The sequence below is a fragment of the Gossypium raimondii genome, chromosome 11 (genome assembly GCF_025698545.1).
Source record: "Gossypium raimondii isolate GPD5lz chromosome 11, ASM2569854v1, whole genome shotgun sequence".
Lineage (NCBI taxonomy): Eukaryota > Viridiplantae > Streptophyta > Magnoliopsida > Malvales > Malvaceae > Gossypium > Gossypium raimondii.
The window spans coordinates 41,160,850-41,232,938 of NC_068575.1; the positions used below are offsets into that span (position 1 = coordinate 41,160,850).

At 34.5% G+C, this 72,089-nt stretch overlaps 1 protein-coding gene, 1 long non-coding RNA gene and 1 other non-coding gene across 5 annotated transcripts; 1 reads left to right on the forward strand and 2 right to left on the reverse strand.

Annotated features, from left to right (window-relative positions):
* Positions 1-2,237: 2,237 nt before the first annotated feature.
* On the reverse strand, positions 2,238-26,544 carry LOC105803879 (uncharacterized). 3 transcript variants are annotated; one of them, XR_008191185.1, is made up of 6 exons: positions 26,326-26,544; positions 25,878-26,067; positions 25,305-25,615; positions 25,079-25,208; positions 10,179-18,163; positions 2,238-10,027 (listed from the first exon to the last, which is right to left on the reverse strand). It is a non-coding gene; the product is annotated as an uncharacterized LOC105803879 (long non-coding RNA). The 3 variants fall into 3 exon arrangements; XR_008191183.1 differs by lacking the exons at positions 2,238-10,027; positions 10,179-18,163 and adding an exon at positions 19,042-20,350 and having other exon boundaries at positions 26,326-26,491; XR_008191184.1 differs by lacking the exons at positions 2,238-10,027; positions 10,179-18,163 and adding an exon at positions 21,074-21,302 and having other exon boundaries at positions 26,326-26,492.
* On the reverse strand, positions 9,263-9,369 carry LOC128035095 (small nucleolar RNA R71). The gene has a single exon (XR_008191499.1). It is a non-coding gene; the product is annotated as a small nucleolar RNA R71 (small nucleolar RNA).
* A 3,232-nt stretch (positions 26,545-29,776) lies between the features above and the next one.
* Positions 29,777-32,464, forward strand: LOC105803877 (L-ascorbate oxidase homolog). The gene is made up of 8 exons (XM_012636294.2): positions 29,777-29,806; positions 29,917-30,106; positions 30,234-30,343; positions 30,564-30,834; positions 30,920-31,362; positions 31,468-31,833; positions 31,919-32,003; positions 32,086-32,464. Exons 2-8 carry the CDS (start codon positions 29,960-29,962, stop codon positions 32,281-32,283), a joined length of 1,620 nt encoding a protein of 539 aa, XP_012491748.1. The 5' UTR covers positions 29,777-29,806; positions 29,917-29,959; the 3' UTR covers positions 32,284-32,464.
* The last annotated feature ends 39,625 nt before the right edge of the window (positions 32,465-72,089 follow it).

Genomic DNA, 72,089 nt, shown 5'->3' on the forward strand with positions numbered 1-72,089 from the left:
ACAATCCCTTTGACAGTTCTTATTTGCGAGATGGTTGTGTTTCCACAATTACCGACAACTTTTATCTGTAATTACTCGAATTCGAATGTGGCATTAAGTCCACAAATTGGAATGATGGTGGAGGGAGTTCTGGGGAACTCCCAATTTTGGAGCGCTAGTGGTGGGGTTAGGACAACCAATTTTTAAACCGATTTTTGTATGGCATATTTGGCAATTTATGCATACATGACTGAATTTACTTGATGAAATGATTCAACTGATTTATGTGCATATATCTTTCGTGAACAGTATGAATAACCCTAAAATTGATTTAGTTGATTGTCCATATTTGAGAATATTATTATTGCTTAACTAAAGTAACAACACTGAATTATCGTATTTGAAATTGACAGATATTTATAACCAATTGAGTCTTGATAATGTTGTATGGTGTTATTTAATGTTTAAAAGTATAATTGTATGTCTTGGTTTATTGTAAAGGAACTCACATTGAACTTTCATATCTCACTCCCCCTAATTTTCATCTTTACAAATAATCCTTCAGACTAGGATGCAAACACGACACTCGAAGGGTCTCAGCTTTTGTTCCATCTTTATTTCCGTTAATGTTATTATTTTTAATTCCTTAGTAGGTCGAGTATTTTCTGTTTTCTTTCATTACGAATCGTGGTTTGGGGTTTGGTTTTAATTTAATTGTTAGGTGCATCTCATTCAGTATAAGTTATAAAATTTAGGTTATTATTTGTTAATATTTGATTAAACCGAATTGTTTTACTAAAAATAACTTATGTTTTAATTATTTTATCAACATCTGTAAGAGTTGATTATCTATAAACTTGAGTTTTAAAATGGAAAATCGATTTTGATAAAGACCGAATCACTTATATATTTAATATAATTTCCTGAATTTGGGTTTATCATCTAATCCGGGTTGAGGAGGTTATAGATGTTGCCTTCACCGTGACCCCAATTTGTTTATTAAGTAATAGTAGCCTTCTCCATTGGTTACGAGGATCATAGCAGAAACCCTATTGCATTTATTCCTTTAAGTTTGAACAATTATTCTCTTAAAGGCAAGCAATCTACTGTGCCTCGAACGTGTTGGGAAACGAACACTAGACAATTACATTGTCCCTAAAAGGTCCGTGACCAATGGTCGCATAACCCCATCGCATTAACTTCTCAAACACCCTAGTCATTTGGAAATTATTAATAGGCCGAGTCCGAGGTTGATTCGTTTCAATATGAGTTTAGTGGTTCCACCTCTGAAATTCCTTGATTTGTTGGACAGCCTCTAGCATCATACTGGATAATTTATGTGCCACTGCTTTGGTTTTATATGGATCCTGGTGCACATCATTAAATATTACTTCGTTTCTTATTTTCCATATGGATCACATGAAATGATTGGGATTATGTATTATTGTAATTTAATAAAATGTTTAATATGGTATTTACATTTTAAAAATATTCAATGTGGTATCTAAATTATCACTTTTGTATAAATATAGTAATTATAGTTAAACGCAAATAGTGAATTTTAAATCAACCAATGAAAATTCAACGCGTGATTTTTTCAAATAATCAAGTCCAGATAATATAACATTATGTAAAAAACAAAATACAACAATAAGATTACATTAAATAAAAATAGCTAATATTAAAGGTTAATAAAAAAAGTAAATAGTAAACTTACATAAGTAACAACGTCATTTTTTCCATTAAAGTAAATTAGGGTTTCATGTAAAGGAAACTTGAGTTCAAATGGAAAATTCTTTGGAGAAGATAACATTAATTTTACTTTAATAAAAACAATGTTTTTGCTTATGTAAGTTTAGTATTAAATTTTTTATTAATTTAGGTTTAGTTATTTATTTATCTAGAAAATAATTTTACGTGTTGAATTTTCATTGACTAGTTTAGCATTCACTAATTATGTTAACTTCAATTATCATAATAATACATAGATTGGTAATTTAAGTATCACATTAGATATTTTCAAAATACAAATATTTTAACATTTTATGAAAATATAAATACTAAATAAACAAAAAAATATTATTCAAAGGGAATTTTTTGAGAATATACAAAACATAGGAGTTTTCAATTTGTTGGTCAATGATGTGCCTATTTGATCCCTAAAAAGAAAATTGAGATTAGTGATGAGGGCACATGCTAAGAATTCATCTATGATCCATGAAGCTTCCCCCCCACCCCCCCAAATCTAATTTGCCTTAATTTCCCTTTGCCCGCCAGATCTCTCATTGGGATTCCTTTTGAGCTGACTTTCGTATCTGAGCACTTCACAAGTTGACTTTCCAAATTTAATCTATCGTGACTTATGATCTGTTCTCATGCATGTCATGTGCTTGTTTGGTTTCATAGTACATACCTCGTCACCATAAAAATTCTTACCATTTAATTAACCATTCATATTATGGGTTTATCACATGCATTATATTAATTTGTATAGTTGTACAAGACACTGACTTATAGTATTTATTAATGTAATTATTTTAAGAAAAATAAAAATAACGTAAATTTAATCTTAACATAAAAAATCGATAATACACATTAGTACGATATAAAATATATGTTTTATTATTAAGTTTGGAAATATGATGTTAAAATGATTAAAATATTATGTTAACATGATTATAATAAATAGATATACCAATGTTTTATTATAAAATTATGTACTAACAGACAAATTAATTTATGAAAAGAATTTTATTATATAAAAACAATAGCAAATAAGATTAATTTTTAAAAAGTTTTATAAATTGTAATATAATGTTTAAAGTCAATTATTTTATATAATTTAAAAGACTAGGGGTAAAAGAGCAATTTATCCGAATTGGAAATAAATGCATCAGATGGGAGTGTTATGTGTAAAAAGAAATTGTAACACACCTATACTAAAAAATATATTTATCAATACTAATACTAGTCTGCCTTGTGGCACGTGCGGTTTCTTTGTTTGTTTATCTGAACTTCATTTTTCCATTTTTTTTTGCGTGAATGCTGCTTCTCATATTCGACTATGGAAGATGAAATTGCAGGTTTATCCCTTCATGATGACGAGGAAAAAGCATGGCTGGTTACCCCTGATGCTTCAGGCAGTGTTTCTTGTTTTGATTTATGTTTGGTGGGTAGTTTTCTGACTGCGAGTGTGATCTGATTTGAAGCCATGCACTCTATAATGGCAAATCTTTGGCATCCCATTGGGGGTGTCTCTATTTCTGATCTGGGTGAGAAACGCTTTCGATTTCAATTTTATGCGGTTGTGAACATTGATCGGGTGCTCCAAGGTAGCCCTTGGACTTTCAATAACCACTTGCTCGTGTTTCATTGTTTAATGTCAGGGGAAAATCTTCTTAAAGTATCCTTGGGTTTTTTGGACTTCTGGGTTCAAATTCATGACATCCTGGTGGGGTATAGGACTGAGAGTTTGGCACGACAATTTGGTGCTTTTCTTGGGACTCGACTCTTCAACCCCTGGTTTTGGTCTACAACAGTTTCTGCATATTCGGGCTCAGTTGGATGTCCAAATTTCATTAAAGCAGAGAAAGCGCCTTGCTTTAACTTATCAACACTGGGTATATGCACGATTTTCCTATGAGCGACTATCCCTTTTTTGCAACAAATTGGGCCATAGCGAGAGTTTCTGTCCTCGTCGGTTGACTCTTGGTTCTACGGATGTTTCGTTGGAGTGGGATATTTCCCTGCGGGCACAACTGTGTCGTCGACAGTCTCTGACTAGTGTTTGGTTGTGCAATGACCCACTGATTGCTGCACCACTTTTGGGGGATGGATCGCATTCCTCACACGCTTTCCCTTCATTGTTTTCTACTTTGGATTTTATTCAGGAAATGGGTACTACTTTAGGTCTATCTTTGGACAAACCGAATCCCACTAAGATTAGTTATGAGGCCATGACGGTGGATGACCATTTTACTATTTTGACAGAGTTTACATAGTGTTCATAGAAGGAACTCGACTTGTTTTGGGTGGAAAAAAATAGGCACGGCTTAGTTCTTTTGTCTCTATTGTTTCCGCAACCTCGTATTTTGCATAGACTTCTTCTTTTACAGCGGCTCTCTGAGCTAGAGCAGCAGACCATTATGAATCTGATAAGTTGGAATATTTATGGTTTGGGGAACCCACAGACTATTTGTCGTGTGCGACATACGCTGTGTCGTTACAATCCACAACTACTGTTTCTTTTAGAGACAAAACTTGATGTTAAACGGATGGAGTTGATTCATCGTAGCTTCGATTTTCTATATGGTCTAGATGTTTCGATTATTGGTACTCGGGTGGCCTTTCTTTGGGATGGAAACCAAGATGCCAAATCCATTTGTAGAGTTATTCAGCTCACCATTTAGATGTGGTGATTGTTGATGATACATATGAGACTAGTTGGCGACTGACGGGTTTCTATAGTTCGCTAGTAGAGTATGAGCGAGTCATGGAACCTTTTTCGATGACTGCACTTTGACCTTGATTTGCCTTTCCTGGTTTTTGGCGACTTTAATGTGATTATGTATGCTTTTGAGAAATTGGGGTGGTTGACTTCATCGAGATAAACAAATAGAGAATTTTCATTTTACTTTGGCTGACTGTGATCTTCATGATTTGGGTTCTCTTTGGGCAGTGGTTTACTTGGGAACGGGGTAAGTTCTCGGCATCAAATATTTGATAGCACTTAGATCATTGTGTTGCGACTCCTTCGTGGAATGATAGGTTTCCTGTTTCACAGGTTCGACATGCTCCCCATTGGATTTTTTATCAATGTCCTTTTGTTGTTACTGTTAGTGCCACTTTGTCTGCTGGTTCTGTTGGTGTGCCTAAGAGTTTGTTTCTGTTTGAGTCTCCTTGGGTTTCTAAGCCTGCCTGTGAAGACGTGATTTGACGTGTATGGTCTGATAGTTGTGTGTCGATTCCTTCACGCTTTCATGCATTAGGACTTACTTTATCTACGTGAGAGCACTCACTCGGTCGAAACAGGGAGTTGAACGGGATACTCTCGCTAGATTGGACCGTTTGATTGCTGCTAAACCTTTTGATGACATTTTGGCCGAAATAACGGACATTAAGTTGGATATTAATTTAGAGGTGGATTAGAAGGAGATATTTTTGTGTCAATAATCATGAGTGAATTGATTACGTCAGAAAGACCGTAACACAGTATTTTATTGCGTATGAGGTCATTTATTCTTAACAACTACTTTATTGCATATGAGGTCATTTATTCTTTCCGATAGAAACGTCATGGGAACTTAGGCTTTTTTACCTTCAAGCTGATATGAGCAAGGCCTATGACCGGGTTGAGTGGGATTTTCTGGAGGCTGTTATGCTCCGGATGAGTTTCTGTACTGCATGGGTCTCTTTGATAATTCTTTATGTACATACAGTGTCCTACTTTGTGGTCATTAATCGGAGTGTGGGGGACTTTTTTTACCTTCGCGTGGTCTTCGACAGGGTGACCCCTTAAGTCATTTTCTCTTTACTTTATATGGGGAGGGGCTCTCTACTTTGTTCAGGTTGGCTCAATAGACGTGGGTTTTTCCCGGGGTTGGCATGGGGCAGTCGAGTCTTTTATTTACTGATGATTGTATGATTTTTAGCCTTACTATAGCTAAGAGTGCCTCCACAGTTTAATCTATTCTCCATGAATATGTGAGGTATTTAAGTTAATTGGTGAATTTTGATAACTCTGTAACATATTTTAGCACCAATATTGGCCCTTCTACGATACCTCTTTTTGGATCGATTTTAGGTGTGCGTGTCATTGATCATTTTGACAAGTACTTGGGCCTTCCGCCTTTGGTTGGGAGAAACAAACGAGCTACTTTCCAACACTTTAAGGATTGGTTCTGACGTAGTGTGGATAGGTGGAATATGTGATGTCTTTTGCAAGGTGGTAGGGGTGTATTTATTCAGTCAATTTTACTGGCGATCCCCACGTTTACTATGCAGTGTTTTCTGTTTCCTATTTCCCTATGCTATGATTTGGAGGTTATTATGAATAAGTTTTTATGGTGGACATCAGGATGTCGTAGGGGTATTCCATGGTGTTCCTGATCCTAGTTGTGCACTCCCAAATGTTGGAGGGATGTGCTTTCGTGATTTAACTACCTTTAACATTGCCTTTCTAGCGAGGAAAGGATGGTGTCTTGTGACTAATCTGACTAGCCTTTTAAGTCGAGTTTTGAAGGCTCGCTACTTTCAGCATATAGATTTCTTAGAGGCCGAGTTGGGATATCCCCCTTCTTATACTTGGCGTAGTATTTGGTGTTCTCGGGTACTATTGGAAAAGGGACTGGGTTGGGGAGTGGGTGATGGTTACTCCATTTCGATTTGGAATGAATGTTGGCTCTCTGCATACACATGTTACTACTGTTGTTTCATGGGTTAGTGATTTAATTATCCCTTGTTCCGCCCTTTAGAATGTTGCTTTGATACAAGCTTTATTTTCTACTAAAGAGGCCACGCGTATCCTCTGTATTCTTTTATATTTTTTGGTTGGCCACGATGTGCTTATTTGGAATGGGGTTCCGACTGGTTGTTACTCGGTCCAAAGTGAATATCGGTTGTTTCAATCGTTCTCGACTCCTATCCCTCTCCCTCTTACTTCTGGTTCTACTATGAGTCTGACAACTCTTTTTACATAGATTTGGAAGGCTCATGTCATTCTGTAAACGAGAATATATATAGGATTTTTCCTATGTAATTTATCATATTTTTACTTAAATTTATTGTTAAAACAAGTTATTGTTTAATAAATTAATGAAATATGTGAAAATATGAAATTAGGACATAGAAATTATTAAAATGTGATTTTATGCTTTATCATATAGTTTTCATGTAATAAATGGCTTGTTTTATATTACTTTGAATATATTATATTTTTTAAGACATAAAGTGAGCCATGCATGATTAAATTAAATAATAAAATATAAAATCATATTTAATAATTCATTTTAAAATATTTCATTAATAAATTAGGTTTTAATTAATTAATTAAATTGGATAAATTTGATTCTTTGGTCCTCTAACTTGTTAATTTGTTCTGGATAGGTCTGTTAGCTTTGATGGATTACAAAACCATCTAAATTGGAGACCAAGTCAACCCAATATTCGGCTACACATGGCTGTCCATTTAAACCATTCTTTGGTTTAATTATACAAGGTCCTTGTAGTGTTGAAGAAATTAGAGATTTACCCGAAGATTTACGATTGATCGAGCCTCAACCCTGAGTTGTGTGGCATCCAAAATTGCTTAAAAATCAAGCAAAAAAAATCAAGTCAAAAGCCACTAAGCATGGCCGGCCACAATTTGAGGAGATTTGAAAAGGCTCACATCCACTATTTTTAGCAAACTATCCCCCTCTCCTCACCTATAAATAAGACCCTCTCATTCCTTCATTCATCATCCCTGAAACATCCCTCAAGCATCCCTCAAGCATCCCTCAATCATCCCTCAATCATTCATCATTCTCTCTTTTATCCAAATTCTCTTAGCCTTTTCCATTCCCACACCTAGCATCATCTTTTCATAGAAATTTTAGCAATTAAGCCTCTTAAAGAACCATTGGTCAGCCACCTTGGAGAGCCATCAGCAAAGGAGAAAAGTAAAGGAACAAAGCAGCCTCGTCAGTCAGATTCTTGGGTGGCAGACACTCTGAATTAGGTTTAATCTTCCTTTTCTTTAATTTAATATAAAAATGTTTGCTATGTGTTCTTTGTTCTTGTTTACAACAATGTTAGCTTAATTTTATTTAAGCTAGGATGATTGCTTTGATTAAATAATTTGATTCATCCTTAAAATGTTTGTGCCTCAATCAATCATGTTTTCAATTAAAATCAAGTCTGCATTTCATTCATACGTGATTGAACTGCACCTGAATTAGCTGAGCGATCCTGACCAGACGACGGCTAATGGAGACATAATTGAAATATGCATGCTCAATTTAGATCCTAACCCAATTAAATTGAAGGTTGCATAACAACTCTACCAAGCTCTGTTATCTGCATAGTTTTTAGATTTGTGTGATTAAATTGTTTCAAACCTGACACGTCCCTGTTACCTCACACGAATACTAAGAAACCCTTCGTAAATAAGGATCAGTAAAATGCGTATTTACTAAGTAAAGGATTTCGAAAGGACCTAATGTGGTTTCCAAACTCATGAAAGATCAAGTTGTCATGGAATATTTTTTCGAATCTTATTAAGCATGTTGATAATAAATTGAGTTTAATTAAAGTAATCATTCTAGTTTATTTATGTTATAATTGTTGTAAATTGTGTTTAATTTTACTAAAATCTATTTCATTCATATAGTTTGCATACTTACGATAATTTGCATTAGGGATCATTGCATTTAGTTTATTATATTTTAATCACCACTTCTCAACTATATTGTGTTTTTATTTACCAAATTGTTAATATAATTTTACAAATTAAGTGACTTAGCACAAATACAATCCTTGTGGAGACGATAACTCGATACTTACTTATTACTTGATAACGACTGTGAACACTTGCACAAACCTACGCGCTACATGTTTTTAGTGCCGTTGCCGGGGATTGTCAACTCTTGCCATAGTCAATTTTTTTCGTGAAATTATTTACTTTCAATTTGATTTATTTCTAAAATTACTAACTTATTCTTTTTAGTTTTTGTGATTTTCTTTTCAGGTGTTTATGAGCATAGATCAAATTATCAATTTACTCATTGTAGACCCTGAAATTGAGCTAACTTTCAGACAAAGAAGACGTGAACGAACAGCTCAAAGACAAGTCAAGATGGACCTTGGAAATCAGAATCAAGACCAAGGTAATGAAGCCGATCATGTACGAAATCCTATCATCATTGCCGATGATAGGGATCGACGCATCAGACAATATGCTGTGCCACTTTTCAGTAAGTTAAACCCAGGAATTAGAATGCTAGATATTGAGGTAACCCAGTTTGAATTGAAACCAGTGATGTTTCAAATGCTACAAACGGTGGGCCAATTTAGTGGTATGCCCACGGAAGATCCACATCTCTACCTTCAATTGTTTGTGGAGGTGAGTGATTCATTCAAGATAGCTGGTGTGACTGAAGACGCGCTGAGGTTAAAGTTGTTTTGGTACTCGTTGCGAGATCGAGCACGAGCATGGCTTAATTCATTGCCACCCAGTTTCATATCTACATGGCAAGAATTAGCAGAGAGATTTTCGGTTAAGTATTTCCCACCTAGAAAAAACACTAAGTTAAGGAACGAGATCACAACTTTCCAACAATTGGATGACGAGTCTTTGTATGAGGCTTAAGAACGATTCAAGAAGTTACTTCATAAGTGTCTTCATCATGGGATTCTTCATTATATCCAGTTGGAGACATTTTCTAATGGTCTTAATGCACATACAAGATTGATGGTAGATGCTTTCGCGAATAGTGCAATTTTGTCTAAGTCTTCTAATGAGGCTTATGAGATCATCGAGAGGATCGCGAGTAATAACTATCAATGGCCAACAAATCGAACAGCTTCAAGAAGACGTGTAACCGGAGTTCATGAAGTTGATGCCCTCACTTCTTTATCAGCTTAGGTATCGTCTATTACCTCTATGATAAAAAATTTAACCACTAATAGTACTAATAATTCTGCAGCTCAGCCACCAAGTCCGTTTGAAGTAATTTCCTGTGTATACAGTGGGGAAGGTCATTCTTTTGAGAATTGTCCATCAAATCCTGAGTCAGTGTACTATGTGGGGAACCAATATCAAAATAGGAATGGACAAGGACCCTAGTCTAACTTCTACAATCCTTCATGGCGTGATCATCGTAACTTTTCTTGGAGCAACCAAGGAAATGGTCCGAACAACAACTTATTGCAATAAAGACCCAACCAATCTCAAGGGTTTAATCAGCAAGCTCCAAAACCACATCAAGCTGAGGCATCAAACAATTTAGTGAACTTGTTGAAAGCATACATGGCAAAGAATGACGCTTTGATCCAAAGCCAAGCAACAACACTGAAAAATTTGGAAAACCAAATGGGTCAGTTAGCTACGAAGCTACGTAATAGACCACAAGGAACCCTACCGAGCGATACTTAGAATCCAAGAAATTTGGGTAATGAACATATTAAGGCAGTGGCATTGCGAAGTGGTAAAATTCTAGAACCTCGATTGATTGATGTCGAAGATAAGCCCGTTGAAAAGAATCAACCAACTGTTGAAGTTCCTACAACAAAGGAATCAGAATCTACAAAGTCTGACAAGGTAAACCCTGACTTAGTGAATTAAGATATTTTAACATCTTAGTTAAATGCAGATTTACCTACTTAAAAAAGTTGTCCGGTTCAACCAAAAGTTCCATCACTTCTATATCCGCAAAGATTGCAGCAACACAAGCAGAAATAGGAGGTGCAGTTCAAGAAGTTTTTGGATGTTCTGAAGTAGTTACACATCAATATTCCGTTGGTGGAGGCTTTAGAACAAATGCCAAATTATGTGAAGTTTATGAAGGATATACTTTCTAAGAAGAAACGACTGAGTGAGTATGAGACTGTTGCCTTGAAAAAAGAGTGCAGTGCGTTCTTGTAGAACAAATTGCCACCGAAATTGAAAGACCCAGGAAGCTTTACTATACCCTGTAACATTGGTGAATCTTACTATGGTAAAGCTTTGTGTGAGTTAGGAGCGAGTATCAACTTGATGCCTAAGTCTATTTTCAAGTTGTTAGGGATAGGTGAAGTAAGACCTACAACTATGACACTTAAGCTAGAAAATCGATCTTTAGCATATCCCGAAGGAAAGATCGAGGATGTTTTGATAAGAGCCAATAAATTTATTTTTCCTGTTGATTTCATTGTCTTAGTTTTTGAAGCAGGCAAGAAAGTGCCAGTCATCCTTGGGAGACCTTTCTTAGCCATGGGAAGAACGTTAATTAATGTGCAGAAAGGAGAACTCATCATGCGAGTTCAAAACGATCAGGTAACCTTTAACATTCTTAAAGTGATGAAATTTCCCGATTTGACAGAGGAGTGTTCAATTATAGAAGAGATAGAAACCTTGGTTTCTATGGAAAGTAATTTTGAAGAAGATCCATTAGAGAAAGCCTTAGACCTTGACCCTTTAATGGAAGCCAATCCTAGAAATTTTATTTAATCCACATGGTTTGAACCTTTGGAATTAGAAGTTAGAGAATTTGTGCAACCCAAGTTGTCAATTGAATAACCCCCTAAAATCAAACTAAAAGTACTTCCTTCCCATTTGAAATACATTTATTTAGGTGATTTTTATACTTTGCTTGTGATTGTTTTAGCGAAACTGATGAAAGATTTAGAGAAGCAACTAATTATTGTTCTAAAGAAATTTAAGAAAGTAATTGGTTGGACCATAGCTGATATTCGAGGTATAAGCCCATCTTTTTGCATGCATAAAATCATTTTAGAAGACGGTGAAAGAGCTCGAATTGATGGGCAAAGGAGGCTCAATCCTATTATGAAAGAAGTTGTGAGAAAGGAAGTGATCAAATGGTTAGATGTAGAAATCATCTATCCTATTTTAGAAAGTTCGTGGGTAAGTCCGGTGCAGTGTGTGTCGAAGAAATGTGGAATCACGATTGTTAAAAATGAGCATAATGAGTTAATTCTAACAAGGACTATTACCGGATGAAGAATCTATATTGATTACAGAAAGTTGAACAAAGCCACTTGGAAGGACCATTTTCCGTTGCCTTTTATGGATCAGATGTTAGATCGACTGGTAGGTAATGAATTATATTATTTTTTAGATGGCTATTCAGGATATAACCAAATAGTTGTAGCCCTAGAGGACCAACATAAAACAACCTTTACTTGTCTATACGATATGTTTGCTTTTAGGCGAATGCCTTTAGGTTTATGCAATGCACCTGTAACTTTTCAACGATGCATGATGGCAATATTTACTGATATAGTTAAAAATTTTGTTCAGGTTTTCATGGATGATTTTTCTATTTTTGGTAACACTTATGATATTTGTTTGAGTAATTTGGCTAAGGTACTGAAGAGATGCGAAGAGACGAATCTGGTCCTTAATTGGGAAAAATGTCATTTTATGGTCAATGAAGGGATTGTCTTAGTTCATAAGATTTCAAAAAAATAAATTGAAGTCAATAAATCAAAAATGGACGTAATCGAAAGATTACCGGCCCCAATGAATGTGAAAGGAATCAGAAGTTTCTTAGGCCATGCCGATTTTTATCGAAGGTTTATCAAAGATTTCTCGAAAATTTCTAAACCGTTGTGTTTGTTGATAGAGAAAGATACAGTGCTTGATTTCAACAAAGCATGTCTGGAAGCTTTTGAAGAGCTAAAGAAGCGGTTAATCTCAGCCCCAATAATCGTTACACCTGATTGGAACTCACCTTTTGAGTTGATGTGCGATACAAGTGACTATGTCGTTGGAGCTGTGATGGGTCTAAGAAGAAATAAAGTGTTTCACCCTATTTACTATGCAAGTAGAACTTTGACGAGAGCCCAACGCAATTATACAGTAACAGAAAAGGAAATCTTCGCTATAGTTTTTTCTTTTGACAAATTCCACTAATATCTTATAGGTACCAAAGTTACATTATTTACTAACCATGCGGCCATTAAATACTTGCTCATAAGGAAATATGCAAAACCAAGGCTAATTCGTTGGATACTTTTACTCCATGAATTTGACCTTGAGATCCAATACAGAAAAGGTGTCGAAAATCAAATAGCTGATCATCTGTCGAGGTTGGAGCAAGATGAGGTAACTCAGTCATATGTGCCTATCAACGAGAATTTCTCAGATGAACACTTATTTAAGGTAAATCGAATTCATGAAATACCCTGGTTTGCTGATTTTGCCAATTATTTTGCATGTTGAATAATTCCTCGAGAAATGACATACCAACAAAGGAAAAAATTCCTTCATGATAGTCGGTATTATCTTTGGGAGAATCCATTTTTGTTTAAACAATGTGTAGATAATATAATCCGAAAATATGTAGCTGAAAGCAAGATTGCTGAGATCTTGTATCATTGCCATTCATCTCCAAGTGGGGGACACTTTGGTGGTTCACATACTGCAGCAAAGATTTTGCAAGCAGGTTTCTTTTGGCCTACACTATTTAAAGATACTTGTGCTTATGTGAAGAACTATGATAAATGCCAAAGGACTGGAAATATATCAAGTAGGAATGAAATGCACTTAACAAACATTTTGGAGATTGAATTGTTCGACATATGAGGTATTGACTTCTTAGGCCCGTTTCCTTATTCGTATGGGAACAAATACATCTTAGTTACTGTGGACTATGTATCCAAGTGGGTTGAAGCTTAAGCATACCCTACAAATGATGCTAAGGTAGTCATGCGATTCCTACATAAGCATGTGTTTACACGATTTGGGACACCAAGAGCTATTATTAGTGATGAAGGTTCTGACTTTGTGAACAAATGGCTTAAGTGGTTGCTTGAAAAATATGATGTGAAGCACAAGATTGCTACTGCCTATCACCCCAGTCTAATGGGCAAGTTGAAAGAGTGAATCGCGAAATCAAGGCTATCCTTGAAAATGTAGTACGCCCTAGCAGAAAGATTGGTATCGAAGGCTCGATGATACATTATGGGCCTATTGAACAGCATTTTAGACTCTGTTAGAAATGACTCCTTATCGGTTAGTCTTTGGGAAGGCATGTCATTTGCCATTAGAGTTGGAGAATAAAGCTTACTAGGCTTTGAAGCAGTTGAACTTTGATCTTAAGCAAGCCGGTGAGAGCAAGATGTTACAACTTGATGAGTTGGAAGAGTTGAAGTTGTTTTCCTATGAGAATGTCCAAATGTGGAAAGAAAGATAAAAAAGATGGCATGATAGTCATATACAACCTCGCAAGTTTAAAGAAGGTCAGAAGGTTTTGTTGTTTAATTCAAGGTTGAAGTTATTTCCTGGGAAGCTTAAATCCCAATGGAAAAGACCTTATATCATCTACCAAGTTTATCCGTATGGAGCTATTGAATTGTACAACAATTACGGAGGTACATTTAAAGTTAATGGTCAACGTCTCAAACACTACTGGGATAGTGAAGTTGAGCGAGTTGAATCCTCGTTCAAATTAACAGACCTTTAATTTTTCATGAACTCATTTTGTAAATAAATAAATAATTAGAACTTATTTTCTTAACTTATTACATTTAATTAATTCTGTCTAAGGAGATTGGAACTTAAGCGGGACCGTTGTGACCCCTCCAACCTTTCCTGGGAATTAATTTAATGTAATTTGTTAAGAAGAAATTTTCTAATTAAGACTTAAATTTATTTTTTAAATTTCATTTGTTCTGTTTAAATTTTAAATTTTTATGTTGATAAAGGGGGTCAAATTTGGCCCAAGTACTAATCATTTTTTTAGTAAGATATAGTCTGAGTTTGAGGCCCAAGACAGCAAAAAGGAGGGAAAATCCATGCCTTGCCGTCACACCCATTGCTCGCCGCCCAAGCAACCCTAATATAGCTAATTTTTTGCTACATGTTGCCCTAATTTTTCCTATATAAACCCCTTTCAAATCTACTAATCTTCATATCCCTCAAAGTAATTTGCTTACACCCTAAAAATCCCTAAATCTCCCTTTTGTGCCGTCAACCTCAAATTTCGAAAGAAACCGTAGTTCTCTTCCCTTTTTGTTGAAATTCCCTTTTGCCATCGTAAGATTTTTTCCGTAGCAAGTTCTACCTACTTTGCCGAATTCTCTTTTCTCTTTTGTGTAGAAACTTTGCCAAATTTTCTGGAAAAGATACCATATCTCGCAAAAGAATCAAATCTTCAAAGACCTGAAAACCCGATTTTGATCGATGAAGAAGTGAAAGAGAGATTTGATTCAATCTTCAAGCATCAACCTATGATGCCGAAAAAAGGTTTTGACTTTAAGAGTAATGATTTGATGGTTGTTCCTATACCGATTAGAAAGAAAATCAATGCTCTCAAGTGGGAACGATTTTGTAATGCTCGTTTACTTCCCGATGATGAACTAGTTCGAGAATTCTATGCTAGTTTGACTACGCAAGATGCTACTGAAATCATCGTTCGAAAGAAAAAGGTACCTCTTACTTCTAAGTTCATCAATGATTTGTTTAATTTACCTGATGTTGAAGAAGATGAGTACTACCCTATGATGAACAATATCAATTGGGATTTTCTTCAACAAGTGCTTGATGTTGTGAAAAATTCGGGATCTTAATGGATTATAAGAAAGTATGAGAGCCATTCTTTTCGAAGAGAATACTTAAAACGAGTAGCAAAGGTATGGTTTTATTTCGTTCGCTACAGTTTTATGCCTATCTCACATAGTTCCACCATCTCGATAGAACGGATGCTTTTGTTATATGCAATTTTGACAGAAAAGTCCATTAATGTTGGGAAAATTATCCTTAAGGAGATTCATGATTGTGCTAAAAAGAAAGCAGGAAGTGCTTATTTCCCATCATTAATCACTTCACATTGCTTAAAGGCCCATGTTAAAACATAAGTGAATCTGAAGGGGCGATATGTTCAAGTATGCATTACAAATTATGATCTTGAAAGATTGGTAAAGAGAGTGCATGAACTAAATCAATGTGAGCAAGAAGAGCCAACTGAGCCGGATACAAAGTAGTCAACAGATGGAACTGAAACTGAAGCTAATTCAGTCATAGACACTGAAGAGGAAGAGTCTGATAAGGAACTGAACATTCTTGAACCAAGGGTTGAGCCAGAAGAAGAACCAGTCAAAGAAATTGGAGTTGTCAATTTTGATGGATATGTGCAAGTCCATGCACAATCAATAACAAACTTACTAGAAATATGAAAAAAATTAGAGATGAATCAATTCAAAATACTTTTTAAGAAAATCTCTAATACTTTTGTCCTGGGTTCCCAGATGCTATCTTTGAGACATGGATGGAAGATACTGACAATGCAAGCGGAGATGGAGCTAAAGAAGACAAGAGGAATAAGTCAGAAAAATAAAAGGAGGGATTCTTGTCCTGTTATTTATTTAATTATTTTTAGGTCTTTAGGAATTTTTCTTCGTAATTAGGATTTAATTTCTGCAAAATAAAACATAGCAAGCATGAACAAACTTAACACTTCTTTAGAAAGAATAAGACTAAGTGATGTGGTAATAGGAATGAACATGTCTAGGATTGGGATATTAGGGAAGACTTGGTATTTAAGTAGTCTTAATGACTCACCTCCATTTTTTTACTGGTGTTCAATTTTCATTCATTATTTTGTTCTTGCAATGAGGACATTACTTCTTTTTAAAGGGGGTAAGGTAAATAAATTGCTCAAACTTTTAAAACTTTTTCAAGTATGCTTCAATTATTTCTTTCATAAGTATGTTTTAGTAAATGAATGTTTAGAGATATTTTTTTGTTATTGAGATAGTCTGTATGCAAGTATGAATGATGATTTTATCTAAGTGAAAGTATGTTACCATGAAGAATGGAATGCTTGTATGATCTTAGCTTTAGTAATGTTTGCTATGAAAACTTAGTTTCTTTTGAGATTAGACATGCATGAAGGTTTATATCTTTAGAATTGACTTAGTAACTTTCTTGAGGCGAAATCCTAAGGGACATAAAAATCTAAAATGATATAGGCACTAATTCTTTGGACCGTTTGAGCCTTTTCAAGCCAACCCTATGATATTAGACCCTTGAAACTGTAATTTTTAGCTTAAAGGCCTGTTTTTGCAATGAACCTACATTATAAGCCAGTTACCATCTTTTCAAAATTTTCCTAATTTTGTGCACCTATTTTAACTAAAGTTGTCTTAGGAATCAACATTTGAGGAAATTTTCATAAAGATGTATGTGCTCATGCTTAAAAAAAAAGAGCGAAGAAAAATTTGCTCAGTCTTCAAAAAGGAAAAATGTATGAGCTTGAGTTCAAACTAAGTTTGGGAGTGTTCCAAAGGTTCACTTAAATAAAAAAGTTGTAGTACGAGAAAATCAAGACAAAGGTAAAGGTTAAGATTTTTAAAACCGAAATGTCTTATCTCTTAAAATCCCTACCTTTAACTGAGCCCCATTACAACCTTATAAAAGACCTATTGATTTGATGATTATGTCACCAACATTAGTGGAGAGGAAGTCTTAAGTTCAACATATAAAAATCATAAATAAGCCTTGTGATTGTTTGCTTGATTGATAGGAAATTATGTTGAATGAAGAATGTTAACTATGACTGGGACATACATGCAAACTATGATTCATGTTAGCATATTTTGAAGCTTAGTATAATCTTAAGGAATGTTTGCATATGAATTACTTGTTAATAAAGAAGATCGATAAGCATGAAGTTATTAATGCATGATTATGGGACAAAGATTGATGCTACTTACACAATTAGCAATTTTTCCTTAGCAAGACCTTTTGCTATGCATAAAAATTACTCGGGACAAGCAATGATTTAAGTTTAGGGCTGTGTAAACGAAAAAATATATAGGATTTTTCCTATGTAATTTATCACCTTTTTACATAAAGTGGGCCATGCATGATTAAATTAAATAATAAAATATAAAATTTTATTTAATAAATTTTATTCTTTGGTCCTCTAACTTGTTAATTTGTTCTGGATAGGTCTGATAGCTTTGCTAGATTACAAAACTGTCCAAATTGGAGACCAAGTCAACCCAATATTCGGCTACACATGGTTGTCCATTTAAACTATTCTTTGGTTTAATTACACAAGGTCCTTGTAGTGTTGAAGAAATTAGAGATTTTCCCAAAGATTTACCATTGACCGAGTGTCAGTCCTGAGTTGTGTGGCATATAAAATTGCTTAAAAATCAAGAAAAAAAATCAAGTTAAAAGCCACTAAGCATGGCTGGCCACAATTTGAGGAGATTTGAAAAGGTTAACATCCACTATTTTTAGCAAACTATCCCCCTCTCCTCACCTATAAATAAGACCCTCTCATTCCTTCATACATCATCCTTGAAGCACCTTTCAAGCATCCCTCAAGCATCCTACAATCATTCCTCATTCATTTTCATCATTCATCATTCTCTCTTTTCTCCAAATCCTCTTAGCCTTTCTCATTCCCACGCCTAGCATCATCTCTTCATAGAGATTTTAGCAATTAAGCCTCTTAAAGAACCCTTGGTCGGTCACCTTGGAGAGCCATAAGCAAAGGAGCAAAGCAAAGAAACGAATGAGCCTCGTCAGTCAGAGTCTTGGGTGACAACCACTATGAATTGGGTTTAATATTCCTTTTCTTTAATTTAATATAAAGATGTTTGCTATGTGTTTTTTGTTCTTGTTTACAACAATATTAGCTTAATTTTATTTAAGCTAGGATGATTGCTTTGATTAAATAATATTTATTTGATTCATGCTTATAATGTTTGTGTCTCAATCGATCATATTTTCAAGTAAAATAAAGTCTGCATTGAAATGCACCTAAATTAGTTAAGCGATCCTGACTAGACGACGGCTAATAGACACATAATTGAAATGTGCATGCTTAATTTAGATCCTGACCCGATTAAATTGAAGGTTGCATAACAACTCTGACCAAGCTCTGTTATCTGCATAGTTTTTAGATTTGTGTGATTAAATTGTTTCAAACCTAACACTTCCCTATTACCTCACACGAATGCTAAGAAACCCTTAGTAAATAAAGATTAGTAAAATGCATATTTACTAAGTAAAGGATTCCGAAAGGACCTAATGTGGTTTCCAAACTCATGAAAGATCGAGTTGCCATGGAATGTTTTTTCGAATGTTATTAAGCATGTTGATAATAAATTGAGTTTATTTAAAGTAATTGTCCTAGTTTATTTATGTTATAATTGTTGCAAATTGTATTTAATTTTACTAAAATCTATTTCATTCATATAGTTTGCATACTTAGGAAAATTTGCATTAGGGATCATTGCATTTAGTTTAATATATTTTAATCACCACTTTTAAACTATATTGTGTTTTTATTTAGCAAATTGTTAATATAATTTTACAAATTAAGTGACTTAGCACAAATACAATCCCTATGGAGACGATAACTCGATACTTACTTATTACTTGATAACGACTGTGTACACTTGCACAAACCTACGCGTTACACATTCCCAAGGTGTAAATTACAACATGAAATATTTTTGAAGAACTATGTGCCTACTTTGTCTAACCTATACAACAAATGTATTTCTTTTACAATTTCTCTTACCTAATTCTGCCCCGGTGTCTTACTGTGCCTGAAACTATAGTCCATGTTGTATGAGATTGTCCTTTTGTTACTTTGGGATGGTGCTGTTTGGACATCTCCTGGTCGGATACCTATATTGATTTTGGGTTTGTCAATTGGTTGGGGCATTTGTGTACATTATCTATAGAAGGTGAAATGGAAATTGCATTTACAACAATCTGGGCTCTTTAGTCGGTGGGAATTTGCTTATATCACGAAGACATCGCTTCCACTCCACCAGAGCTGGCTTCTTTCATCTGCTCCTATTTCTCTTCTCTGCCATTATTTGTTGTTCATGTCTTGGTCCCCAAGGGTTCTCGATCTACGCGTTGGCGACCAGTAGCTACCCCCATGATAAAAGAAAACTTTAATGCTACATTACGAGGTAGAACAAGTTCCTCTTGCTCTGGAGTGGTGATCCAGGATTGCCAGGGATTGGTTTTTTGGGGCTTGTACTCGTCGACATCAATATGTATCCTCTCCTTTTGCGACAGAGACGCTAGCTTTTCTCACTATGGCGATCTTTTCCTGTGACCTCGACCTCTCTCGGGTTATGTTTGAGGGAGATTCCTTACATGTTATTCGGTGATTAACATCCTCACAGGACGATTATTCCAAAATTAGGGCACTCATTCATGAGGGAAGACGACGTTTACTTAGAGATTTCTTTGAAGCTGTTGTTCGCCACTGTTTTTGGGAACAAAATTTAGTGGCCCATCTTCTTGCCGCATTAGGTTTTCGGTGGGAAGAAGATCAGTTTTGGATGGAGGAAGTACCTTTCCAGGTGGAATTAGCGGTGGTTGCTAAAGCGGAGTAGCTCGACGCTTGGTTCATGGTCTCTCCTAACACAACAACGCTTGATTGCTTTCCTCTCCTCTGTTTCTCATGCGTCTCTCCATTGTCACTCAGCTTTTCCTTATCTATTTGGATAGCAGAGGGCTTTCGACTTACTTTGGTTGCTGTCTGGTAGGGTTACTATCTTGCTTTTGTTTTTTCTGTTTTGGAACTTTCTCGTTGGGTCATTTGTTGGGCCCGTGTATATGCTCTGTTCCGCTTGGGCATCGCCCAATGGGTGCTTTGTTGTTTGTTTTATGCATAAATGGAAACCTTTTTATCTGAAAAAGAAATTGTAACACAAACATGCTTGTTTATTTCCATTTTTCATAAAAAATTATGTAAACTTTATTTATTTTCCAAATGGGGAGTGCCACGAGTTGATTGTATGTATCGATTAAATTACATTTAATTATTTCTTAAATTTTTTTATAAATTTTATAACTTTATGTTAATGAAATTAAAACATAATAATTTATAAGTTTAATTTTAAAAACATGATACTTAATATTAGACTAACAATATATTAAAATATTTTAAAATATAAATTTTATAATTATAAGTTATATGAAATTCTAATTTTATATATAGTTTCCAACTTGAATTTAATGATTAATTAGGAAAAGTAGATTGTTAATTAAATTTAAAATGTGACTACACATTTTTTATAAATTTTATTAATAAACTGAGAAATAAATTTAAATATAAGATTTCAAAACTAAATTTTAAATTTTTGTTAAAATTTATTTCTAATCAATTTGTTAAATTATTATTTTGAATTAAATGAATTAATGTTATGGATGGATTGGCACGTCGTAGTTCAACATTTTTAATATTGTAATATAAAATTTTAACTTCAAATTCTCAAATATTTTTATATAATAATTCCAAATATTTTAATTTTAAAACATACTAATTTTTAAAACTATTTTAAACATGAATATTTTTAGAAAAATATGATATTTTAAAATGAAATTAAATATATTTTTTTAAAAAAGTATTTATACTATTCTAATATTTATTTAATTTAATGTGTTTTTAAGAAAAAATAATTGTATTGGTACAAAACAAATCAATAGTCTGTACAAGTTATTTATGCCGTGAGACTAACAACTCAACAATCTAGGGTTTTAACAGTCTGCTACCCTAGCACGCTTGTGTCTACTACCTCTGGCAAGAATTTAGGTTTTCTTGTTATTCTGTCTTTTTCTTTTAGTTTTCTGCGTTGTGTCCCTGAAGAAGGGGAGAGTTTTTTCAATTAGTGGGGTGTTTTCTCACAGCAAGCATAATTCACTTTCCAGCCATGAAAAAGCACTATGGCGAATTTGTGGCATACTGTTTGGGGCGTTCGAATTCGAGATCTAGGGAAAAAAGGTTTCTGTTTCAATTTTTTCATTCTATGGATATGAAGAGGGTTTTGAAAGGCTCCCCATGGACCTTTAATAATCATTTGCTGATACTTATAAACTACATTAGGGGGAGGATCCGTTGTAGGTGCCTTTAGTGTTAACCCCTTTCTAGGTTCAGATACATGATGTGCCTATTGGTTTGTTTTCTGAAAACTTAGCAGTGAATCTAGGAAATTTCTTGGGGTACTTTATGGAATACGATGTGCCAAATATGAGGAAAGAAAATAGGAATTTTATGCGGATCAAGGTCAAAATTGATATCAGACGTCCCTTGAAAAGGAAGAAACAAATCGAGCTCCGTGGGAGGCGTTCATATGTTAGTTTTAAATATGAAAGGTTGACACTTTTCTGTTTCTATTGTGGAAAGCTGGGCCATAATGATTCTTTTTATGAGGCAAAAATGACGATTGAAGTGGAAATTGCTAAAATGGGGTGGGATTTATCAATAAGAGCACAATCCCAAAGAGCTTTGACTATGAACAGTGTTTGATTACGAGAGGAAAGTGAGGGGGTTACGGGTGGAATTCATAAGGTAAATAGGGGATTTGCAAATGAACAACGAAGGATGGAGTACAGGAAAAGTTATGGGAAGCCTGTTGATCCAGATCTTGGTTTTAATTTGGAAGGCAATTTATCAAGTGTTGGTACAAAGCAGGATAGTTCATTGACTAATCACGCCCTAAATGCGATAGATCACATTTTGGAGGATGTGGCCCTAGTAGGAGAGGAGGGTAAGAAAAGATCTAGAGGGGAGCTTGATGATTTACAAAGGATTGAGGAGATGAATAATACCCTGACAAGAAATAGGAGATTGGATGATCTTAATCATTTATCATCGGCGGCTGCCAAGTGGCAAGTCGACCGGGTGCAATGAAAATATTAAGCTGGAATGTCCTTGGATTGGGGAGTCCACAGACAGTTAGAAGACTTTGGCATTTGCTGAAGACTTGTGATCCCCATATAGTCTTTTTTATGGAGACGAAACTTTGTGGAATTTGGATGGAAAGAGTTCAACGGAGATGTGGTTTTGTGAATGATATTGAGGTGGATCTGGAAGGTACTAGAGGAGGGTTATGTTTGGCTTGGCGGAATGACGTTAATATTTCACTACAGAATTTCTCTAAAAGGCATATTGATGTGGTAGTGAATGATAATGAAAGATAAGTTAATTGGCGATTTACAGGTTTTTATAGAACTTCGTATGCATAAGATAGAGAAGATTCATGGGCTGTCTTGAAAAATCTTTATAATAGAGAGAATGTCCCTTGGTTGGTATGTGGAGATTTCAATGAAATTATGTATGGCTTTGAAAAAAAGGGAGGCCTACCCCAAGATGAAAGAAGGATGGGAATGTTTCGAAAAGCTTTAGAGTTTTGTCAACTGAATGATGTGGGGTAATTAGGTAGATGGTTCATGTGGGAGAGAGGTAATTTCCTAGAAACAAATGTACAAGAATGTATAGATAGGGGGTTGCCAATGAGGAATGGATTTATCTATTTTCTGAGGTAAAAGTTCAGCATCTGGTGCATTCTTTTTCTGATCATTGTCCTCTTTTAATTTATACAAAAATGGAAGGAAGACAGCGAAATGAAAATTGTTTCAGAATTGAAACCTAATGATTTTTGGAGGATTCTTTTGTTGATGAAACTGGAAATTTTATGGGAGATAGCATCAGGTGATTTTCTGTAGAATATGGAATTTTTAAAGAAGGGTCTGGAAAATTGGACGGGAAAAATGCAAGGTAATAAAAAATGGAGAAATGAATCTTTAACACCAAAGTTATCAGAGTTGCTTGAAGCTGAAAGGGATTGAAGCTGAAAGGGTTAATACTAACATGGCGGAGATGATCGATACGAAGATTTAGCTAAATTTGGAAATTGAGAAGGATGAAAGATACTCGGAGCAAAGGGCCCAACTGAACTGGTTGAAATTAGGCGACAAAAATTAAGCTTTTTTCCATAGTCAGGCAACCTAGAGGCGGAAGAAAAACATGATTAGTAAGTTACAAAGTGAACAAAGAAGGGAAACAAGAGATCTTTAGGAAATGGAAGAAATAGCAAGGTCCTACTTTCAGAATTTGTTTACATCAAATAATCAGAAAAATTTTGATTATTTACTCTCGAGCATTGATCGATGTGTCTATGATGAGGAAAATAAAGAGCTTATGGCGCAATATACAGGAGAAGAGATTCACGAGGCTTTGTTCAAAATGGTACCCACAAAGGCGCCGGACGAGGATGGATTTCCAGCTATCTTTTATCAGAAGTGTTGACATTTTATTAGAGAGGAAGTAGTTTCCTTGTGTCTACAATTCTTGAATGGAGATATGGAGGTTAGTTCAATTAACACAACTCATATTGTGCTCATTCCAAAAATTAACAACCCATCTAATATGTCACAGTTTAGGCTTATTAGTTTATGCAATGTTATTTATAAAATGATGGCGAAAGTTATAGCGAACAGGTTTCGAAGAGTGATTGATAAATGCATTGATGGTGCTCAAAGTGCTTTTGTGCCAGGAAAATTAATCTCGGATAATGTATTGCTAGCTTACGAAATATTGTATACTCTAAAACAGAAAAGAGTGGGGGGGAAAGGGCTATATGACGGTAAAATTGGACATGAGTAAGGCTTATGATAGGGTTGAATGGAACTTTGTTAGGGAGATAATGATACGAATAAGATTTGCTCAAATATGGATTGATACTATTATGAAATGCATGTCTACTGTTTCATATAAGGTTGTGGTAAATGGAAATGTTGAAGTAACATTCCGTCCAACCAGGGGACTTCGACAGGGTGATCCTTTGAGTCCGTTTCTTTTCCTAATATGTGGAGAGGGCCTTTCTAGTCTTATGAGAATAGCTACAAAAGAAGGATTTCTGAAGGGTGTCAAGGTAAGTAGAAGAGGTCCACAGGTGTCACATTTATTATTTGCAGACGACTGCATTCTATTTGGGGAGACAACAAGCAGAGGGGCTGTTGTACTCAAGGAGATTTAAGTGAGTATAAAAGATGTTCGGGACAATGTGTGAATTTTGATAAATCAACAGTTTTTTCAGTAAAAACACGATAGAGGAAGAAAGAAGACTGGTTGTCAATTTGTTGGGAATTCGAAGTTCAGTTGAGCCAGAACAATACCTAGGTTTGCCAAACACGGTGGGATTAAAAAAGAAGGAATCTTTTCAGGCTTTAAAGGATAGGCTAAAGCAGCGCACTGACAATTGGAGTACTAGATTTTTATCGCAGGGTGGAAAAGAAATTTTTATTAAAGCTATTTTACAAGCAATTCTGACATATTCAATGACTTGCTTTTTACTCCCAAAATCTTTATGCGATGAAATGGAAGCAATTGTTGTGAAATTTTGGTGGAAAAGGGGACATGGAAATGGGGAATTCATTGGTGCTCTTGGAAAAATATTTGCAATTTAAAAGAAAATGGAGGTTTGGGTTTTCGTAATCTTGGCCAGTTTAATATCGTGTTGTTAGCCAAGCAGGGTTGGCGTCTCTTTAATTATCCAAATTCGCTTTTAGCCAGGGTTCTTAAAGCAAAGTATTATTCGCGATCTGATTTTCTAAGTGCAAAGTTGGGGAGTTTACCTTCTCTTACATGGAAGAGTATTTGGGTTGCAAAGGGACTAATTCTTCAAGGGCTAAGTTGGAGAGTTGGGAGAGGAAATGGCATCTCCATTTGGACAGGTCAGTGGATTCCAAGGGTAGAACCTGTTATCTGGCAGAACAGAGATGACAATGGAGAGTTGAAATTAGTATCAAATTTAATCGATGGTACAAGTAAGATGTGGAAAACGGAGGTTATTACTAATACCTTTCAAACGGACATTACTCAAAGAATTTTGCAGATCCCACTTGCAGTAACAAACTGCGAAGACTTGCTCGTTTGGAAAGGTGAACTTTCTGGATCCTAATAGTTATTTATTATAGACCGATACTAAAGAATTATACAGAAAACTTTGGAATTTACAAATTCCATAAAAAATTCTACTTCTATTCTGGCGGATATTCTAGAACTATATTCCTACACTAGTCAATCTCTGATGCAAGCGAATAACCACAAATGTGAGATGCCCTCGATGTTGGTCCGGGGAAGAGGACAGCTTCCATGTCTTCAGCAATGCCCTACAAGCATTGAAGTATGGAGGAATCTTAATATGGCTTGGGTTACATCACATCTAGATCAAAATATCAAGACATGGCTTGCTTGGGTTTTCAGAAAAGGCACTAAGGAACAGTGTCGGATGTTTTGCTGTGCTCTGTGGGTTATATGGAGCTCGCGGAACCAAATGGTGCATGAAAGAAAACTCGCATCAGGAAGGGATCTAGTACAAAAAATACAGAGCTATTTAACAGAACTAGAAGGAGTGTATGAGAAAAGGCATACCTTGGGGACTACCAGAACACAAAAGCAAAGGGAGGAGACAACAAGGGACATAATACAATTCGATGTAGCTTTTGATGCAAACAATTCCAGATCAGCATCGGGGATTGTTGTTCGAGATCAGATGGGAGAGATAAAAGCCTCAAAAACGACCCTTCATGCCAATGTCTCATCTTTGTTTCTAGCATAGGCACTTGTATGTTTACAGACAGCCAAGTTAGGCATCTTAATAGGTCTAAGATGAGTCACGCTTATGGGGGAGTCGAAAACAATCATCAAAAAATGTAAAGCGACAGATATGGATAAATCGATTGTCAGAGTGATTATCAGAGATATCCAGAGTTGTAGTTCTCGGTTTCAAGAAATCATTTTTCGATTTATTCAAAGATCATAAAATATTCAAGCCCATAAACTAGCGAAGGAAGCATTAGTAAAAGGGGAAGAGATGTACCTGGTAAGGGATACGCCGATCTGCAATGAAGTTGCCTTGGAAGAAGAGTGGCCAAGGAACTCGGATTGAAGATGTTTCAAATGATGAGTGAATCGAAAATGATAACAGATAGAGGAAAGAATTTTTGGTAACTGTTATCTACTAAGCAGGTGTGACGTTTCGGCATGGAAAGTCGGGATTTTAATTGCGTCCAGCTGGCTGATTAGACTGGGAAATGACTGTAGGTTGCTTTTTCTTTTATTTATTATTTCATTTTTCTGCTTTAATTTTCTTTTGTTTTAAGTCTTGTTGGTCTATTTCTTATGTGTAGCTCACCTTTTGTTTTTCGGTACAGTCTGTAGAACTGAGCCCAATTCTATTGGATATTAGCTTTTTGTCTTGATCCTGTATTTATAATATTCCAATCATTTTATTCAAAAAAAGAAAAATAATTTTAAAAGATATTTTTAACTAATGTAATTGAAATTATATTTTATGTTTTAAAACATAATATAATAGTATAATATTATATAGATTATTCATATATTTGTAACTAACTAGTTTCTAGTGTTACATGCATTGCATGTAAATTTACACATTTAATTTTAATTAATTTTAAATAATATATAAATTTGGAACTATATAACAAAGTAAACTATAATTTTAATTTAAAAATATATAAAATAGGTAAAACAACATGTAGCAATTATAATAATAATTAATGGTAAATAGGAAAGATATTTAACATAAATTAATAGATATATTTAATAATAGTGATTAAAAAAATCGTTGAAATTTAACTTTCTTTTCAAAACAAACCTGCAAAACATTTGTCACCTACACTAAGCAGATAAAAAAAGATCATAATATCATATTACCTCGTCATCAACTAATATAACTTTCGATGCTATTATTATTCGAATATGATTCAATATTGCTTATTCAAAGAGCAATGGTTTTAATTTTTCATTCTTTTATAATTCTAATTTATTAATGCTAAAAGTCTCTTATTCTTTTTACTAATAATTTTTCTTAGATGTTACTTGATTGAATATGCTTAATTACCGAATGCTATTTATAAAGCTAAATTTATATTTTAATTGGTACATGACTCTAATATTAATTAAGTGATAATTAATATGCTCAGAGTTCTATTCAAGTAATTAGGGGTGTTCACAGTTCGATTAAAACTGAATTAACCGACCAAACCAATCTAATTCGGCTAATCAGTCGATGGTCGAATTTAATTCGGTTGAAAACCAATTAATGATTTTCTAAAATTTCGATTATCAATTATTTCAGTTTGAAATCGGGTAACTAACTGAAATAAATAATATCTCAACCCGTTATCCATCCCTTCTATTCACTAACATTCAGCAGGAGCATCACCGCCGTTCATTTCTGGTCACCGTTCGTTGTTGTTCCCCCTTCATTGCAGTTCACTTTTCACTGCCGTTCAGCTTTGGGCAAATATTTCTCTATTTAATCTTACACCATTTTACTGTAACCTGTTTTATGTCTTTCATGTTCTCTTTAATCAAATATATAGATATGTTTTATACTTATTTTAATAAAAAATTATAAATTTTGATTAATTTAGTTAATGATAATTCGGTTCGAGTATTAACACCCCTATAAGTAATAGTTCATGGTCAAATGATAATTTTATTTTACATCAATAAACATAATAAAAATAAAAATAACACAACATTTTACATATTTTCAACAAATAATTATAAATTAAATTATAGTCATAATTATCACAATTTTTCTATATTTTATGCGAATTCTATCCAAGTAATGACTCTATTAACAGAAATATTTTTTTTTAAGATATATAAACACAACTGTTTTTAAAGCACTGTAATATATATCAGTAGAAAAACTGGAATGCCTTTCTCACTTAATAAAATTTTGATCACCAGAATATATAATTTACATTAAAATCAAATGAATGAAAATCTGTTATAAAAGAAATTCTGTAGTGAACTTTAATTTATTATAATGCAAAACAAGTAATATCCATCAAAATATAATTTTTTCTTTAATTTCACTATAAAAAATTTTAAAACTTCAAAAAATCAATTTTATTTAATTCTAATATATATTTTAATATTTTATTTTATTAAAATATTTATAAATTTTAAAAATATGATGATATATGTATTGAAGTTTTTATATTATTTATTTTAGTATAATCCTTCTTATTTTATAATTATTTTATAATTTGTAAAATTTAATAACTTGATTTTCCTTAAAACCATTATTTATCCCAATGAAGTAATTACAATGGTTAGGGTTAACGAATTCTAAAATATTAACATTTTAAAAAAAAGACCAAAGTTTTATAAATTTTCATCTAAACACACATTACAACATTAATCTTGTCATTTCAACTAAAAACTTATTTAATTTTACTTAAAATTTCTATAAATATTAGTTTCTAATATTATATGCATTGTATATAATTTTATGCGTTTAATAATTAATTAATTTTTAACATTGTATTTTTAATTGCATTAATTAATGTATAATGATATTTTTAATTTGAATTTTGGATATAATTAAAATATATTAACCTATTCAACATACAATGTAGTTTTATTTTCAGTAGTTAATGCAAAATAACATAATTCAAAAATAACTAATTAATATAATTAATTCTAATATTAATTAAGATATTTAAAATTTTATTCAAGTAATAACTATATTTTAAACTTAGCACAAACTTTTTAACTATCAATTATTATTTAAATTCTAATTATTTTTAACTGTAATTATTATAACTTTTAATGTATAATTATCAAAAGTTCCATCTTCTTTCAACTTTTTAATTAATAATTTTAAATTAAATATTATAATTATTTTTAAATACAACTTCAATAATATGATAAAAAATAAATGATATTTTTTTTTCTAAAATCGTAGATAGATATTTATACATAAAATTTGTTTTGCTTATTAAACCACAATCTAGTTGAAGTTAAAAAGACTGTTCCAATGAAACTACAATTAAAACCCAAATCTCTCTCTCCACGTTCCCTTGCACTTAAATACGATCCGTACACGGATGCGCCGTTGTCGCTCCCGCCATCCCTACATTTTCCTGCTTTCCCTCTCCCGCTACTATTGTTATTGCTGACGCTTCTCAATCCAAATATATTTTAGTGAACTTCTCCTCTTGGGCTACCAAATAATGAAATAATAATAATAATAATAATAATAATTTCTCAAATATATCCGAAACGTCTGAATTTATAATACTTAGCTGGCAATATATTAGTTTAATTATTCCGAGTAATTTTCATCTGGTACATGAGTTGTGATAGCTCATGGAGTTTGCATTGAGCATGAAGTGCGGCGCAAAAGAACTTCTTCTGCATGTTGTCAAATTTTCACGATCTTTAACCATCCACCTCCATATATAAGTATAAACAAGGCTGTGTTATTGTTCGTACACGACTCCTCCAAAGTCTCATTGTTGGGAAGACTTACAATTTTGGTGGGTTTCTTTCTTTTACACCTTTTGAGTTTACTAGTAGTATATAATTTGATTGTTCCTGTAAACCTCACATCAAGGGTTTTATTTTTCTTTCTTTCAACCTTCTTTAGGACAAAAAGGACTGAACTGGTAGGAAATAGTTCAGCTAAAACGATGAAAGAGGCCACTTTGCTGCAATTTTTACTTGGAATAATTGTTTGCTCTACTCTCTTCTTCTGCACCAATGCAGAAGATCCATATCTATTCTATACTTGGGAAGTCACATATGGAACTCGGGCACCTCTTGGTGTTCCCCAGCAGGTTTGTTTGTAATCTTCTTTTCTTTTTATTATTTTCTGTTGAAGAACAATAATTAATGTTCATACTCAGATGTTTACTTTTACCTGAATTCTAAGCAGAAGATTTGTTTTTCGTTTAAAATTTGAAGGTCATTCTTATTAATAATCAATTCCCTGGACCTCCAATTGAAGCTGTGACTAATAACAACATAGTTGTTAATGTCATCAATCATTTAGATGAACCCTTCCTCATTACCTGGTTTGTTGATCTCCAACCTTAACTTTCTTTTTTCTTCTTACTTATGCATTTGCTTTAATTTATAACTAGATTATATAAGAAAATATGTCTTAATTATATTAGTATTTGATTTAGGGTTTATTTTGATTTTTTAGTTAGTTTTTAACTAAATTGATATCATACTTTAATTCAATATAATATAGATATGCATGGCAATAACCTGATTTGTTTTGGAAATTAGGCATGGAATTATGCAAAGGAGAACATCATGGCAAGATGGTGTGCTAGGAACCAATTGCCCAATCCCTCCCCACTCAAACTGGACATACAAATTCCAGGTGAAGGATCAAATTGGGACCTTCATGTACTATCCTTCAACTCTAATGCATAGAGCTTCGGGTGGCTTTGGGGCTTTCAACATTAACCAAAGATCTGTGATTTCAATCCCTTACCCAGCATTTGATGAGGATGTAACTTTGCTTGTTGGTGATTGGTACATCAAGGGCCACAAGGTAGAACATTTCTTTTTTCTTTAACTAGATCATCGTCAACGGCTCCTATCCAATCATTCTAATCAATTGCACGTTTTTTACACAGGCCTTACAGAAGCAGTTGGATTCAGGCTTGGATCTTCCTCTGCCAGATGGGCTCCTCATAAATGGTGTTAGTAACTTTACTTTCACTGGTCAGAAAGGGAAAACTTACAAATTTAGGGTTACAAATGTGGGAATATCAACATCAATTAACTTCAGGATCCAGGGTCATCCAATGACTCTTGTTGAAGTTGAAGGATGTCATACTCTGCAGGAGGTGTATGAATCCATCGATATTCATGCGGGTCAATCCATAGCTGTTTTGGTTACCTTACATGGGTCGGTTAAAGACTACTTCATTGTGGCTTCGACCCGCTTCACCAAGCCCATCCTCACCACTACCGGTATTCTTCTTTATCAGGGTTCCCAAACTCCGCCCTCTTTGCCATTGCCTGTTGCCCCAACTTATCACGTTCACTGGTCCATGAAACATGCCAGGACTATCAGGTGCTGCTCTAACATTGTTTTTCTTTTTGCTCTTTCAATATGCAAATGACTGCTATCATGTACCATAATCCTAACCCTTATTTTTCCTTCATTTTTATGTTTTAGAATGAACTTGACAGCAAATGCAGCTAGGCCTAATCCTCAGGGATCATTCCACTATGGGGCAATAAAGGTTGTGAGGACAATTTTATTGGCTAATGAAAAAGTCGAGATAAATGACAAATTGCGGTATGCCGTTAACGGGATATCCTATGTGGATCCAGCCACTCCATTGAAGCTTGCAGACTGGTTTAACATCCCTGGTGTCTTCGTCTTGAACGGGACCAAGGATGCTCCTCCTTCAGGGCCTCCAACCTTGGGTGTCTCGGTCTTTGGACTCACCCTCCATGACTTTGTTGAGATTGTCTTCCAGAACACTGAAAAAACCATCCAGTCTTGGCATCTTGACGGTTATAACTTCTTTGTTGCCGGGTATGTTTCCATACCCCCCGGGATTTTTATCTACACACACATATATATGGTAGTTTAACAATTAACACGATTCTTTAAATTTCAGATATGGCGGTGGCAACTGGACAACCGACGTAAGAAGACGAAAAAGGTACAACCTGGTTGATGCAGTATCTAGGAGCACTGTTCAGGTAACCCTCTAGGAGATTGATTCGGGTTTCCCATGTTTCAAAAATAGAACATAAATAATTAAAATTAGTAAAATCTTGGCAGGTTTATCCTAAAAGCTGGACTTCAATTTTGGTCTCATTGGACAACAAAGGAATGTGGAACTTGAGGTCGCAAACCTGGTCAAAGCGGTACTTAGGCCAAGAAGTCTATCTTAGAGTCTGGAACGACGAGAAAAGCTTGTATACTGAAACTGATATTCCTCCAAATGCACTATTTTGTGGCAAGGCCGTTCAATCTTAGAACACCATTAATGTCGTATTGATGTAATCTACATCAGCTAATTTATTTTCTGATTTTTTTTTCTTTTTTTAGGAGGGTGGGACTGTTTAGGAAGAGAAATAAGTCTTAAAAATATAGTAAATTTATTGCGGCTATATTTTTTAAAAAATTTATATTAAATCACAATAATGTGTTTCTTTTATCTAGCATGTGTAAATTAATGTGGTGCGTGCCATTAATCCTTGAATGTTTCGATTTCCTATAAAATCCGAAAATCGAGTTTCATTCGGTCAATAGCCAGCTCTCTGCTTGATATATAACGTGTTGCGTGAACATGCACCCATGTTTCAGAATAAATTTTCGATTGATTTACATCTTATTTTATTTTATTTTTGGTGAGGTTTTTGAGATGAATGCTAAGGTAGATTTTTTTAAAATATTGGGTAAATTACCTGGTTGGTCACTTAAATTTTTACGGTGTTTTCATTTTAGTCACCTAAGCGTTAAATCTTTAATGACGATTAACTATACATACCATATGATGTTTACCCTTTCATTTTGCTCATCAAAAAAATTATTATCTTTAAGTGTTCATTGGGGTTAAAAAATCAAGGATTAAAGTGACAAAGTTGTAGGAGCTAAAATAACACACAAAAATTTCAAATTATACTTGTTTATCTCATTGCCAAAATTCTAAATTTCTTTTTTTAACATTAAAATTTTAAATTTCAAAAATAAAAATAAATTGAATAAATTGTTGAAACTTTATTATCTATTGGTAATGTCAATCGATTTGTTATTATAATATTAAAATTAATTAATCTAATCACCTTTTAAATTTTAAAATTTTATTTTATGTTTCTAGATCATCCTTAATGAAATCAACTCAAATAACTCATATTAATAATTGTCTACAGAATTTTATTTTTTAATTATATAATCTTGAATCTTTCATGCTAACTAGAAGTGAAGGAAAAAAGTACTTGCAATTAATTAAATTAATTACTTATTCTTCATTTGGGTAGAGAAGTGATGAAAAAATTATGAGCTTTGTTTGGAATGGAAGATAAAATTAATTAATTTAATTAATTGAAATCATTTTCTTTGTTTTTATCTTAGCATGAAAATTTCAAGATCATATAATTAAAAGAAATTTGGGTTTCAGTAAACAACTATTAAAAACAATAATTTTATTGATAATTTTTGAAATAATTTCAAAATATTAAAATAATTTAAATAAATTGTTGAAAGTATTCTGTCCATTATAATGTCAACCAATTCTATTATAATTTTGAATCTTAATATTTAAAATTTATATTTCAAAATCCAAATTTACGATTTTTGACAAAGGGATAAAAAGTACAATTTGATAATTTTTGTATGATTTTAGTTTCTATCATTTTTCACTTTAATCATTGATTCTTTTTACCCAATCAATACTTAAAAAATATATTTTTTAGGTGACCAAAATAAAAGCGACCTAAAAGTTGGGTGACCGAAATGAAAGTATAAACATGATATGACATGTACCGTTAACCACCGTTAGAGATTTAACGTTTAGGTAACTAAAATGAAAGGATCCTAAAAGTTGGATAACCAAAATTAAAACGCCAAAGTTGGGTGACCAACAAGATAATTTACCGAAAATATTTTATATCTTAATTTTCAAAAATAATTTTAATTTTTAAAATTGAAAAACTCTTTAATAAATAAAATAAATTTACACCAAAACACATTTGGTAACTATTTTCTATAACCGAAATATAAGAAATAAAATAAAATTACATTTATATAGATTCGAATCAGGTACCAAAATTAATATTTGAAACAATTGTTTAAAAATAACAATTTTGAATTTTGAACTTGGACCAGTTCATTTAAATTTAAAAAAAACTTTTTTCATCATTTTCACTTTTACAAACATTTTAGTGAAAACAAAAACAATTTTATTATTTTTAATTTTGAAATAATTTCTTTTTATTTTCTAAAAGTCATTTTAGAATTTTCAACCAGATATATTTTCTTCAATATTTTCCATTTTCCAAGAAAATGACGTATATATGTTTACTTAAAATCAAAGAAAGCCTTATTTCTTTATCTAGAGAAATAAAACAAACAACAAATAAATTACTATAAATTGTTGCACCAATACCATTGTCTACAAAAAGCCCAATAGAAGAGAAAGATTAACAATAATCGAAAGGTTTAGAAACTAACCAATAATTGTAAAGATTCAACCCATTTCATCAAAATAAGGATAGTAGTAATATAATCTGATGGGAAAACTTTAAGGAAAACCTAGTCCTGACTCAGGAAGAGTGGGAGAAGGAAGGTAGTTTCATACAAAGACACCCTGATGGGAGAGGAGTTAGCTGCATGGGGATGAAGCTATGGAAACAGAAATTAATAATAAAAGCTAGAACCAATGTCTTTTAACATTAGTGAATATTTAATCTTTATCTGTTCCATATTTTTCTTTTATCATTTGTTATTAAGGACTATATTAATATCATATAAACATTCTCATCCTTACAAACATATCAGCATCCTTTCCATATCAAATCTTATATTTTTTTAACCTACTGCATGATATTAGAAATATATAATTTAATTTTGTAATTTAATGATTCTTCAAATTTACATCTTAATTCGAAAATATTGAAAATATTTTCTAATAACAACATGACTTCTGATCACAATAGTCATATTTTCTGTCAAAAAGAAGTTGGTTGAATAAAATAATTGAATTAAAAATAGTTAAACGTTGAAAATGTTAATAATTTATTGGATAGCATATAATTAATGTTCTATGAAAATATAAGTAAAAATGAATATTTCAAAATTTTGATTTAAATTAAACATTAAATTGACAGAAATAAAAAATCTTTATTAAATATGAAATAATTATATTTGTCTTAATTATTATTACAACAATTATTTAGTAATTTAATCAATAAAGTGGCTTTAGTTCTTAATAGTAAACTATCACTAGAAATAAAAGTATTCGTTTACTTTTATTTGTGAAATATATAAAAGTTTAATATCGTAATATTATTATTGTTTGCAAAATATTATTGATGACATTTCATTTTAAAATAATGCTTTCTAAATTATAGATATTTATATTTCTCTGTATAAATTACAAAATGATTATTTATTTAAAATGCTAATAATAAATAACTCAATTGCTAATAGATCACCTATGGTGGTTATTTGTTTAAAATACTAATAAAGTAATTATTAAGCCAATAAAACCTGTTATACCCATTTTGCCGGCCCAGTTAACAAATAAAATAAATAAACTAAAGTCCAAAAAATATCCAAATTACAATACAAACCCAATAATAAACAATAATAGCCGTATCTAAACCTAAACCTTAGCCTAACAAGACAGTCCAAAACATTTTCAGAAAAAGAAAACAGAAAAAACCCTAAGCAGTCGTCGCCCCCAACAGTAGCTAAACGGTAGCCTTGCGCGCGCCGCTTTCTCCGCGTGTGCTGCCACGTTGTACCTTCAAAACGGACTAGGAGAGTCCAATAGCAACAAAAACAGTGTAAAAGTAGGAAAAAATAGGAAATTCCGGGCTATAAAAAGGCCCCGATTTTATGTCTTTGATACACACGGATGAATCAAAAAAAAGTAGAGAAAAATCAATTCAAATACAAGCCATTTTCGAAGGTAGATGTTTTACCTTCTATTTTTTTATTTTGTTATTTTTTTTAAATCGGAAACAAAAAAGAAAAGGGTAAAAGTCGTACCTTTTTACCAAAGGAGGTGCCGATTCCGATGAAAATCGGTGATTTTTGGGTCTGGAAGTCGAAAAAACCAAAAAAAAATATATTTAAAATTTTTCGGCCACAGCGGACGGCGTCGCCGTCGCCGGCGGCCGCCGCGGTGGTGCGGCACTGGAGTCCTACCGGGATCTAAAAGGAGAGGAGGGGCTTTGAGAGGATTTTTGAAGGTTTTTTTTTGAGAAAGGAATAAAATGTTTTTTTGACAAAAAAGTTGATTTATAAAGCTTATCAAAACGACATCGTTTTGATTTAAAGCACCAGGCGCAAAATGGCGCCATTTCAGGCCCTTGACCCGTGTGTTGACCCGACCCAGGGGGAGGATCCGAGCGTTTTGTCCCAGGGGTAAATTTGCGTAAATGGTCCTCTCTTTTGTGGCGTGTTCAAATAAGTTCTTTTCTTTTTCTTTTTAAATTTCGCCATTTAATTTGTTTCTCGTTTTATTTTAGTCCATGTTGCAACACAACGTTTTGGAGGGTTGGGAATATTTCCAAATTAACCCTCCACGTCATTCGTGCATTGCACTTTGGCCCTTATTTTGTTTTATTTACATTATTCCCCGATTAATTTCGTTTTAGTTGCAATCTAATCTTTTTCTTTTTTTTTGTGTTTTTTTAAATTAGTTTAATATTTTCATTAATGTTAGGATTATTGTTGTTGTTATTATAATTATTACTACTTTCATTATTATTAATATTATTACTATTACTGCTATTATTGATAATATTATTTGCTTATATATTTTCCTATTATATATACATTACTTTATTTTATATGTATTATTGTTTTAAGTTACTTTTAAAATCTCATATAATATACTATTATTAATATTATTTGAATTTATTCTACAATATATTTTCTCTAAATTCACTCATTACATATTTTTAGATTTGTATAAATATATTTTTTTACGTAATACTATTTATGTATACATATTTCATATTAAATTATTTTCATTATCGTACATAATCTATTGTTAATTTCAGTATTATTATATAGATATTTTATTTCTTTCAAATATTTTAAAATCTTTAATTCATTTCAACTTATTTTAATATTGTTAATTTATTTAAATTTATTTTAATATTTTAATTTACATATATTATATTTATTTCTTAAATTATGCTTAAATTTGTATATTTCGTTAGTGTTTATGTAAAATTACTTGATTTTAATTAGTTTCTACTTATTAGCCAATATGGGTATTTACATGAGATTATTGTTGCTATGTGTATTACTTGCTTGTATTTATCTACTGTTTCATTTGATTAATGTATAATTTATTTACAAATTATCCTTTTGCGTCGCATATTGTCATTTAATCGCCTTACATTTTTCATTCAAGGATTTATAAAATAAGACTCGGTATCCAAGATTCTCGAGAAGATTGTGCCCTAACTTATTGGGCCTCAACCTTCCTCGTTGAATTTAAGTAACCGAGTATTACTTTTTAATTAAAGCAAAGATTCCAAATTAAAGCTTATCTCGATGATTCAAAATATTGTATCCTAACTTATTGGATATAGCATTCTGTTATCTCGAGATGAGGTTTTTAAATAAAGGCAAACTCGTGTGTCGTCTTTGAAACTTCAAGGAGTCGCGCCCCAACTTACGGGGTTTTCGATTTCTTTATTGAAGCAAGAAGACTGAATTTTTTTAATTTTCAAATTAATAAATTTCAATAAAGATTTTAAAAGGAGAATCATTTTTTTAATCTTTTTCATTCGACCTTAAGACATTAAATAATTAATTCGGTACCAATTTTGGGCGTTACGAGGGTGCTAATCCTTCCTCGTACGTAACTGACTCCCGAACCCATTTTCTAAAACTCGTAGACCAAAATCATTTTTTAGGTGATCCAATCACACTTCAATAAAAGATTGGTGGCGACTCCCCATTTTCATTTTCGTTTTCAAAATAAAAAGTCAACCCTGTTTTCCAAAAAAATGGTTTCGACAGTTTGGCGATTCCACTGGGGACCTGTTAGAGATTCGATCCATAAATTGATTAATTTTTGTCTTATGGTCGAAAAACCAAATTTTGTTTTAAATTACGATTTTTCCTTCGCATTCATTGGTTTTCATCATGGCATGCTTGCTTTGTTTAAGACTGTGAATTTGCATTTTGCATCACATAATTTGGTCAAATTTAGCCGTTTAAGTGGGAGTGAGAATCTAGTCCTTCATGAGGTTTTCACCTCCGTGCAGGATAGTGGGCCGCTTTCGAAATACCTCCATGCAGGATAGTGGACTGCTTTCGAAATGCAGCCATAAGGAAATGTATTCCTCTGAACTGAACTTGGTCCATATGAGCCTATAATGACTGAGGATCAGGAATTTGCTGGTTTGGGTACCTTTGCTCTAGAAGCTAAACCTCATGTAGTGAGCTTTAGGAACTTGCCCTAGGTAGAACTATACCAAACCCTATTAGATTCCTGAATAGGTACTTTTTTATTTCCTATTTGTGTTGAATTCTGTTTTTATACATGATACTAACTTTTGTGTGTTTTGCTTTGATTGCATGGCATTTTGACTGCATAGCATTTTATCCTAAAAGGCGTCGGTTCATATTTGGTTACTAGATAAATAGCTTATCATGAAAAATGGGTTTCTTGATAAAGTAGAGGATAATGCGGCTGTCCAAACCTGGTCTGAGGCAACACAGCAGGGAAAAGGTGATAGTTTAGCTGAAGGATATGTATTAGAGTTCTGGGACTTCACTCGTATTAGTGTAATCCAGAATAGTCTGCAGGAATTAAAGGAAATCTAGGATCAGTGGAATGATGAGGTCAAGCAGCTTTTTGATTCTAGCTATGGATATCTGCCTTATCTGCTTGACATAAATGTGGATAAACACTTGTTTCGTGCCCTTACCTAGTTTTGGAATCCTGCTTACAGTTGTTTCACTTTTTGGAGAGGTGATTTGGTACCTACAGTGGAGGAGTACATGGCTTTACTTTGTTGATCGAAGATTTAAGTAGATAGAGTTTACTTGAGAGCTGTTAATGTCCCAACCTTTTTAAAGAAATTGATAAGTATCACCGGGATAAGCGAGCAATGGTTTGCAGCGCGGATCAAGCAGAATGGGGATAACAAATGTATTTCTTAGAAGAATTTGAGGGATCTAATTCTAGCACACCCAGATACGAAGAAGAAAGTTGATGTCTTTGCCTTGAGTGTCTACGACTTAGTTGTATTTCTTAAAGCCTTGGGACACGTTGATGAAGCAGTCACCGATCTTTTTGACCTACTTGATAAGAGGGTTACACCAGTCCCTATAATTTTGGCAGAAACCTTCAGATTGCTGAATGAATTCCGAAGAGCAGGTGAGGGTAGATTCATCGGATGTGCGTAGCTCTTTTTAGCATGGTTCCGTAGTCACTTTTGGAAAGTTGATAAGGTTTCTTATCGGGTTTTCTCTGAAAATTATTCACCTTTGAAGGAGATAGTGGCTATACCGAGGCGAGATGATATCTCAAAGGAAAAATGGATGGCAATTCTTCAGGATCTTTGAGAAGAGGATATCAAATAGAGAGCTCCTTGGATGCTTCTAGATGAGATCTTATATAGATGTGGTAATTTTGATTGGGTCCCCCTACTTGGGATTTGGGGAGCTGTTGGCTATGCACCGTTGCTAGTGCTAAGACAGTATAGGTCAAGGCAGTTCATACCTGCAACTCAAGGGCTAGCCCAGTGTGAATTTTCATATAAAGGCGATGGTTAAAAGAAGAGCATTCGAGAGATGTCCAATACCTGAAATCAAACTCGACAGATGAAGAGATTGGCAGTAGGTCCGATAACGACCCCTGAATATATCGAGTGGTGAGGTAGAAGGATTAATGATAACATCTCTGGGCCAAGTCAAGGAGGCGGTCAGCCAACACGAAAACATCCGCAAGTTATCCCCTCCGAGTTAGAAATTATAAGACAAGATTTTAAAAGAAAGAATACAGAGTTAGAAAAAAAAGATAGAACAAAATGAAGAAGAGAAGATGAATTTGAGACTAGACATGGATGCTCAGAAGCTAGAAACTGAGAAATTAAGAAACGGGAAGAATAAGGCTAAAGAGGATTTGGATAGTTTGAAAACAGACTATAAGAGGTTGCGTTGTTCGATAAAAGCTGCTGGGTTGGGGAAAACTTCATAGCAGTGGTGTCAGGAAGTTTAAGGGGAAAAGATCAAGGCTGACAGATGGGAAAGGAAGTCCCAGGAGGCCCAGATGCTAAATGAGATCCTAGAGAAGAGTTTGTTAGAAAGCCGAAATGAAAAGGTGAGCTAAAAGCTAGGGTGGCTAAACTTGAGAAAACTCTTTATCAGTATCAAAACCGTAATTCTGTAATGGAGCTAAGAGCGAGCTTAGACAAGATTGAGCAAATGAAAAGAAGAGTGGAAGAATTAGAAGTGGCATTACAAGGTTGTAAAATGCAGATTGAATTCCTTGAAGCCAGTGAAGAGCGTAAAAAAGAATAGCTCCTTTGTTGTCAGAACCAAGTCAGAAACAGAGATCACATTATGGGAGAGGCTGTGACTCAGATTCGAGAGGTAGCAGATTACTTATAGACTTTGGCAGTACAAGCTGATATATTGAGTGTAAAGTACGAGCTGGAATCAGACCGGGGGCAGGAGTTAGCTTTGCTGCTTAGGAAAATTAAAGCTTTGAGTGTTAGGGCTAAGCCATATATGTAATTTGTTTTATGTAAAGAATTTTTATTTTCTGGTAAAATTTTCTAAATGGCATTGAATTTAAATTGACGCCTTGTTGCATTCACTTCATGCATTTGCATTACATTACATCATATGCATTAAAGTCCACCAAAAGGTCTTAATTAGTTAAAATCATTTCAGTTTATCTGGCGACTGGCAAAAAACCTACCAACCAAACATCGTTACGGTACCCAAACTAAGACAAAAGACATGGACCAAAGATTAGAAAAACTCAAACAACTACAAAGGGAGATGCAAGACCAGCTACAAGCGCAAATGCAAGAGCAGCTAGCTAAGATCCAACAAGAAATGACGGACAAAATGCTAGAATCCCAAAAAAGCATGATGACCCAATTGACCCAATTATTGACCAGGGGAATAGATAAAGGGAAAGGCTCCATGACCAACCCCAGTGAGGATAATGATGAGCCACTATATCCTCCAGGTTTTACTCCACCTAAGGTACAGGTCCAAGCTGAGATGTACCCGCGGAGACCATCCGTCACAATTAGGCCTCAGGCCGATGCTTTGATGCCAGTGAACTTTTAAATTGGATCAAGTTCAAATCCAGGAAATAACCCAGCTAATCCAGTGATCCTCGATTTTGATAAAGTGGCGGAAAAGGAAAAAACTAAGTTAGAATTGCCAAAACAGCTAAAGGACAAGTGTAGATGGCTGGAGGAAAAATTTAAAGCGATGGAAATTGCTGATAGTCATCAGGGAATTGACGCTAAAGATCTGAGCTTGGCTCCAGATTTAATTCTTCCGTACAAGTTCAAAATGCCAGAATTTGAAAAGTACAACGAAACCAGTTTCCGTGAAGCTCACATCACCATGTTTTGCAGACGAATGGTTGGATACGTTAACAATAACCAACTACTAATACACTGCTTCCAGGACAGCCTGGTGGGGGCAGCATCCAAGTGGTACAATCAATTGAGCTGTACCAGGATTAGTTCATGGAGTGACCTAGCGCAAGCATTCATGAAGCAGTATAGTCATGTCACGGATATGACTCTTAATAGAATTATTTTATAAAACATGGAAAAGAAGCCTAGTGAGAGTTTTAGGCAATATGCACAGAGATGGAAGGAGGTTGCCATCCAAGTTCAGCCACCGCTCCTAGAAAAGGAAACCACGATGCTCTTTATTAACACGTTAAAAGCCCCATTCCTCACACACATGCTAGGGAGTGCCACAAAGAGTTTTTCAAATATAGTCATAAATGACGAGATGATTGAGAACGCCATAAGATGTGGAAAGATAGATGCCGGAGAAAGTAACAAAAGGTCAGCCTCAAGGAAAAAAGAAAACGAGGTGAACAACACGAGTACATACGACAAAGGTTACTCGAAGTCGATCACGGTAAATCAACCAGGAAAGGGGGTTGCCAATCAGCAAGGCTCATCAAAGCAAGAATCAGGTACAAGACAAAACAATGAGAGGCTCCAGTTCACGCCAATTCCAATGTCATACAATGAGCTATATCAAAGTTTGTTTGATGCATACGTCGTTTCCCCTTTCTATTTAAAGCCCTTGTAGCCTCCGTACCCTAAATAGTATGATGCAAACGGACAGTGCGATTATCATGCGGGAATTACGGGGCATTCTATAGAAAATTGTACCACTTTTAGGAAACTGGTTAAAAGGTTTATCAATATGGGTATTGTCAAATTTGACGATTCATCCAGTACAGAGAATCCGCTACCCAATCATGTTGTTAATGGAATAAACATGATAAGTGAGGCTATGGGGAGAAGAATCAAGGCAGACGTTGCAAAAATAAAAACTCCCCTAAGAAGGGTCTGGAAGGAGATGATCAAAAGGGGGTTAATTGTTTCAGATTTAGGGGAAAGATGTGAAGAGACGAGGAATTACTGTGAGTTCTACCATAAAGAGGGGTACGAAATCTAGGAGTGCAAAGAGTTTAAAGTCCTAGTTCAAGGCATGATGGATGACAAGGAAGTGAAATTCTATGAAGAAATCAAAGAGGGGGAAGTATATGTGCGTCCGAGTCTATAATGAAGGTTTCGAAGGTGAATCATCCTGTGGTTATCATTTCAAGACCAAAAAATAATGACACTGTGGTACTAGTAGCATCGAAAATCACAATTCAAAAACCCGCAGCCTTTTCTTACAAGGACAGCAAGAAGGTCTCGTGGAACTATGAGTGCAATGTAACCATCCCGGGAAGGGAGACTTCAGTCGGTGTTTTAAAAGAAAATCAGGGTATATGTTCTTGTACACATAGTGAGAGATGTTACGACGTAATAAGTCCCTAAGTAGAACCAATAAAAGGACAAGAAATGACAGAAAAAAGGAAAGAGGAGGCAGTCGAGCCCATCAATGAGCCAGTAGGGGAGGAAGAGGCCAAAGAATTCCTTAAATTCTTAAAGCATAGTGTATACAGTGTGGTAGAAAAGTTGCATAAACAACCAGCTAGCATATCTGTACTAGCTTTGCTCTTAAGTTCGGAAGTACATCGAAGCGTGTTAATGAAAGAGTTGAATGAAACATATGTGGCCAATGATATCTCTGTCAACAAATTAGATCGGTTGGTTAGCAATATAAGTGCCGGTAACTTCATCTTCTTCAATGACAATGAAATACCACCTAGAAGTACTACTAAAGCTTTGCATAGTACTACTTGACGCAAAGGGTACACCTTACCTGGGGTTCTGACTAACAATGGATCAGCATTAAATGTACCACCCTTGTCCACATTTAACAAGTTTCCAGTAGATAGCTCGCATATGAAGTCATGCCAGAATATAGTGAGAGCATTTGATGGCACTGAGAGGAAGGTTATGGGGAGAATTGAAATACCCTTATTAATTGGTCCAACTGTCTATGAGGTAGACTTCCTTGTGATGGACATCAAACCTTCCTACAATTGTTTGTTAGGAAGGCCATGGATACATTCGGCAGGGGCTGTACCTTCGTCACTACATCAAAAGCTGAAGTTGATATCAGAAGGTCGATTGGTGATGATAAATGCTAAAGAGGATATTATTGCAGCCGTAACCAGTAATGCACCGTACTTGGAGACAAATGATGAGGCAAACGAATGTTCTTTCCAGTTTTTGGAGTTTGTGACTGCCACATTTATTACCAAGGGGAGCAAGATGTCAGTTCTAAATATTTCTAAGGCTACAAGAATGGGTCTACAGTTGATGGTAAGAAGAGGAGCCCTATCAGGAAAAGTACTGGGGAGACATCTTCAGGGAAGAGTTGAGGTTCCAATGTTGAAAGACAAGTATGACCGTTTTGGCTTAGGGTACAAGGCAAATACAAGACAAAGAAGGAAGGAGATAGAGAAGAGGCAAGAAAGAAGAAGGGCACGCATGAGTGGGGAGGAAATCAAGTGGAAACTAATGATATTCCCTCACATATCCAAAATTTTCAGGTCAGGTGGGATTATTCATCCCGTGCGAAAGATGCCAATGAGAGAAATATTGGGAGGCGTTCATATCAATGCCATTCATGAAGAAGGAATTGAAGGAGGGACCTTGTTAGATATCCTCCCTTATGAACCTGGGAGTGTGCTGAGCAATTGGACTGCAGAAGAAATCCTTGTAGTATTTATAGCTTACTCAGAGTAATGTTCAGAACACTCTTATTGCTTTTAGCCTAGAAGTGATAAGAGCCTTTTTGTGAAATAGGCTCATGTCCAAACATTATTATTTTAATAAAGTACACATTTGCAATCGTTTTGAGCAAATATTATTTCATTCCACACGAGTAATTATTATTTTTGATCCTTTCATACCTTTGGATTTTCTTCCAAATCATTCTTTCATTCATTCACAATTACAACGTACAAGTAATTATTCATAAATTCACACATCCATTGTATATTCTTTTGTACCTACAATAGGTTCCTGGATATCAATGACATTATTGACACTGCTACAAACTCAGAATTTCCTCTTGAACGAGACATGTGTTTAGAAGGATCGCATGACTTTGAAGATGATGTAGACTGTGGTTTATCTCCAGACTTGTTGAGGATGATAGAACAGGAGGAGAAACAAGCTACTTCACAAGGAGTCAATAGAAATTGTGAGCTTATAAGAGGGAAAAGATGTGAATATTGGAACTGACATTACCACAGAGACAAGGCGAGACCTCATTGAGTTACTCCAAGAATTCAAAGATGTCTTCGCATGGTCATACTGGGATATACTGGGGTTAAGCACTGACATCGTAGTGCATCACCTTCCTATAAGAGAGGATTGTAAGCCAGTTCAGCAGAAACTTTGAAGGATGAGGCCTGATATTGTGCTAAAAATAAAGGAAGAAGTCAAAAAGCAGTTTGATGCTGGGTTCTTACAAGCGGTCAAGTACTCCGAATGGGTGGCCAATATCGTTCCAGTCCCTAAAAAGATGGAAAAGTGCGAATGTGTGTGGATTACAGGGACCTGAACAAGGCCAGCCCAAAAAATAATTTCCTATTGCCTCATATTGACACTTTAGTGGATAATACAATAGGCTACTCTCTGTTTTCCTTTATGGAGGGCTTCTCTGGATACAATCAGATAAAGATGCATCCGAAGTATGGGAAAGACCACATTCATCACCTTGTGGGGAACGTTTTGCTATAAAGTGATTCCATTTGGTTTAAAGAATGCTGGGGCAACATATCAAAGAGTCATGGTAGCCTTGTTCCATGACATGATGTACAAGGAAATCGAGGTTTATGTTGACGATATGATTGCAAAATTTAGAACAGAAGAGGAACATGTGCAGGTCTTGAGAAAGTTGTTTTTAAGACTGAGAAAGCTCCAACTCAAGCTTAACCCAACGAAATGCACTTTCGGAGCTAGGTCAGGAAAACTGTTGGGTTTTATAGTCAGTGAAAAGGGAATCGAGATCAACCCAGATAAGGTCAAGACAATACGAGATTTACCTCCGTCAAGTACTCAGAAGGAAGTTTGAGGTTTCTTAGGGATATTGAATTACATTGCCCGATTCATTTCACAATTAACTGAGACATGTGACCCCATATTCCATCTTTTGAAGAAACATAATCCACGTGAATGGGATGAGGAATGCAAGGAAGCTTTTGACAGGGTAAAATGGTACTTGTCCAATACTCTAGTACTATCACCACCTAGCCTAGATAGGCCACTGATACTGTATTTAACGATGTTTGACAATTTCATGGGATGTGTGCTAGGCCAACATGATGAGACAGGAAGGAAAGAAAGGGCAATATACTATCTTAGCAAGAAATTCACTGATTGTGAAATGAGATACTCGCCTATTGAGAAATTGTGTTGTGCCTTGATCTGGACGACTCAGAGACTGAGGCAGTACATGTTGTACCAGACAACTTGGCTAATTTCAAAATTAGATCCTTTAAATTATATGATAGAGGCGACTACTTTGAATGGAAGGATGGTCAGATGGCAGATTTTGCTTTTCGAATTTGAGATAGTCTATGTGAGTCAGCAGGCCGTGAAAGGGAGTGCAATAGTTGACTTTCTAGCTAGTAGAGCCTTGGAGGATTGCAAGCCCTTGAATTTTGATTTCCCGAACGAGGACTTGATGTATGTGGCAGCCACTGAAGAAAATTCCCAAGTGGGTCACATTTGGAAGCTAAACTTTGATAGAGCCTCGAACGCTGTGGGTAACAGAATTGGGGCAGTCTTAGTATCCCCAAACGGAGATCATTATCCTTTTACTTGCAAATTGGATTTTGATTGCACAAATAACTTGGCAGAATATGAAGCATGCATCATGGGTATTTGTCTGACTATAGAGCGAGAAATCAAAGTGCTAGAGGTATATGGGGATTCAGCATTGGTGATATACCAACTCAAAGGTGAATGGGAAATGAGAGATCCCAAATTAATCAGTTATCGAAAGCTAGTTCTTGAATTGATTGAAGAGTTTGATGACATTACCTTCTGCTATCTCCCACGAGATGAAAACCTGATGGCTGACGCGTTGGCTACTCTAGCCTCCCTGGTTAAAGCGAATAGACAAGAGGACATGAAGCCCATCCAGATGAGCATCTATGAAACCCCAGCTCGTTGTTACAATATCGAAGAGGGAGAAAAGGGTGACAGCCCTTAGTATCGAGATATATTACGATATGTGAAGAATCGTGAGTATCCTGATCAGGTAGCTGAGAATGATAAGAGGACTCTGAGAAGACTAGTTGTTGATTATGTCTTAGATGGAGAGATTTTATATAAAAAGGGAAAGGATTAGGTACTATTAAGATTTGTGGACGCTGTAGAGGCTAAGAAAATCTTGGAGGAGGTCCATGAGGGTATTTGCGGAACGCTTGCCAATGGTTTCACAATGGCTAGACAAATTATGAGATTTGTGTACTAATGATCCACTATAGAAGGAGATTGCATCAATTATGCTAAGAAATGCCATAAATGCCAAATTCATGGTGATAAAGTGCATGCACCTCCTTCGCCTCTTCATGTTATGACTTCTCCATGGCCTTTCTCCATATGGGGTATTGTAACACCCCTTACTCGAGACCATTTCTGAAGTCGAGCACGAGGCATTACTTAGCTTATCTTACTAATTCGGAGCATAAAAACTTATTTTGAAAATTAATTTCACTATTTACAGCAAATCTGTCCAATAGCGCAATAGTTACTAAATTGATTATAACTCAAGATACGGTACTCAAAATTTAATTCCGTAAATTTTCCTTGAAACTAGACTCATATATCATCCTACCATAAAAGTTTTAGAATTTTTGGTTTAGCCAATTAGTACAGTTTATTAGTTAAAGTCTCCCCTATTTCACCACTTAACTGTCCTGACCTCTTGCCACTAAAAACAAGTTTTCTCATTGTAGGATTTTCATATGAAGTTCTTACTTGTTTCTACAGAAAATAGACTCAATAAGGAATCTATAAATATAAACTATAACTCATAACCATTTTTGTAAAATTTTTAATTATTTTCTAAACTCAAAACATGGGACTCCAAAAATAGATCTGCCCCTGTCTCACTAAAATTCACATATCTCAAAACATAAAATTCATTTTGCTACACCATTATTTTTATATGAAAGTAGAATCAATAATATTTAATTATATATATCATAAACCTTCTAATTCCTTATATACTATCCTAGGTGATTTTTCAAATTCACGTCACTGTTGTTGCTTGAAATTTGTTTCTTCGCAAATTTTACCCCTTTCATGATTTCCATGCATAATTTATCACCTAGACTCTTATAACAACAAGCATCTTCATACTTAACCATTTTAATAACCATTCATCATCAAATACTTGCACACCATTCTTTAGAAAAATCATAATGACAAACATGCAAAATAACTAAATCCCTATACATGCCATAACTCAAACGTGTTTCATCATAAAATACCGAGCAGTTGTGGTTGATAGTGTGGACGATCTCCGACTTCTTTAGGATCCGTGAAGTAGCTTTGTAAAACTATAAGAGAAAGAGAAATAAAAGAAGTAAGCATAAAGCTTAGTAAGTTTACTAGCCAATAAATAACAACATTAAACACAAATAATTAAACTCAAGTGTTTATATCTCTAGTTTACTATTTTGTTAGTTTCATTCTAGTTCTCTTGCTTGTTTACTTAGTACACTTGTGTGCATAACTTACTCTTCTCTTACTACATCACTGAATATCAATTGTTAATTTAATAAATTCTTAACTCTTATAACTCACCTGAGCTTGTCATTTTTGCTTTTAATTGAACTTTCATGTATATGATTCGTTTACTAGCCCGTTGAGCCACATTAGAATAATAAGGATACTTGGGTCTCTTCTGATCATAACATGCCAAAGCCATGTCCCAGACATGGTCTTACATGGGATGTTCTCATATCGGTGCCAACGCCATGTCGTAGACATGGTCTTCCATGGGACCTTTCATCTCGGTGCCAACGCCATGTCCCAGACATGGTCTTACATGGGACCTCTCATGATTTCAAGGATGCCAATGCTATGTCCCAGACATGGTCTTACATGGGATCTCTTTACCCAAATGTCATGACATTTGTATCCGATACATTCCTCATGTTTCAACGGGGCTTTTTAACACCGATTCTCTATCATCTCATAGTTGAGTCAACATTAACTAAATTCATAAAATAAATGCATAATTGCTGGAAAATAACAATATTAATAATAATTATTGAAATATTGTATTTATTTACCGTAAACTTACCTCAATACCAAATATAGCCCAATGCACCAACTTAGTCTTCAGCTTTATTCTTCCCTTTGTCTAACCTCGAGTTTCGTTCTTCTTAATCTAAAATAGAAAATTTAACTTATTTAATACTCAGATTCATCAAAACTGCCCTCAACTCTAACTTTGTCAAAATTATGATTTTGCCCCCAAAACTTTTACATAATTACATTTTTGCCCCAAGGCTCGGAAATTAAACTTCATCTCTTATTCTTATGTTTTATAACACGCTGAACATTTTTCTCTTCTATGACAACATCAAATTCCCACTCTAACATGTATTTATGAATATTAGGTATTTTACCGATTTTGGGGTTTTACTTGTTTTCGCTTAAAATCGACTAGAAAAAGTTGTTTAACATAATTTCTAGCTTCATATTCTATCATAAAACATCAAAAAACACTTTTCACCTATGGGTATTTTTCCAAATATAAACCCTAGGTTAAAGTATTGCTAGAATAAGCTAAATTAAGCTACCGGGATCTCAAAAACGTAAATAACATTAAAAACGAGGCTTAGAATCACTTACTATGAAGATTGGAACCTTGAAAAACCCTAAATATGGCTTCCCTCTTGCTGATTTCGTTCACTATGGAGAAGATGATATTTTTGACCATCTTTTTCCCTTTTTAATTCTTTTTATTATTAGATTACCAAATTACCCCTAAGTTAAAAATTTCCTATTTCACTTATCTCATGTCTATTTTTGTCTACCAACTTAACCAATGGTCTAGTTACCGTATAAGGACCTCCAATTTAAAGTTTCATAACAATTGGACACCTCTAACATATAGAACTCAACTTTTTCACTTTTTACAATTTAGTCCTTTTGACTAAATTGAGTGCCCAAACGTCGAAATTTTCAAACGAAATTTTCACGAAATCATTTTGTGAAATCGTATACCATAAAAATATAAGAAAAATAAATTTTTCCTCATCGGATTTGTGGTCCCGAAACCACTGTTCTGATAACCTTGAATTTAGGCCATTACAACTCTCCCCCTTTTAGGATTTTCGTCCTCGAAAATCTTACCAGCAAAGAGATTCGGGTATTGTTTCCCTGCTGTCTCTTCAGGTTCCCATGTCGCTTCCTCAATCCCGTGCTTTTTCCATAATACTTTCACCAATTTTATCTTTTTGTTTCTAAGCTCCTCGGTTTCCCGTGCTAATATCTTAACCAGTTCTTCATTATAAGTCATATCCGGCTGAATCTCCACTTCTGTCGGAGTAATAATATGTGAATGATCTAATCGATACCGTCGTAGCATAGATACATGAAAAACATTATGAATTCTATGGAGTTTCGGTGGTAATGCCAATCGATAAGCAACCGGTCCAATTCTTTCTATGATTTCATATGGTCCGATAAATCTTGGACTCAATTTACCTTTTCGATCGAACCGAAGAACTTTCTTCCAAGGAGACACCTTTAGGAATACTTTATCACCCACTTGAAATTCAATCTCTTTTCGTTTAAGATCGGCATATGACTTCTGACGATCGGAAGCTGCTTTTAGACTATCCCGAATCAGCCTTACTTTTTCTTCTGTTTCCTGAATCAAATCAACCTCATGTATCTTCTTTTCACTGAGCTTTGTCCAATATAACGATGTTCTACATTTTATACCATACAAAGCTTTATACGGAGCTATTTTAATACTGGACTGATAACTGTTATTGTAAGCAAATTCAATCAAAGGTAGATACCTTTCCCAATTACCTTGAAACTCTAATATACAATATCAGAGCATATCTTCCAATACCTGAATTACACGTTCAGATTGGCTATCTTTCTGAGGATGAAATGCAGTACTAAAATGCAACTGAGTACCCAAAGCTTCTTGTAAATTATCCCAAAAACGAGACGTAAATCGGGGGTCTCTATCTGATGTAATGGAGATAGGCACTCTATGTAGTCTGACAATCTCAGATATGTACAATTCAGCCAATTTATCTAAAGAATAATCCATACATACCAGAATAAAGTGCGCGGACTTTCTCAATCGGTCGACAATTACCCAAATGACATCTTTCTTCTTCAGAGACAACGGTAACCCAGATACAAAATCCATAGTAATTCTTCCCATTTCCATTCTAGTATAGTGATTGTCTGAAGCAATCCCGAAAGTACCTGATGTTCAGCTTTAACCTACTGACATACTAAACACCTTGATACAAACTCAGAGATATCACGTTTCATACCTAGCCACCAATACATCTTTCTCAAGTCATTATACATTTTATTACTCCCCGGATGTATAGACATAGTACCGCCGTGGGCTTCATGTAGAATCCTCTGTATAAGCTCGGAATTCTTCGGTACACATACTCTACCTTTGAATAATAAACAACCATCAGTCCCAATTTGAAATTCTGAATCATTACCTGACTCAAATTGTACCCGTTTAGCCTGTAACTTCTCATCATTTTTCTGAGCTTCACATACGTGTTGACAGAATATCGATTTAGCTCTCATTTCAGCTATGATTGAACCATCATCAGTCAGTGACAACTGGGCATTCATTGCTCGTAAAGAAAACAGAGATTTTCGGCTCAAAACATCAGCTACCACATTATCCTTACCCGGATGGTAATCAATAACTAAATCAAAATCCTTTATCAATTCAAGCCACCTGCGTTGTCTCAAATTCAAATATTTCTGTGTCATCAAATATTTCAAGCTTTTGTGATCATTATAAATATGACTCTTTTCACCATACAAATAATGCCGCCATATTTTCAATGCAAATACAATAGCCGCTAATTCGAGATCATGTACCGGGTAGTTTCTTTCATGTGGCTTAAGTTGTCTTGAAGCATAGGCTATTACTTTATCTTCTTGTATCAAGACACAACCTAAACCATTTAATGATGCATCACTATAAATAATAAATTCCTTACCCGATTTAGGCTGTACCAACACAGGTGCTTTCATCAACAACTCTTTCACTCGGTCAAAAATTTGCTGACATTTATCTGTCCATTCAAATTTAACATCTTTCTGTAATAAACGGGTCATCGGAGAAGCTATCATAGAAAACCCTTGTACAAATCTCTGATAATAACCAGCTAAACCCAAGAAACTTCTAATTTCAGATACATTCTTCGGTGGACTCCAATTGACAATAGTTGAAATTTTACTCGGATCTACCCTGATGCCTTTTGCGGATACAATATGTCCAAGAAAGCCCACCTCTCGAAGCCAGAATTCACATTTACTAAATTTAGCATAAAGTTTCTTTTCACGCAGAATTTGCAACACTATCCTCAAATGTTCTGCATGTTCATTTTCATCTCGAGAATAAACTAAAATATCATTAATGAAAACTACTACAAACCTGTCTAGATATGGTCTGAATATCTGGTTCATCAAATCCATGAATACTGTAGGTGCATTAATCAACCCAAACGGCATAACCAGAAACTCATAATGCCTATACCTGGTTCTGAAAGCTGTCTTTGGCACATCTGACTCTTTTACCTGTAACTGGTAATAACCAGATCGAAGGTCAATCTTCGAAAATACTGTGCCACCTTTCAGATGATCAAATAAATCATCAATTCGAGGCAACGGGTACTTATTCTTTATAGTTACCTTATTAAGCTGACGGTAGTCAATACACAATCTCAAAGACCCGTCTTTCTTTTTCACAAACAGAACTAGAGCACCCGAAGGTGAATGACTCGGACGAACAAAACCTCTGTCAACAAGTTTCTGTAACTGTGTGTTTAACTCTTTTAATTCTATAGGAGCCATACGATACAGAGCTATGGAAATTGGGGTGGTTCCTAAAATCAGATCTATAGAAAATTCCACTTCTCTTTCTGGTGGTAACCTCGGTAATTCCTCTGGAAACACATCAGAAAATTCACATACAACCGACACTGCTTGTATCTTTGACTTAGATACCTTGGTGTCTAACACATATGCCAAATAAGCATCATACCCTTTTCTAACACACTTTTGAGCTGTCATAACTGAAATCACATCAGATAATTCATCTGTCTGATCAGATTTAACCCGAATTAATTCTCCATTCTGGCACTTCAACACAATATATTTCTATTTATAGTTTACTACTGCATCATGCTGAGTTAACCAATCATGCCCAATATCACATCAAACTCATCAAAAGACAATAACATCAAGTCAACCGGGAAACAAATACCTTTTCATCAGTGAACAATTTTTACAAACTTTATCCACTATCACAAACTGGCCCAGGGTGTTCGAGACTTTAACCACAAATTCAGTAGGTTCAACAGACAAATTTTTAACAAATACTAATTTTGTGCATATGTATGAATGTGTAGAGCCATGATCAATTAATGCAATAACATTAGTGTCATAAAGAGAAAATGTACCCGTAATTATATCAGGAGAGGACGCCTCTTCACGAGCACGAATAGCATATGTTCTTGCGGGTGCTCTAACCTCTGATATAACTGCTGAATCTCTGGATGCACCCCTGTTACTCGCTCCCCCTCCTGGGTTTCTCTGCGGTCTACCTCTGGTAAGAGCATTTCCTGATCTCGCACTCGTTATTTGTTCTCTTTTAGTTGTTTTAGGACAATCCCGAATAAAGTGATCTGACGCTCTACATCTAAAACAAACATTTTCACCTACTCTACAGTCTCCGGGGTGGCGTCTCCCACATTGAGGACATTCTGGCCTAGGAGGTCGAATACTGCTCGTGCTTGCAACTGTAGTGGGTTGAGTTCTAAAACCCTCGAATCTTCTGCCCTTGCTTCGGCTAGAATATCTAGCTGGAAAATGTGATCCGCTAGAGAGCTCCTTAGGCCTCTGAGACGTAGACTGAAATGATTTACTCATTTGCCTCTTCTTTGTATCCTGCGCTTCAGCTTTAGCTTTGCCTTTCTCTTTTTCTTTTAGCAAATCTTCTACTTTACAGGATCTCTCAACTAAAACAACAAACTCTCTAATTTCCAAGACACCCACTACTAATCGAATATCATCATTAAGCCCTTCTTCAAATCTCTTGCACATGTTAACTTCAGTGGACACAAATTCCCGGGCATACTTACTAAGTCTGACAATTTCGCATTCATATTCAGTCACGGACATCTTACCTTGTTTTAGCTCAAGAAACTCCTTCCTTTTCTGATCTATAAATCTCTAGCTGATATACTTCTTTCAGAACTCCTCTTGAAAGAAATCCCAAGTAACCCTCTCACTCGGTACTACTGACACGAGGGTCTTCCACCAATGGTAAGTTGAATCTCGAAGAAGTGAAACAACACACTTCATACATTCTTCTGGTGTACAAGATAATTCTTCAAAAACCCTGATGGTATTCTCAAGCTAGAATTCTGCTTTTTCCACATCATCATCTTTGGTAGCCCGAAATTCTTCAGCCACTTGCTTCCTAATCTTATCAACAGGTGGTCTCTCCCTGATAACTATACCTGTAGCTGGGGAAGCTACATGGGGAACCTGTGAATCATGAGGGGGTAGAGGTCTCACAGCCAGATTCGTACGAATGAACTCGGCAAACCAATCATTCATGGCTTGGAAGAAGGCTTCTCTAACTCCTCCTTCCTGACTAACTGATGCAGTCCTTTCACTAACATTAACATCTGGTGACGCCGTCCCTTCTGCGGGAGCAGGCGCATTACTCCTACTTCATCTGTACCAGCTCGTTCAGGATCCATAACTATAAAAGAAAACATTTTAAAATCGTCAGGAGTCGTCACACTATCAAAATATATAAGTATGGCATGTATAGGTAGACTCTTATTCATACTGCGTATTTTCGAGAACCAACTAAACCTGCTCTGATACCAACAAAATGTAACACCCCTTACCCAAGACCACTACCGGAGTCGAGCACAAGGCATTACTTAGCTTATCTTACTAATTCGGAGCATAAAACTTATTTTGAAAATTAATTTCACTATTTATAGCAAATATGTCTGATCGCACAGCAGTTACTAAATTGATTATAACTCGAGCTACAGGACTCGAAATTTAATTTCGTAAATTTTCCTTGAAACTAAACTCATATATCATCCTACCATAAAATGTTTAGAATTTTTGGTTCAGCCAATTAGTACAGTTTATTAGTTAAATTATCCCCTATTTTACCATTTAACTATCCTGACCGCTTGCCACTAAAAATAAGTTTTCTCACTGTAGGGTTTTCATATGAAGTTCTTAATTGTTTATACAGAAAATAGACTCAATAAGGAATCTAGAAATATAAACTATAACGCATAACCATTTTTGTACAATTTTTAATTATTTTCTAAAATCAGAATAGGGAACTCCAAAAACAGATCTAACCTTGTCTCACTAAAATTCACATATCTCAAAATATAAAATTCATTTTGCTACACCATTATTTTTATATGAAAGTAGACTAAATAAGATTTAATTCTATATATCATACACCTTCTAATTCATTATATACTATCCTAAGTGGATTTTCAAAGTCACGTCACTATTGCTGCTTGAAATCTGTTTCTTTGCAAATTTTACCCCTATCATGATTTCCATGCATAATTTATCACCTAAACTCTTATAACAAAAAACACCTTCATAATTAAACATTTTAATAATCATTGATCATCCAATACTTGCACACCATTCTTTAGCAAAAACATAATTACAAACATGCAAAATAACTAAATCCCTATACATGCCATAACTCAAACGTGTTTCATCATAAAATACCGAGCAGTTGTGGTTGATAGTGTGGACGATCTCTGACTTCTTTAGGATCTGTGAAGTAGCTTTGCAATACTATAAGAGAAAGAGAAATAAAATAAGTAAGCATAAAGCTTATTAAGTTTACTAGCCAATAAATAACAACATTAAACACAAATAATTAAACTCAAGTGTTTATATCTCTAGTTTACTCTTTTGTTAGTCTCATTCTAGTTCTCTTGCTTGTTTACTTAGTACACTTGTGTGCATAACTTACTCTTCTCTTACTGCATCACTGAATATCAATTGTTAATTTAATAAATTCTTAACTCTTATAACTCACCTGAGCTTGCCATTTTTGCTTTTAACTGAACTTTCATGTATATGATTCGTTTACTAGCCCGTTGAGCCACATTAGAATAATAAGGATACTTGGGTCTCTTCTAATCATAACATGCCAAAGCCATGTCCTAGACATGGTCTTACATGGGATGTTCTCATATCGATGCCCATGCCATGTCCCAGACATGGTCTTACGGGGGACCTCTCATCTCGGTGCCAACGCCATGTCGTAGACATGGTCTTCCATGGGACCTCTCATCTCGGTGCCAACACCATGTCCCTGACATGGTCTTACATGGGACCTCTCATGATCTCAAGGATGCCAATGCCATGTCTCAGACATGGTCTTACATGTGATCTCTTTACCCAAATGTCATGACATTTGTATCCGATACATTCCTCATGTTTCAACGGGGCTTTTTAACACCGATTCTCTGTCATCTCATACTTGAGTCAACATTAACTAAATTCATAAAATAAATGCATAATTGCTGGAAAATAAAAATATTAATAATAATTATTGAAATATTGTATTTATTTACCGTAAACTTACCTCGATACCAAATATAGCCCAATTCACCAACTTAGTCTTCAGCTTTATTCTTCCCTTTGTCTAACCTCGAGTTTCGTTCTTCTTAATCTAAAATAGAAAATTTAACTTATTTAATACTCAGATTCATCAAAACTGCCCTCGACTCTAACTTTGTCTAAATTGTGATTTTGCCCCTAAACTTTTATATAATTACATTTTTGCACCAAGGCTCGGAAATTAAACTTCATCTCTTATTCTTATGTTTTGTAACATGCTGAACATTTTTATCTTCTATGACAACATCAAATTCCCACTCTAACATGTATTTATGAACATTAGGTATTTTACCGATTGTGGGGTTTAACTCGTTTTCGCTTAAAATCGACTAGCAAATGTTGTTTAACATAATTTCTAGCTTCATATTATATCATAAAAAATCAAAATAAACACTTTTCACCTATGGTTATTTTTCCAAATATAAACCCTTGGTTAACTTATTGCTAGAATAAGCTAAATTAAGCTACTAGGATCTAAAAAACGTAAAGAACATTAAAAACGGGGCTTAGAATCACTTACTTTGAATATTGGAAGGTTGAAAAACCCTAAATATGGCTTCCCCCTTGCTGATTTGGTTCACTATGGAGAAGATGATATTTTTGGCCATATTTTTCCCTTTTTAATTCTTTTTATTACTAGATTACCAAATTACCCCTAACTTAAAAATTTCCTGTTTCACTTATCTCATGTCCATTTATGTCTACCAACTTAACCAATGGTCAAATTACCATATATGGACCTCCAATTTAAAGTTTCATAACAATTGGACACCTCTAACATATAGAACTCAACTTTTGCACTTTTACAATTTAGTCCTTTTGACTAAATTGAGTGCCCAAACGTCGAAATTTTCGAATGAAATTTTAATGAAATCATTTTGTGAAATTGCAGACCATAAAAATATAAGAAAAATAATTTTTCCTTGTCGGATTTGTGGTCCCAAAACCACTGTTCCGATAACCTTGAATTTAGGCCATTACAGGTATGGATATCATTGGGCCAATATCGCCGAAGGCTTCTAATGGGTATCGTTTCATCTTTGTGGTGATTGATTACTTTACCAAGTTGGTGGAAGCTGCTTCATATGCAAATGTCACGAAGTCAACAGTCAGCAAGTTCTTGAAAAAATAGATCATGTGTCAATATGAAATGCCTGAAAGAATCATATCTGGCAATGCATTGAATTTGAGCAATAGCAAAATAGCGGAGGTCTGTAGTCAATTCAAGATCAGACATCATAATTCGTCACCGTATCGCCCAAAAATGAATGGTGCAGTGGAATCGGCCAATAAAAATATCAAGAAAATTGTGGGGAAAATGACTGAGACTTATAAGGACTGGCATGAGAAATTACCATTTGCCCTCCTTGCTTATCGAACATCAGTCAAGACTTCCACCGGGGCAATGCCTTTCTCCCTGGTTTGTGCTATGGATGCAGTTTTACCCATTGAGGTTGAAATCCCTTCTCTTCGAGTGTTGGCTGAGCTAAAGTTGGATGAAGCAGAATGAGTCCAGTCTCGATATGATTAGTTGAACTTAGTAGAGGGAAAAAGGCTAAAAGTTATTCAACATGGTCAGATGTATCAAAGGCGAATGATGCGGGCCTACAACAAAAAGGTTCGTCCAAGAGAATTCTGCGAGGGGGACCTGGTACTGAAGAAAATCCTTCTTATACAAAATGATTTTAGAGGAAAATGGATGCCAAATTGGGAAGGTCCATATATTGTAAACAAGACCTTTTCTGGAGGAGCTTTAATCTTGAGTGAGATGAATGGTAAAAACTTGCCAAACCTTGTAAACTCAGATGCAGTCAAGAGGTACTTTACCTAAAAGAAGAGGGGATCAAGGTGAAAACCCACAAAGGGCGCTTTGACGCCTTAAAAAATAAAAAAGAGAAAAGAGAAAAGGAGAGGCCAAGGTGAAAACCCACAAAGGGCGCATTGAGACCAAAGGGGATTTGAGTTGAAAACCCAGAAAGGGCGGCTTAAATTTTGATCAGAAGGGGACATGAGGTGATCAGAGCAACTCAAAATTTTGATTGGGGCATATGGTGATCTTGCTATACCTGAATTAACAGGAAAGGGGTATGCGACGTCTGGGACATCGACATAGTACTGTAGATATACTAAACACATGTCAAACTCAGAATAGTCTTCAGAAAGTTTGTACAGAGAAGTTCAAATTGTGATATCTGGGGCACCTAGTCTTCATACTATTTATATTGATTTTGTTGTCCTTGGAATACTTTATTCTTTGCTATTCTTGGAATAATTTATTCTTCTCAAGATACTTGTTCTCAATTAATTATTTTTTTTATTTTTTATACGTTATTCTTGATAATTTATTCATTTTGAACCATGTTCCAGATCAATTTTATTTTTATCTAGTGTTATGATCTTTTGCATGCATGTTGCATTAGAATAATGATTGATGGACTAATAAAACTTTCACAAGGGAAGTTTTGCATATTACTCTAGAAGTTTCTAAATAATACGGGAACCTGAAACATGACTATTGTTTAGAACGCACCAAGTTTAAAGGTTGGAAATCTGAGAAGAAAAATTCTAAATTAAGACTATATCTTTGGATTTTGTTGTCAAAACATGGATTGAACAAAACGACAAGATGTCGTATCAGTGGTAAAGCTTAAATTAACAAACAAGCAATGATCACTAAAGCAATAAGAAGGGGTTTCCTTGGAGAAGAGAATCCTTCAGTTGTGCATAGGCATTTGGTTTGACACCCTGGGAATGGTGTAAAAGACCAAAGAGTTTCACATTCTTGAATTTCTATAGGAGAAGATTGAGGAAAAACCAGATTTTTCTACCCTTGGGTTACAGTGGGAGAAAGATGGTACAAATTTTGTGTCCCAGTGGATTGAACTTTGAAGTTTACAATGGGGCAATCTGATTAAGTGTTTTTTTTGAGATTCTGGCTGAGCAAGAAAGCGTTATAGCACGTCAGTGATAAGACCTTAATAAACTTTGAGCAGTGACAACCTAAGCGATAAAGAAGGATCATTATCAAAAAATGACATTCAGTATTCATGCAAACATCATTCATACAAGTCTAGTTAGGAGCATTTGATTCATTTTGATCATGGCATCCTAATCATTAGGCATAATTAAGTTCATAAAATGGATTATACAGCTTATGTTCCCCAGAACAGATCGGTGAAACCACAAACCTTATACCATTGAAGTTGTAGTGGAATGGATTGAAGAAGATGGTGAATCTTATCTTCCCGAGGTAGTTGGGAAGCAGATTTAAGCCACCAGTCCTGTCTCCCTAAGCAGCAGTGGAGTAGGTTGAAGATTGTGGATCCTGTCTCCCTAAGTAATAGTAGAGCAGATCCAATATGGTGAATCTTATCTTCCCAAGGTAGTAGGGAAGCAGATTTAAGCCACCAATCCTATCTCCCTGAGCAACAGTGGAGTAGGTTAAAGAATGTAGATCCCGTCTCCCTAAGCAGTAGTGGAGCAGATCAAAGACGGTGAATCTTATCTTCCCAAGGTAGTAGGGAAGCAGATTTAAACCACCAGTCCTATCTCCCTGAGCAGCAGTGGAGTAGGTTGAAGATTGTAGATCATGTCTCTCTGAGCAATAGTGAAGGATATTGAGGTTATAATAGCGAATTTTATTTCCTCGACGTTGTAGTGAAGCAGGTTAAAGCTACAATAGCGAATCTTACTTCTCCGACGTTACAGTAAAATAGACTAAAGCTACAACAGCGTATCTTACTTCCCCGATGTTGCAGTGAAGCGGGTTAAAGCTACAACAACGAATTTTACTTCTCCGACGTTGTAGTAAAATAGATTAAAGCTGAAGGCAGCGAATCTTATTTCTTCTGAAGATGCAATAAGCGGAATGAGGCTACTTGAAGAATAGGAGCACCAAGGTCCAAGCTCGATCGGACAAAATTGGTCATTTCTAGGGTCTTTGCTCCGTTCCCGTTACACGACAACGAGCAAAGAGGGGCAGCTGTTATACCCATTTTGTCGGCCCAGTTAACAAATAAAATAAATAAACTAAAGTCCAAAAAAGTCCAAATTACAATACAAACCCAATAATAAAAAATAATAGCCCTAACTAAACCTAAACCCTAGCCCAACAAGACAGCCCAAAACATTTTCAGAAAAAGAAAATAGAAAAAATCCTAAGCAGTCGCCGCCCCCAACAGTAGCTAAACGGTAGCCCTGTACGCACCGCTTTCTCTGCATGTGCCACCACGTTGTACCTACAAAACGGACTAGGAGAGTCCAATAGCAACCAAAACAGTGTAAAAGTAAAGAAAATAGGAAATTTGGGGCTATAAAAAGTCCCCGAATTTATGTATTTGATACACATGGATGAATCAAAAAAAAGTAGAGAAAAATCAATTCAAATACAAGCCATTTTCGAAGGTAGATGTTTTACCTTCTTTTTTTTATTTTGTTATTTTTTTAAATCAGAAACAAAAAAGAAAAGGGTAAAGGTCGTACCTTTTTGGCGAAGGAGGTGCCGATTCCGATGAAAATTGGTGATTTTTTGGTCCCGGAGTTGAAAACACCAAAAAAATATATTTCAAATTTTTGGCCACCATGACTGACATCATCGCGCCGTGGCCGCCACTTGGAAAGCTTGACCGAGTCCTACCGGGATCTGGAAGGAGAGGAGGGGCTTTGAGAGGATTTTTGAAGGTTTTTTTTAGAAAGGAATAAAATGTTTTTTTTGACAAAAAAGTTGATTTATAAAGCTTATCAAAACGGCGTCGTTTTGATTTAAAGCACCAGGCGCAAAACGGCGCCGTTTCAGGCCCTTGACCTGCCTGTTGACCCGACCAGGGGGAGGATCCGCGCGTTTGTCCCAGGGGTAAATTTGGGTAAATGGTCCTCTCTCTTTTGTGGCGTGTTCAAATAAGTTCTTTTCTTTTCTTTTTTTAAATTTCGCCCTTTAATTTGTTTCTCGTTTTATTTTAGTCCATGTTGCAACATAGCGTTTTGAAATGTTGGGAATATTTCCAAATTAATCCTCCATGTCATTCGCTCATTGCACATTGGCCCTTATTCTGTTTTATTTACATTATTCCCCAATTAATTTCGTTTTAGTTGTAATCTAATTTTTTTTCTTTTTTTTTGTGTGTTTTTTAAATTAGTTTAATATTTTCATTAATATTAGGATTATTGTTGTTGCTATTATAATTATTACTACTTTCATTATTATTAATATTATTACTATTACGGCTATTATTGATAATCTTATTTGCTTATATATTTTCCTATTATATATACATTACTTTATTTTATATGTATTATTGTTTTAAGTTACTTTTAAAATCTCATATAATATACTATTATTAATATTATTTGAATCTATTCTACAATATATTTTCTCTAAATTCACTCATTACATATTTTTAGATTTGTATAAATATATATTTTACGTAATACTATTTATGTATACATATTTCATATTAAATTATTTTCATTATACATACATAATCTATTGTTAATTTCGTATTATTATATAGATATTTTATTTCTTTCAAATATTTTAACATCTTTAATTCATTTCAACTTATTTTAATATTGTTAATTTATTTAAATTTATTTTAATATTTTAATTTACATATATTATATTTATTTCTTAAATTATGCTTAAATTTGTATATTTCGTTAGTGTTTATGTAAAATTGCTTGATTTTAATTAGTTTCTACTTATTAGCCATTGTGGGTATTTACATGAGATTATTGTTGCTATGTGTATTACTTGCTTGTATTTATCTACCGTTCATTTGATTAATGTATAATTTATTTACAAATTATCCTTTTGCGTCGCATATTGTCATTTAATCACCTTACAATTTTCATTCAAGGATTTATAAAATAAGACTCGGTATCCAAGATTCTCAAGAAAATTGTGCCCTAACTTACTGGGCCTCAATCTTCCTCGTTGAATTTAAGTAACCATGTATTCCTTTTTAATTAAGGCAAAGATTCCAAATTAAAGCTTATCTCGATGATTCAAAATATTGTGTCCTAACTTATTGGATATAGCATTCTGTTATCTTGAGACAAGGTTTTTAAATAAAGGCAAACTCGTGTGCCGTCTTTGAAACTTCAAGGAGTCGCGCCCCAACTTACGGGGTTTTCGATTTCTTCATTGAGGCAAGAAGACTGAATTTTTTAATTTTCAAATTAATAAATTTTAATAAAGATTTTAAAAGGAGAATCGTTTATTTAATATTTTTCATTCGACCTTAAGACATTAAATAATTAATTTGGTACCAATTTTGGGCGTTACGAGGGTGCTAATCCTTCCTCGTATGTAACTGACTCCCGAACTCGTTTTCTAAAACTCGTAGACCAAAATCATTTTTTAGGTGATCCAATCACACTTCAATAAAAGATTGCTGGCGACTCCCCATTTTCATTTTCGTTTTCAAAATAAAAAGTCAACCCCATTTTCCAAAAAAATGGTTTCGACAAAACCTATATATGTATAATTTAATATGCCACTTATCATCCAATCAAGGACATCAACAAAGCTTCCATTCCATATTTTTCTAAAAACTTGTTATAAATTATATATATAAATATATGATGGGTTAATTTTTTTTGTTCAAGCAAAAAATAAAAGAAATTAAACTAGGCTTACAATATCAAAAACACCATTACCTTTATCACTATTAATGTCTTCTAATAATTTCATAGGAGCTGTTATCAATACATTTAGTCCCACCATATCGGTAGAGACCATCTTGGCAAGATGTGTTTAACCACCCAAAACTCTTTATGTTATAGTAGCTTTTGGATTTGCCTAACCAGTGCGAAGATTGAACAAGCTGAATAGTCTTTTTTTTATTATTTAGACCACCTCGAGATTATTTGTATGTAACCCCCGTTCTTTTAATAGGATAAGGCCATCCAAAATACCCATAAATTGACATCAAAGACAAAGAATTTTCCCAAGAAGTGATTAAACCCCGTAATCCATTTCCTAAGGTAGTTTCTCACCACTCCCTTAGTGGGCGCATATCTTATAAACTCATTATTATCTAAAGTAGCATCATTATATAAAAATGAAAACAATTAGTTATTGATAAATTAGACTCAACCAAGTGGTTCATAATACAACAAAAGATCGATGGTTGATTAATTAATACTATGGAAAACAAACACTTCAATGCAAATATGATTACAATTACTTTGTTTTAGTAAATCATTATTATTTTGAAATTCACTAACAAACCAAATTTCACCAACCACTCAAAATCGGTGGTTGAAAATTAATCAAAAAAATCATTGGCTAAGTATATAGAAAATGTTTACATCCTAAAAATCGGGTTAGTAGAGTCGAATTATTAAATAGAGGGTTTAGGTTAAAACTTCAATTTCGGCAAAACTAGCTAGTCTTTAGTAGTGAGAAAGGAGAGGTTTGATTTCTGTTTTATTTGTTGTTTGGTTGTGTTCAAGTCTGTTTTTAATGAATTTGGAATGTTTTTGTTGTGTGTGCAAAGTGCTAGATCAATCGAGAGCCATTACGAGCAAGCCTAAAGGCAATGAAAAGCTTGTTTGAGCTTTCAACTAGGAAGTAGAAGCGTGATTGGTGAGTGTCCGGAGTTGTTGCTGGTATACACAATACGTAGTGTTAATCGGGAGCTTAGGGTTAGCCTAAACCCCTATCCTAAGTTTCGAGAGTAAGTCTTTCTTATACTTGTTGCTTTTGTTAAAAAGTCATGCCTAAGTAAGTTGGGTGGTGTTATGTGATGCTATTGCAACAGGTAATATGTGAAAAAAATTTGAATGTGATATGTAATATATTTTTTTAACATGCATATATGGGATTTGATAGATGATAGCTTAATGAGAATTATTGTGGCACTTAAAGTGCAACTAAATGTGAATATAATGAACATGCATTGTGTATGATATTGTGATGTGAATTGATGAATATGAAAAGAGGTTATGTGTATTAAAAAATAATTAAATATGTGTAATTGTGGATATTTTGACCTTGTGATCTATTAAAATTGTTGGATATAATTGGCATGCCATAGGATTGTAAGTACTCACCTTTGTGTTTTCTGATTTGGCAGTTGAGGCCTCAGGACAGGTTGGAGAAATAAGGGAATGCCAAGCTAAGCTCCATTCATTGGGACATGTTGGTGTGTTGGAGAGTGTTTAACTTAATTCTATACTTATGGGACATGTTAGACTATTTGAGTCATTTGTGTGATGGAGATTCGTTTATCCAAAGTGTGGTAATAGAGTACACTTTTATGTTTCATAATCTCAGGCTACCAAATTATCATTACTTGAATTATATATATATGAGATATGCTGTGTGTAAATGCATGTGAGAGCATATGCTAGACTTGTGAGATAATGAAGCATGAATACATTATTTTTACTTGATAAATATATGGTTGTGAATGTGCCTTAGTATGCTCTTGCTTAAATTGTGTTGTTGTGTATGCTTTACGGCAATGCCAAACATTCACTGAGCTTGAAAAACTCACACTCTTTCCCTAAAATTCGTATACTAGTAGTGCATTCAGGGAGTTCGGAGTGGACAGGTGTCGATCCATCCAAGGCTTAACTTTTGAGTAGGTGGTTTTATGATTTTTGGACACTTTGAATAAAGGCAATGTGGGTTATAGTTATTATGTAACAACCCGCCTGAAAAAGCCTATGTATGTAGTTACTATTTGGTGTGTTATTGGTAAAATATAGATAGATATGAGTAAGTAAAGTGTTTGTTTTGACTAAGTATAAGATATGTGTGAAGCGCCATTTAACGAACTCTTTGTTTTAGCGTGTTTTGTGGTTTGGTGGACTCTTCTGTAAGTATCCGCCCAACTCAGATGTTTTGGGTGAACTCAATATGTTCGTAGTTATTTAGATTTGTTTATTATTTAAGTATGGGAGTTTGGTTAGTTAAGTTGACACTTAGTTAGAATAGAACTAGACTACTGTAGATGATAAGACTTAAATTAAGTTAAGAGCACTTAATCAAGAGAATCAAGAGAGTTAGTGGAATTATCTAATTTTTCACTAATCCTTGTCTCTGAGCTTAAGTATATAAGGATAGCAGTGGTTTCTCTGAACACCTTAATGTTTTTTTCTTCTTGCTTGATTTTCTCTGAAAGCTTTTTAAAAACTTAAGTTTATAAAAACTCTTTGAAGTAAGGTTCACAATATTCAGATAACTCATATGTCAGTACCAGCTTACTGGTAATTACTGATGAACACTAGGTTGTTCTTCAAGTCATTTATGTATTCTTTGTTCTGCATGCATAAGTGTCAGAATGGTGTGTGAGGAAGGAAAGTTCCTGATTCTGGTTTAAGTGTTGTTAATTCTTGCATGCATGATCAAATTTGATATATTGATAATCTGGTATGTTTATTTATCTTTATTTTATTTTAGCTCAAGAAGATAACATAGGTCCAAGTGATAAGGGCAAATGACTTACTTTATAGACTTGTGTTAGAGTTTCTAGTAAACTCCTTCTTAATTCTATGTGCTGTAATTTTTTTATTTTATATTTTGTGTAAGGTAAGTATTCTTCCTCTGTAAAGGGTGAAAAGTGTGTGAATGGATAATGAATGAAAGATGTTTGTGTGGATAATAGATATCCACGGCTATCAGTCTAAGTATAGTCTATTTATAAAATGAAGTAAACACCATTCTTCATGCTTAAGTCACTACCATCTACTTTTGATATGTATGATACGGAATGATTTGATATGTGGTGTTGAAGATGTGGAGATATGTTTATGTGTCTCTGGTAGGGTAGATAGATTGCAAACCAGATTGGGAGATCACGATAAAACATGTTATTCTCAATGAAAATGATATGAGGATTTAAGGGGGAGAATAATTGTGAGTAATTATGAACAATATGCTATTGATTCTATATTCTGAGTACGTGGCTAGAATGAATATGGATTTTTTTGAGTTATGTTAAGTTGGCATGCAATATACGCCTAAATGATAAGTAAGTTGGCGTTGTGAGTCTGTCTGTGTTCTATATACACCAGTGAGCGTACTCTATATAATTTGTGTATGATCTTCAAAGGGGTTTGGTGAATGTACTAAGTAATGTATTGTATAATTTTTCTTTGGAACTCACTAAGTCAAAAAAAACTTACTCTATTATTCTTTTTTCCTTCTTTAGATTGTTGATAGAATGAAGATTTTGTTCAAGGACTACGCCAGAGTATTGGCACGATTGTAAGTTGATTGTTTTGTGTTTGTATTATGCATTTCTTATGGGGGTGGCGCATAATTGTATTTTTAAAAGGAATTATATAAAGAACTTTTTGTTAAAACTCTGTTTTGATGAGATTTTTATGAAGTACTAATATTTGGTTTACGTTAATATAATTTGTTTACGAAGTTACCATATTTGAACTTATAAGCCAAATGACTTGTATATCATTTTTAAACTGATGATATATGTTTCACCTTAGTAAAATAACAACTAAAATATATTTTATATCCATATAACTTTGTAAGAATTATTCAAAGCTTCTACTAAAATGTTTTAAAGTTAGTTTGCTTTCATGTAGTGACACACCATACTCGAATCCTATTATAGGGTTGAGTTTGGCGTGTTACAAGTTTGGTATTAAAGCCAAGGTTGAGTCGATTCTTGTAAAATTCGAAGGTTATGTCACGCCCCATCATGCATGACACGCCTCTGGCTTAGTCCTTATTGTTTGAACAAATTTGAATTTTCATGTAGTGATATAAGAAAGTTTTCAGATGGATGAAAGGAAGCTATTGAAGAAGAGATAGAAAACCATATGCCTCATGCTACTCAAGAGTAGAGCCTTGCAAATAGTATGGGCACTGTTCGAAATGCTTTCAAAAACGTCCCTTTTATAATGATGGCACAGATGTTTGATAAGTTTATGGGGAATACTCAAATGCCCCAGCCACAACAGCCTCAGCAACTTTAGCATGAAGTGGTTCGTCCAGCACAACCTGCCCTACCAGTACCTACTATGACTCCATCTAGAGTTGACCTTATGAAAGAAATTTGTAAAATAGGTGCTAATAAGTTTCTTAAGAAATTCGTAAAATAGGTGCTAAGAAGTTTCTTGGGGATAAAAATGATTATCCCACTGTGGCTGAGAAGTGGTTATCTCGTGTAGGCAGAGTGATAAAAGAATTGAAGTGTACACTAGAAGACAATTTCTTATGTGCCACATCTTTGCTAGAAGGAGAAGCTTACCAGTGGTAGGAAACATTGATTAGTGTAACTCTTGAAAAGATAATTGATTGATACTTCTTTTTGGAAAAGTTTAGAGAAAGGTATGTAAACTAGATGCATGTTGAGCAAATGAAGAAAGAATTTTTGTATTTGAGACAAGTAAGAATGTCTGTGATGGAATACGAACGAGAATTTTTCAGATTTAATCGTTATGCTAAAACATGTTTTGAACATAAAAAGAAATGTGTGATAAGTTTGAGTAAGGGCTAAGAGATGAAATTTGTGCGTTAGTAGCAGCTTCAGAACGTAAAAGTTTAGCATCCATGACAAACAATACTCATAAGATGGAAACTATTATTAGAGATAGGAGCAAAAATTTTGAAAGAGAAAATATGAATAGGGGAATGACTAGTTCTCTACCTCTAGCAAGTTTTAAGAAGCCAAGAGATCAAAATTTTCAACTTCAAGAAGAGATTCACAGTCTACAAGTTTCAAGCGTGAAGGATTTAATAGACTAACTGTTTCAATGTCAAGTTCCTGTGTGTCTAGAGTGGTAAGAAATGTTAAATGTGAACAATGTGGCAAAAACCATGGTGGGGAATGCTGAGGCGTTCAGGAGCATGTTTTGGATGTGGATCAATGGACATATGGTTAAAGATTGTCACTTCAAGATAGAAGAAATCATAGAGCAATTTATTCGAGGACCTAAGAAGTTTCAATAAGAGACCAGGTCTAGAATGACAACAAAGTCTAGATTAGTACAGAGAGCACCAAGGAAAATTTTTAGTAAGCCAAGTTCTGGAGTGTCAAACCAAGCATATCTAATGAAAATAGAATATGTTGATCTGCCAAAAGTTATAATGAGTGAATTTTCTTTTATCAGAAACAATATTTTTGCTTTGATAGATCCAGGATCCATTCATTCATATAACTGTACTAAAGTTGTAGAGGATCTAAGTCTTGATGTGGTATATTCTGAATTGAATGTGTTAGTAACTAATCCACTAGGTTAGAGTTTTGTAATGAATAAGATGATAAAGAATTACTCGTTGGTGTTTGATGAGCACACATTTTTGGCATACTTGTTATTGAGTTTCTATGAATTTGATGCTATTTTGGGATTGAATTGGTTAACTCGACATAATGCTATGGTTGATTGTCGTGCTATAGGTGTGCGTCTAATAACCATTGAGGGTAAGGAAGTATTGATGCCTGACGTACAAGCTAGTTTGGCGAACAAAATAATTTCTGCTGTATCTGCCAGAAAGTTGATTGTTAAGGGCACAGATGCTTATTTGGAAAAAATAATGGATTTATTAGAGTCAAGAACAAAAGTTAGTCAAGTTCAAGTGGAAAGAGAATTTCCAGATGTGTTTCCAGGAGAGCTTCCAAGGATGCGACCTGATCTGTCGTAATTCCGTGTAGTAGATTAAACTAGTTTGTGCATTTGAACATCTTGAAACAAGCATTTTTATTATGTTTTAATCAAGTTTTCTTAGTTTTGTTTACATTGAATAAAAAGTGTAATTTGAGTCTTTTATTGATCTTAGGGGCCGAATGAGGCCTAAAGGTGAGCTAATATACTCTGTGAGTGTACAAGAGATCATTAGAAGGAGTACCAACTCAATACTGGTCGTTGAGTTGCAACACTGGGAGTTTGATATTGTAACATAAGGAACGAGAGCAAGAATTCCAAAGATTGCCTTCAGTGTTTCGACACCACCAAGGGATGTCATGACATACCCCAAAGCTACACTGAGTAAGAACATAATACCTTCAATGTTGTCACACAGGCACTAGGGTGTTGCGACACCGGTCCCGTACAAAAAATACTTACGAGTCAATGGCATTTTGGTCTGCACAATAAAATATTAAACATAAGAGCGTTAGCTGATCTAGGGTTAAGGATGATGACAAACCTAATTCTATAAATAGGCTCATTTAGCACTTGTTATAAACAACTTTTCATATCCTATAATTTTCTTTGTAGTTTCAGTTTTTTAGTTTTTCCTTTTTTTTTAAGCTTTAGGTTATTTTCAGTTTTTCATTTGTCGGGAGATCTAATTTGTGGAACTTAATCAACTCTTTGTGGATTTCATGCTTCAATTAAATACAATTCAGGCTTCTCTTAAAACTTTCTATCTTGATTTACTATTCATATTCATCTTTTATATCAAGTTTATTATGTTTTTGAGATCCATGAGGAACAAATACTCTTGTGGGGGACTGGCGAGTGGAGGTATGGTAAATTGATTGTTGTGCAGGGTTTTCTTAGCGAATTAGCTGTTTGGGAAAGGAAGAATTTAAACCCTAGACTTAACAACCCTAGGAAGTCATTTAGGTGAGAATTAACCTAATATTGGCATAGCCTATCCGTGAACATTTTTACCCCGAACCAGTCTGGACTGTGAGGTTGAGAGATAAGTTATTCTTGCTGACTCGTTATTCTAGTGGAAGATCAAGAGATCTTGCTAGGGTAACGACTAGATTATTGAATAGGGAACTCAAAGAAACAATTAGTTATGATTACCGAAGCAAGCTAGTCACCCATGCTCAAATCTGATTAAGTTTCCATAGCAAATTTCCCAAAGTTTTTCCATTTATATTATTTTATTTATTTAGTTATTAAAAACTCTCTCTTTATATTTAGTCGTAATATAATTTATTTAAAGTACTAATTAGCTCTATTTTTGCTTAGGTTAGGATTTATTTAGTGGTCACTTCCTTTGGGTACGATCCTCAAAGTACTCACATACTTCATTGTAACTATATTACAAGCTGACCCGTATACTTACAGATACCGACTATTTAACATATTTTGTGCAGGATTTTTAGTCTAGACGTAGGTATATCTAGAGGTGGTCACCACTTGAGAGAGATGTAGAGTTTTCAATTGTGTTGGAACCTGGTACAACACCTATCTCCTGTACTTCTTACAGAATGACACCATTAGAACTAAAAGAGTTGAAAGCACAGTTGTAATATTTGTTAGATAAGAGTTTTGTAAAACTAAGTGTGTCACATTGGGGTGCTCAATTCTGTTTGTGAAGAAGAAAGATGGAATAATGCTCCTATGTATAGATTGTCGTTAGTGGAACAATGTAACTATAAATAATAAATATCCTCTAAGTAGAATTGAAGATTTGTTTGATCAATTATGCGAGGCTACATTTTTCTCTAAAATTGATTTGAGGTTTGGATATTACCAAATGAAGATTAAAGGTGATGATGTGCCTAAGATTGCCTTTCGATCGAGGTATGGTCACTTTGAACTTTTGGTGATGTCCTTTGATTTGACTAATGTGCCTACAATATTTATGGATTTGATGAACAGAGTATTTCAACCATAATTGTATCAGTTTGTAGTAGTTTTTATTGATGATATTTTAGTTTATTTTAAGAATGAAGTTGATAATGAGAAATATTTGATAATTGTGCTGATAACCTTGTGTGATAATTAGTTGTATGATAAGTTCAGTAAATGTGAATTTTGGCTAAGAGAAGTACATTTTTTGGGTCATGTGATCTCTATTGAGGGTATTAAAGTAGATCAAGATAAGGTAAAAGCAGTACTTGAGTGGAATTTCCCCAAAAATGTATTTGAAATCTACAACTTTCTAGGGCTAGTAGGCTATTACTGAAGGTTTGTGAAGAGCTTTTTAATGTGGGCAACACCTCTTACTCTACTGCTAAAAAAGAGAGAAAGGTTTAAGTGGACTGTTGAGTGCAAACAAAATTTTGAGAAGTTGAAACCAGTTTTGACTGAAGCTTCAATTTTAGCACAACCAAAGTATGGTGTAGAATGTACAGTTTATACTGATGCATATTTGAATAAGCTTAGATATGCGCTAATGTAGAAGGGTAATGTTATATCTTATGCATTGCACCAACTTAAATATTATGAAAAGAACTATCCAACCCATGATTTGGAATTGACTGTAGTTGTATTGGCGTTGAAGATATGGTGGCACTATTTGTATAGAGAAAAGTGTCATGTGTGATGGAACAAAAGGATTTGAATCTACGCCAAAGGCGCTGGATGGAACTGTTGAAGGACTATGATTTGGCTATTGAGTATCATCTTGGTAAAACAAATGTTGTGGCAAATACTTTAAGTAGAAAAATAGAGGCATCATTGACATCATTGCGAGAAAGAGTGAGCGTGGTTAATGATGGATCATTGTTGGAAGAATTAGCAGTTAAGCCAACTTTTCTTCCTCAAATTTTGGATAAGTAGATGAAAGATGTTCATTGTGATTAGTATAAATAGCGAATGATGTCAGAAAATGTAACAATTTTAGTTTAGGTAAAGATGCTGAGATTC

Excerpts from the sequence above, each read along its gene's own strand:
- LOC105803877 (XM_012636294.2), top strand. The coding sequence starts at position 29,960 with ATGAAAGAGGCCACTTTGCTGCAATTTTTACTTGGAATAATTGTTTGC. Across the intron at positions 31,834-31,918 it reads TATAACTTCTTTGTTGCCGG|ATATGGCGGTGGCAACTGGA; the intron begins GTATGTTTCCAT and ends TTTAAATTTCAG. Across the intron at positions 32,004-32,085 it reads TATCTAGGAGCACTGTTCAG|GTTTATCCTAAAAGCTGGAC; the intron begins GTAACCCTCTAG and ends AAATCTTGGCAG.